This window comes from Gossypium raimondii, chromosome 6 (genome assembly GCF_025698545.1).
Source record: "Gossypium raimondii isolate GPD5lz chromosome 6, ASM2569854v1, whole genome shotgun sequence".
NCBI lineage: Eukaryota > Viridiplantae > Streptophyta > Magnoliopsida > Malvales > Malvaceae > Gossypium > Gossypium raimondii.
Window position 1 is genome coordinate 15,711,286 of NC_068570.1, and position 57,713 is coordinate 15,768,998.

Genomic DNA, 57,713 nt, shown 5'->3' on the forward strand with positions numbered 1-57,713 from the left:
AAATAAGTTATGTAGATACTTCTTGACCATAATTTTTATAAATAAATATATGATACTATAACACTTTTATAACATGTAATTTATTTTTATAATAATTTTTACCATGATTTTAGAAAAAATATAGGATTTAAATAATATAAATTTTTGTTATAGCTTTATAAAATAAAAATTATAATATAATTTTATAGGTTATAATATAATAAATTTTTGTCATAATCATTCCAAATATTCGTATGTGTTCATGCTTATAATATAATTTTATAACTTATATAAAAATAATTTTTAAAATTAGATTTGAGTATAAATACTCTAATTCTCACCTTCCCTAATAATTGGAAAGTGTAATTAGGATACTCCAATTACACCCAATTTAGTGACATCTATTAATTACAATAATTACCCAAATATGTCATCTTTATCTAGTTACAAGCAATTACACTCAAATCTAATTATAAGATGACTTTCTAAACACTAAAATATAATTTATAAGTGGTTAAAATCAAATTAATTTAGTGAATCGATCGATCATTGAAATTAATTCAATCGAGATCGTTAAAATTTTAATTATTAATTAATTCAGTTCAAAAGTGATTAATTAATCGATTCACGAAGCTAATAAAATAAATATTATATGGCACATACATGTAAGTCAAATATATATTAATCCAATGCATGTGATGTAATTGTCTAATGGAAAAAACTATTATGAATTTAATTAAAATTAAATATATATCTATACTCTGTTATTTCAAAATATATATTATTTTCTTAGTGGTTTTAATTTAGTCTTCTCATTGTGTTATTTGGTTTATTCTTTTTCATGTTTTAAACTAAAAAAATCGTTATAATTATTGTCATGTTTTAAACTTAAAATATGTTACAAATTTCGATTAATTCAAAAATCAACCAAATTAATGAAAGTTAATTGTTCAATTAACGCTTAATTTAAATATTGTATGGGTTTTAATAAAAATCTAAGTTAATATGTTAAGAGTTTTAAATTTTAATTATTAATAATTTAATTTAGTTATTTACTTAATTAACAACTTAAATACCCTTAAATATTATACTCATAAAATTTAAAATTTTGTATTTTAAAAACATGGCATGATGATTTATTTAACTGTCCAATTTTATAAAAAAAAATTATTTTAGCCTTCTATTTTTTTTATTAAAATACTGGGTTGTATTTAAAAAGGAAAAAGACCAAAGTAGTAAAGCCTAATAACAGAGCACGAGCCAGTCCTCAAAAACAAAGACTAAAGGCCTACCAAAATTCAAAGAAAAAGAAACAGTAAACTAAACGACAATAAAACAACAACCCAGCCATATGAGTTGTCTTTTTCTAGATTATTCTATAGAAAATATCTGCATCCCAAACGACCAGCTCTTAGAGAAGACAAACAGACAGAGAAATGGATCCAACATCTTCTCATACTCCACATAACCACTTGATGATTCTGTTTCGGTGTAAGCTTCATCTTCATCCCTGATCGACTTCCGATTCAGTTAGATCTTGACCAACATTTTCATGAACAAGGTACGCATTTTTACCCTTTTTAGCCCTTCAGATGCCAAATTGTGTGCTGATTTGTTTGCTGCTTGCCTTGCATGTTGGAACTTGCATTCATAAAAAGCCGCATTATGTTCTTTAATATCATGAATATATGGTCCAATTGTCAATTTGTCTCTATATGGATTTTTAACTTTCTTGATTACCGTCAGGGAGTCGCCCTCAATTTCAACATATTTCATCCCCAAATCTCTACCCACAGTAACCGCCTGCAGACATGTAATGGCTTCAGCTGCGAATCCGGAAGGAATGTTGTCGTGGGCCATTTTTTTTAGGCCAAAACATCTCTTTTAAAATTCCTAACTACGATTCCCGAGCATGATCTGTTTTTACTGTTATCAAAAGCAGCATCAAAGTTTATTTTAAAGAAGCCTTGTTTCAGAGGTCTCCATAAATCAGAGTCCGGACTTAAGGTAAGATGTTTTCTATCAGTATCTTTTAGGTCCTGTATATACTGTAATATGAACTTCGTTGTTTCTGCTCCAGATCTCTTATGTCCTTCATGAATCCATTGATTTCTAGCGGATCAGATAGCCCAAATGGCGTAGACAAAGATTCGACATCCATCTGTCTTACTGTTTAACAAGACCCAGGTAAACCGTTCCATAAACTCCATTTGGGATATATCATGAGACCAGGCATACTCTAATTTTTCCCATGTTTCCTTTGTAACAACACAATCGCGAAAAATGTGTTCCCTAGTTTCCAGCCCTTGCATGCATCTTGGACAGACAACTTCATTAGTTAATCTTTTTATTCTTAGATTCACTAGTGTAGGAAGATAGTTGAGAGTGACTCTCCAAGCTGTAATAATTAATTTGGAAGCGAGGTCACTATTCCACAGCTTCTTGTAGCATTTATTATTTTCAATCAGGTTGTAACTATTAATATTTTGAGCATTACCTTGTAATAGTAACTTTTATCCACTACGCACGGTATACTCGCCGAATGATTCACCTCTCCGTACTAGAAAATCATCATGAGGAAGATGAGCCAGTGGAATTTGCAGAATCTTTTGAGCATCATCTTTAGAAAATGTGTTCAAAATCCACTCAGTTCTCCATGATCTAGTAGTACTGTCAATAAGATCCGTAACCCTTATAATATTCTGCCTACTAACCATTTGTCTGGTCAACAGGCCTTCAACATTCAAAACCTAAACATCGTCCTCGACTCTAATGTCACGACCAGTGCCCACCCTCCAGTACAGTCCAGATAGCAGGAGTCCTTTCGCAGCCCATATACTTTTCCAAGTATATGAAGGTAAGTTCCCTAACCCTGAATTTAAGAAATTAGAATTTAGATGATATTTGGCTTTCAACGTTCGTGCTAAAAGGGACTTGGGATTGTCAATTAATCTCTAGCCTTGCTTTGCGAGAAGGGTCAAATTAAATTTTGCTAAATTACGATAACCAAGACCACCACACTACTTTAATTTGAATAATTTGCTCCATGAACACCAATGGATCCCACATCTCTCATAACCCTTTTGCCACCAAAAATTTGCTATAATTTGTTCCATCTCTTTGCATATTGATTTCGGTAATAGAAAGCATGTCATTGTGTATGTTGGGATTGCTTGTAAAACAGCTTTTATGAAAACCTCTTTTACTCCTCGCGATAATAAACGTGTACTCCAACTATCGATCTTCATCTTTATGCGATCCTTTAAGTGTTGGAATGCCAGACGTTTCTTCTCGCCCACCATATTTGGCAGACCCAAGTATTTCTCGGAATTGTTGGACCTTTTGACCCCCAACCTATTTGAAATGGTAACACGGATTGTATCAATGGTATTTGAACTGAAAAACACAGTCGACTTCCCATAATTGACACATTGGCCTGAGCAAACTTCGTACTCTTTTAGAACCTTTTCGAACGTCGTAGTACCTTTATCAGTCGTTTCCCTAAATAAAATACAGTCATCAGTAAAAAGGTGGGAAATCTCAGGCCCCCTTCTGCTTGCCTTAACCCCTCTCAAACTCCCTTCCTCATTTGCGAGCCTTAATAGAGTTGAAAGCCCTTCACTACAAATGAGAAATAAGAAAGGGCTTAAAGGATCACATTGACGCAAAACCTCTTTCTGGGGTAAAGACCATCCCTGGCACACCATTTAAAATAATCGAATACGAAACAGTGTTAATACAGTGTATGATAAGATCAATCCACAAATCATCAAAACCCATTTTGGTCATCATTTGTTTCAAAAACTCTCATTCCACCTGATCGTATGCCTTGCTCATGTCGGTCTTAAGTGCCATAAGACTTTTTTCCCCACCCTTTTATTTCGTAAGGTATGAAGAATTTCATAGGCAAGAAGTACGTTATCAGTTATTAATTTTTCGTTACGAACGCACTTTAAGCTGAATCGATACAAAGATCAAGTACTTTCTAAAATTTATTTGATATAGTTTTTGAGATGATTTTATAGAACACCGTGCAGAAACTAATTGGTCTAAAGTTTGTAGGGTTTTTCAGATGGGCATTCTTTGGAAGCAACATAATATCTGTGTGATTCAAAGGTTTTACAGACTTACCTTTATTAAGGACCTCCAAGTAGAAATTGCTTACCTCCCTCCCCACAATGTGCCGAAATTTCTGGAAGAAAATGGTTGGAAATCTATTAGGTCCGAAAGCTTTGGTCGGCCCTATACTGTTGAGCGCTTCAACCATTTCTTCCTCTTTATATTTTGTTATTAATAACTAATTCATATTTTCATCGATACACCGTTTAACACCCGAGAGGAGATGATTTATGTCGTCGACCCACTTGATTGGAAAAGCCCCATAAAATAATCTCTTACGATATTCTCCATATCTTTGTCTTCTGTTTTAAGAATACCATCAATATTTTTTAATCCTCGTATTTTATTCGTCATATGTCTTTGAGATGCTTTGCTATGAAAGAAAGTCGTATTTTATCCCCTTGGCACAACCAATTAGCTCTGGCTCTCTGTTCTCAATACATTTCCTCCTCCATCTCCCAATTTAATTCCAATTTCATATAAATTATTTCAGCTAAAGTATCATCATCCTTAATCATGCCATCAAGTTCAACCAATCTTTTCCGAAGATTCTTCGTTCTCTTATCGCGATCTCCCTTGATATTTTCCCCCATCTCTGTAGACCAACCCGAATATATTCTAATTTATCCAAAACATCTCTTGACTTTTTATCCCATAGTTTCTTAAAAACTTCTTCACATGAATCCGCAAGTATCCACCAAGACTCGAATTTAAACTGGTTTCTCCCAAAGTGTTTTACATTTGTCTCTGTTTGAATGAAAATTGGGCAGTGATCGGAGAAACAGTGAGGGGGATGTTGTACCGAAAAATTAGTAAACAAATTTAACCACTTAATATTTGCCACTCCTCTATCGAGTCTTTCTATAATATTTGTATCCGCAAAATTTCCCCTTTTTCCAAGTGAACTTCTGTCCCATGAAACCCATATCAATCAAATCACAATCTGCCAAAGCTTTCCAAAACTCCCCCGTTTGCCTTTCGTCTTTTGTTGCCCCTCCTATTTTCTCATGTGCATACATAATCTCGTTAATATCCCCACAAACACACCATGGCAATGAACATGTGCTTCGTAACCTTTGAAGAAGATTCCAAGATTCTTATCGATTGGATTGTCTTGGGTTTCCATAAAAACCAATAAACCTCTATTTGTTTGAGTCGTCTTCTTCACTAATTTCTACAGCAATGTGGTTATTTGAATATCTGCAAACTTGGATCAAATAATACCCATTCCAGGCAACGTTTAATCCTTCTCGCGAACTAGAAGCTAAAACATCCAACCCATTATGAAAACCACAGCGTTTTCGAACACATTCCATTCGAGTGTGATCCAATTTGTCTCCATTAAGAAGACCCGTTGAGGTTTGTAAAGCTTCAACGTGTGTTGAAGCCTCCTAGTAGCCCGAGGATTCCCCAATCCCCAGACATTCCAACATAAAAGCTTCATTGTTTCCGGTCGGCTTGCAATTTGGCAGTCGCCGATATAATTTGTGAAGAATCTAAGTCATCCTTCGAAATAGGCCACGAAGGCTCAATTATTGTGAGAACTTCAGAATATTCACTGTCAGATTTTACTCTTTTCGCTATGTCTTCAACAGAGGAATATGGTTCAATATCATCTGACTCCTCTTGATTAAATTTTCACTTTCCCATTATCATCTTAGACATGTTTGTTTCGAATATATCTCTATTGACTAAGCGGCGCCAACTTATTTTTTGTGACCCAATTTTTAGGCCCCTATTAAATTGGTAGACCCCTCCAGCTCAGAGTTTCCTTTTAAATTTTCTATATCAACATATTAATTCTTGTTAGACTTATCTTTGACGTCTATAGGCGTAATTTGAGGAGATAAATTAGCTTTGATATCCCTATAATTTTGCCAAATTTTCACAGTTTCAAAAAAAGTAAAATTCTTCTCAGAGTAACCTTCCTTCGTCGTCTGATGTATTGTTTCGTAGAATCTAGTGAAAAACCTTTATCTCTACTCGTTGCTTCCATACCTGTGTAATAATATTGTTTCATTGTTCTTTTCATCAAGGAACCAAACAATAAACTTTCTTTTCCTATTATGGATGATTCAACCTTGAGCGCTAATGAATAAGGTAGATCATCTTCTGCCTTAACTCGATCTCCAGACGGCATCTATGTACAATCCTTAACCCCACAACCTAATCGGCCACACCCAAAACAAAAAGTCGGGAGATTCTCATATTTGAAAGAGAGCCAGATTTTTCATTGTCTATTCATAGAAACAAAAATACCTCTTCGTAACAGTTTTTAAACATCCAAATTAACTCTAATTCAGCAAAACTCTGTAACACCCCCTAACTCCAAACCGTCGTCGAAATAGGGTTACGAGGCATTACAGAACATATCGGTCAATTTATGAGCAATTCACAAGTAAATAACAAACATATAAAAATTAAAATCATAAAATCCCTTTTAATGGACCTTCGAAGTTAAATCACATATTAATAATGGAACGGGACTTGTTCGATTACTCCAATTTTTTTTTTAAAATTCAATATAACCCATTTATAAACATCTAACCTTCCCTGCAATTTTCAAACAACAACCAATCCAAAACCAATGGCACAACCAAAAACAATATAAACTCAAATATACTTAAATCATGACCAATTCATTAACATAGTAATTTAATAACTAAACATTCATAATATCATTCAAAATTAACTAATAACTTCATTCATTTTCCATTCTAACTTAATGACAAATTATATAATATAATCTTTACCATTTTATTAAACTAATATCAAAATATGGTATAACATTTTTTTACAACCAACATTACAATCACATCTATATAACCTATACAACTCCTAGTACATGCCACTTTCAAATAAAGGAGAAAACATCACCAAAATTTATGGTGGAGTCGGGATTGTTCTGGATATTGAACCGAGACTCTGGACTTCTTTCAACCTGCGCACAGAAACAACCGTACGCTGAGTATTTTATACTCAATGGTATTACCATAATTCAAACTGTAATAACCATAATAAAATATAAATATCAAGTATATAACAATTGATTTTCTCTTACATTAATTCATTCTTAAACTATATTATTATTAACAATACACTTTTAACTATGCATCAACTTTTAATCATATGTCATAACTTTAATTACCTTTACTACATGAACATTTAGTTCATGTTTTCCATTTCCAATTTCAATTTCAATCCACAATTCATTTTTTTCTCTCATTTCTTTCAATATTTTCAATAATACGATCAATCATGTTCATATAATTTCCTCATTTCAGTTATTCACCCTATTAACAATCTGGACTTTGACAGATACATAGATTCCAACCCAAATACACCAGTACGGCACATTGTGCCTAAAATGGTACATAGTACCTGATCAATATATGACTCATAAGTGCCTGAAACGACACACGAGGTGCTTGAAATACGACACATAAAGTGCCTGATCAGCAAAGCCGATAAATCTCGTACTCTTCCAAATCCTATGGCATGCCAACTGAGAAAAATATAATATCGGTAATGACAATATATCGCAAAGAAAAAGAAATAGAAAAATAAAGTACACACAGATTTTACGTGGAAACCCTTTCGGGAAAAAACCATTGGCAAAGGAGAAGAAAATTCACTATGTTGAATTCGAATTAATTACAAGAGGAGTAGACTATGCCTATTTATAGGCTTGTAAACCTTATTCTAATAGGAGTGAAACTCCTTATTCTAATAATATCAAATAGATGGAGTTTAATAAGGTTTAAAAAATCTTATTCTAAAATAAAATAAAAGAAGTATAATTCTATGGGGATTTTACTTTTATTTTATTTTACCACAGTATTTAATTTAAATAAGGATTTGGGTCACTTAATTTTAACACCAACTATATCTGACTTAACCCGACTAGTTAATAGGGCATTCCAAATCTCAATTAAAACTCAATTCAGTCACAATTTCTCACATTTTCAATTGAATCATTTTCCACTTTTCAATCAATTTTCAATTCACATATTCCTAATTCAATACACTTTCTCAATTCAATGTGCATTTCAGTTATTCACATATAATCGCTATTCAATTTTCACTTTTATTTCAAGAGTTCATTTTCAATATCAATTTTAATTTTCCATTCACTAATCAAAACACAATTCAATACCAACACATACTTTTCTCATTCAATTTAATTTTCCAAATTCAATTCATTAAAGTCACTTACCTTATTATTTGCTTACCATACACATAATTTAAATTTAACATTAAATAATAAATAATTTGAATTATAGTAATACAAATCCGAATTTGCTCGATTATTCCTCAATAATCTTCTCCTTTCCTTTGTGTGTCGATGCCTCGAGTTCCTTGTTAGCTACGAAAATAATAATAATTTACACTATTAATTACAATATTAATTTATAATAATAATAGAATTTCTATCTAATTTATACTTTAATTCCAATTTAATCCTAACTAAATTTATTTACTTTTCTAATTTAATTCACACTCTATTTCTATTCAAATTTCTTCCAAACTCAAATTTATCTACTAAATTTTCAGCACATTTCACTAATTCGAATTTTCCTCAATTTAGTCCCTACAACATAAAACTTATAGCTTACTTTACAATTTAATCCTTTTATCAATTCTAACTAGAAATTCTATCAATCAAACCCTAATTCAACAATTTGTTCAACATGAATCATGTTCAAAATCTAAGAACTTTCAAAATTTTAACTTAAATTCAACAAAACTTTGTTCTTCTAAGAACTTTCAAAATTTTAACTTAAATTCAACAAAACTTTGTTCTAAGACTTCTAAAACATCAAAATTAAAAGAAAGGACTTGATTGAGTTACCAAAGTAAAGCTTAAAGCCTCAAACCCTAGTTTTTCTTTTTATTTTTCTTTTTCTCCTTTCTCCTGCTCTGTTTCGAAATGTTCTCTACTTCTTTCTCCTTTGTTTTTCTTTTTTTTTTGTTTTTATTTCTTTACTTTCTTTTATTTACTTTATTTTTTAATTATAATAATATAATAATATATTTACTTAATTAATAAGCAATACATATTTTATTATTAAATACATGTTTATTATTACACATGTATTTACCAACACCACCCACTTATCTATTATCATCACCATACATTTGTCTTTATTTAATTTATTTTCTTAATATAATAATAATTATTTTAAATTAATTTAACATAATTTATATCTAAATAATAAATTTTATAATTAAAATATAAGATTTTTATTACATATATGCCACCTCATTTCTTGTTAATGGCTTAATTGCCATTTTAATCCTTTTTATTTTCTATTAATCTATAATTTAACTTTTACCCCTAATTCAATTTAGTCATTTTTCCTAATTTCTCTTAATTAAACTAAATTCATCTAATTGAAACTTAATTAGACACGTTACTAGACTCATAAATACTCCTAATAATTATTTATGGACTCGGTTTACTAAGACGGAGGCCTGATATTGCACTTTTTCGATGCCCATGAATTTTGGGTCATTACAAACTCACCTTTAATCTCTGGTCGAATTATACCCCCAAAAGTGGATCCAACAGCATGCATCAAGTCCTTCTTATCACATTCGGGTGGACACGGGCCAAAATTAAGCCAAAACGGAGAATAAATTAGTTGAATCTTGTTTCGCTCAATCGACTTCAATAGCCGATCGAAAATAGTTAATTGTTTTCGAAAAAACCATGGATGCCCTTCCATAATATGCTCAAAATCATTCTCATCTTCGAAAGATATTATGAACAAGTTCTGCCCTGCAACAAGGATCTCAAACTTCTTTTTTGTTTTGTAAATGCTTCTCAATTGTGCTCTCAGACCGTCCGGATTGTAGGTTTTCCTCGTCCAAACAGAGCAGATCAGCGTTGGATTTTCAGATGGAACTACTAATGAACTTTTCACCGTTAGTTAGATCAACTCTTCTTCGAGGAGGCTAACTCATTCCTATCTTCCATATCCCTGAAGTCACCATTCGTCTTCTTCAAAACCACAGTATCCACTGTCTCTTTGGGAGACCTAAGAGAGCACTATTGACTTCTTAAGTGGAATGCTTTTAGCCCTCTATTTAATCTTTCATCTTTTTTAGCCTTTAAACTTGTACTTTTTGTCAAATTACCTAAAAATAGATGAAAAAGTTAATGCATTTTAACTTTATTGATGTGAAATATACCATGACTGCCACATGGATGACATATAAACATTGAATTAATTTTTAAAAAATTAAAAATTAAAAATTTCAAAAATATTTTTTAATATTTTTAAAATTTTAAAAATTAATTAAATATTGACATATCATCCACGTGACAATCCATATATATGTCACATCAACAAAAGTTAAGAAATGTTAACTTTTCTATGCATTTTGGGGTGATTTGACAAAAAATGTAAGTTTAATGGCTAAAAGAGGCAAAAAAATGTGTTACACTCGAACCTACGTCCTCCTACACTAGCAATAATGTCAATATTAATCGAGCTAAAACTCAATCAACAAAGAATGTAATTGTTAATAAAGAAGTTTTTAGAGATTAATATGTCTGAGTCCCACCAAACGTGAATAAACTTGTCCATAAATTGAGTAGCACGTCTATCTAAGTTGAGCTTAATCAAAAATTTTCATGCTTCAAATCAATTTGATTTGATTTAAATAAGAAAAAATATATTTAAAGTTAATTATTTTTAAATACTTTAAATAATAAAATGGGCTGCCAAGTAGCACCAAAACGGATTTGTGCTTGAAATCGTTTTGAAACTAGCTACTGTGGTGGGACAACTCTTGCGTTTGGTTCGCTGTATTGGATTAGAGGTGTATTGGATTAGAGGTGTATTGGATTAGAGGTGTAATAGCAAATCAACTGTTTGGTTGAATGTAATGGAATAGAGGCGTAATAGTAATCTTGTGTTTGGTTGAATGAAATAGAGGTGTAATAGCATAATGGAAAAAACTAAAATGACTAGAATACCCTTAGCATAAATTTGTTTTGGTAAATGATTATTGTTATTGTTATTTAAATTTTAATAAGATTATTATTATCAATACTAAATATTTTAATCATATTTAAACATAATTATTATTAAACCCATTTTAATTAAAATATATAATTTCATAAAATTCTTAATAATTAGCGAAATTTGTTTTGGTAATTATTGTTATTGTTATTTAAATTTTAATAAGATTATTAATATCAATAATAAATAATTTAATCATATTTAAACATAATTATTATTAAATATATTATAATTAAAATATATAATTTAATAAAATTCTTAATAATAATATTCTTATATGAATTTACTCAAATCATAATATATGATCTTGTAAAATATAAATTAACATAATTATTATTAAATATATTATAATTAAAATATATAATTTCATAAAATTCTTAATAATTAATATTCTTATATGAATTTACTCAAATCATAATATATGATCTTGTAAAATATAAATTAACATAATTATTATTAAATATATTATAATTAAAATATATAATTTAATAAAATTCTTAATAATTAATATTCTTATATGAATTTACTCAAATCATAATATATGATACTATAAATGAAAATTTGAAATAATTAATATTAAATATATTTTATTTAAAATATATGATTTAATAAAATTTAAAATAATTATAACTAATAAATTATATTTTATGAATTTGTATAATTTAAAATAATAATAATTACATATAATTTAATAATTAATATTAAATTTCATAAAATTCTTGATAATAAATTTTCTTATATGAATTTATACAATTTAAAATAATTAATATTAAATATAATTTAACAGTGATATATAATTTCATAAAATTCTTAATAATAAAATGTTCTTATATGAATTTACTAAAATCAATATATAACTTGAGAATTATATTCGCATAAACATAATTAATTTATATTAAGAAAAGGTTAGATGAAAATGAATTGTACATCATAATCCATATGTTATATAGTTTTACAACATCAAAAGTTTGAACATTGATATTTAATAGTGAGAAAAATCTTGACCCATTCCAATCGGACAACAGAGGGTAAACTAAAGAAAGCGATCATTTGAGTTGGATGATCGAATTTTACTCAAAGCATCATACTGCGATCGTCGGTTAAACCTTCAATTGACCATAAGGTGAATATAAATTTGAAGCTTTCTTCCATCTTTTCCTCCGACTTCTTTGAACTACCACCTCGGAGGCCATAGTCCTACTGATTTGATCGCCAACGGCCTGGATTTTTTCCCCCAACAAAGTGGCAGCCTCCTCAAATGAAGAATACACATTATCACGAGCATCAGATTTCTTCTTTCTCTTGTTTGAAGATGAGGAACCCCTTGGTCTCTATCTCCTCGCGGATCTGCATGCGAAACATCCATGTCGTTTAAAGAGACGTCGACTTGCGATCATAGAATGTGTTTCTCTCTTCATTCATATCGTAGTACGTTCATCCTCGGCATGTATTTCTTCAAGAACATCAAGAATTTGTTAAGCGTCTTTCCCAGTCGCCCGATCTCTTGCGTATATCGCAGTAAGCTGGTTGTAGTAAGGGAAAGAACGATGTCTGAACTGAGAGGCTTCTTTGTGACTCTAAAAAAAATGAGGAAATCATATTAGTTATAAGTTTTGTAAAAAAACAAATAAATACTTGAAATACATTTTACCTTTACATAGGATTCCCAAACTGCATCTTCAGCAACAACGAGCTGCCTATGCTCGTCCCAACCAAAATCACTGTTGTTTTGGCCATTAAGCATGTCGTAGACGACTGACCATTCCCTTTTTAGGCACCTAATCCGAGATTCAATATTTGGTTTCGCCTTCAATATTGCTCTTGGTAAAGCCTTTTCTAGCATTTTCTCTAGCTCGTTCAAATAACCGGCTTTGAACCCGGTATCAGCATTAAATGTTCCTACATTGTGCAAATCCACCATGCAAGAAACCAAGGCTGCATCCTCTTCTGGAACCCATTTTCTTTTGCTTCCTCGAGAAGCTTGAGAAGAAGCACCCGTTGATGGAACACCTGACATATTGTTCTTAAGAAAAAAAAATAAATTAACATTATTTACTATTTTGAATATCATGAATCAAAAGGTGAACAGTTTATAATATTATATCGGTAGTTCAATACTAAATTTAAATTTATAACACATCTTTGAATGAAAAGATAATTAAATTATAATTCAACAAAGTTTAGTACAATCTGAATTTTAATCAAAGACCACCAAAGTTTCATAAACTAGATACATAAAATAACATCAACAAATCAATTCAAACTCAATTTGTCCCTAAACCTAACTAATTTCTAGATGCTTGCCATTCATCGAACATTTGGTTGGCTAGTTCCATCCTCCAAGTAGCCCAAGCATCCGATGGATGAATATTTGTGATATTCGGTTCATCGTCATCCACCACATTAGTAGGTAATTCTTCTCCCACTTCCGCTTCGATGGGATCAATACTCATATGGGTTCGAATAAAATTATGGAGCAAACATGCAATAATAATTTTATTGTGCACCCTTACAGGATAAAACGATGGACTCCTAAGTATTCCCCATCTAAGTTTTAATAAGCCAAAGCATCTTTCAATGACATTACGTGCTGAGGCATGTTTCATATTAAAAAACTCTTGCGGAGAACTTGGCTGGTAACCCTGACGCCACTCGTTCAGATGATATCGCTGTCCTCTAAATAGTGCAAGAAATCCCTCATAATTTGTGTATTCAGCATCAACTAAATAATAACAACCTATAAAATAAATTTTTATAAAAATGATTAATTCAGCAAACAAAGTTTTATATTATAATTAAAATAATTCAAATTCCTCTAGCTATACACTGTACCATGAGGAACTTTTAGTCCATGCCTTCTACTAATGGCATCTCGAAGCACCCATCCATCGGCAACTGAACCTTCCCAACCAAGAAGAACATAAACAAATTGCATCTCAGGTGTACAAACACCTAGCATATTTGTTGCTATGTCACCTTTTCGGGTTCGATATCTAGGTTTATCAACTGTTGGCACCCTAATCTTGATGTGGGTTCCATCAAGAGCACCTAAGCAATTCTATTTCACATGATATAAAACCTTGAGTTAGAATACTAATTTAAATCTAAGTCAACAAAATGTTGTACAAGCTATATATAAAACTCAGTCTAATACCTTAAACCATTTCCACCTTGTGTCAGAAGACTTCGGATGTAATTGGCTCGGCTTTTAAATAAGACATCTTGTAAGCGTATGACAGCATTTAAAACACTATGAAATGCTCTGCTTACAGTTTCCCCGGACCTTCTAAAGTGATGCTTGATAACTCGCTTTTTAAGGTGATGGGAGATGATATGTAAAAACATTGCTACTTGCTCATCAACAAGCATGAACCTTGACGACTTCAATCCCTCTATCGATTCTAACATCTCACATAGTTTAAAAAAGGCAGTTCTATTCATCCTAACTTGTTCAACGTCACTAGCATATACAAGCCTCTTCACATAATCCCGTTGTGCATAAAAATCTACGGTATAGGACCTAATCCTTGGTCTATAAGTATGTAGGCTAAGGCTGGCACCCATTCTAAATAAGAACCAAATCGCGATTCTACAGATTTCCAACCAAATTGTCAATGCAGCACCGATTCTTTTACACCTCACACTTTGTGTAATTAAGGGCAAACGAGCCATTACTGCACCATATTAAAATTAGAACTCAGTATCAATCCCCTCACACTTTAGAGATGCAAATTTATTAAAATAAATATCATATAAGATATCTTTTTCAATTAATAAAATAGATAATTCATTCAATTTTTGTTGAGATATTGTTAATCTTCAGTAAGATTTTATCAATTGTTGAGATATTGTTGAGATATTGTCATTTTATAATTTGATAATTTATTTGAAAATAATATTATAAACAATTTGAATTAAATAAGGAATTTGAATATTATTAATTTAATAACAATCATATAAGCATCGAAATTGGAACTTGATTGATTGTTTATATAAGTACCTAATTATATTTTAATTAAAATATGAAGATTTAATCTTAAATTTGGATATTATATAAGCATCGAAATTGGAACTTGATTGATTGTTTATATAAGTATCAAATTATATTTTAATTAAAATATGCGATTTAATCTTAAATTTGGATATTATATAAGCATCGAAATTGGAACTTGATTGATTGTTTATACATAATTTAAAAATAGAGATTATTATATAAAAAGCCTTGTAAATTAATTCAATAATTATTTGAGTCTTTAATAAGACATTACGTAATTATATTCTATCCAATAATTGAAGCGGAGTGTATTGAAGGATGTTTTATTAGATGGGGCTATCGAAGTAGGCTTTCTTATTTCTTCTAAGGGAGCTTATAATCTTAGAACCATGGAAGAATGATTGAAATGACAATAGGTAATTATTTTGGCAACTTGGAGTGCTGCTGGTTTTATGTTCTGGTAATGTAATTTTTTATGGTAGAGTTAACAATCTTGCCAGTATCATATTAGAGAGAATTAAGTTAAAAGGCTCATAGTTCTTCAATACTAATCTCGAATGATAAAAAAATCAAATAATTTAATTGCAAAAAAACTTACAGTGACTCAGTGAGTACAAGAGGCTTAGTTATGGGTGGAGCAAGCAAGCCAAGGGCTAAGGGAGTAGTGCTAGTGGCCGGAGGCGAAGCAAGCAAGGGAGGTTGGGACTAACAGGTGAAAATAAAAATACAATTTCAATAAAAATACAATTTCAATAATAAAAAAAGAAGAAGAAAAAGTAAAGCAATACGTTTGAAGAAGTAAAACAACATGCCCATAACATAACGAATAAGAAACACATAAATAACATAACCCAACAAAGAAGAAAAGGCTAAATAGGAATATTTCATGATGTGTCATAGTAGATGACTAGCACTTCGAATTTAAAGGGGATATTAAATGACAACAATTCACCATTCACTTTAGCATACTTTAAATGACAACAAAATCAGTCGCTCGCAAAATAAAACCAATCAAATGCATTGCAAATAACTTCAATTAACACCAAGTGCTTTCTTTTACACAACAAATCAATAAAAACAACAGAAGAACACATGCAACCCCAAATCCCCCTTAAAAACGCATCTTTTCCTTTGATTAATTAATGCTTTTAACAATTTAAACCCAAAATGAAACAACTTCCAATTCCCTGTTAGAACGAACCAACAAAGCCTATATACTTAATCATGAAGTAAAAAAAAAAAGAAATCACCCACTAATAAAAACATAAAGGTCTTTTTTTAAAATGGTGCAATATAAAACCATAAGAGCTAAAAACCTCAGTAAATGAATGATATTAAGTTATTAACATACAAGGAATTAGAGACTAGAAACTCAATCACTGGAACCAGTGTGCAAATTTCTCTTTCCCTCCACCTCTCTCAAACTCACTAAGGAATGCATATTTCTCGCTGCATGCGATCCCATTATCATTATGCAACATATATATATATATAAACCTCACTACCAACTAAAATTGAAAAGAGCACGAACAACATATGTATATCGACTCTCCTACACATTTTCGCCAAAAAATACATTTTATGATATCAACAGATTATGCAAACCAAATTTATTTTAGTAACTTTACATGATATCATAGGTTTCTACATGTGTCTGTGGCTGGTTAAACTATTTGTTTCAAAGAAAAGTTATTTCCTTTTGCTTAGAGTTGAAACACAAAAAAGGGCAACTAATAAATGTATGTCCTAATTTCATCGGAGGAAATTTTGACAATGTTTTAGGACAGACATGCCTATGAAAAACAAACATAGGCAAAAAATACAGCTGAATAAATGCAAATTATCAATTCTGTCTCAATCAATTGGGGCATGATCCAGAATTGAAAACCAATAAAGCACATATTTGAATCAACATGCAGTGGCATCTATGCCAACACTTCATAACCACTCAACCACTCAACCATTTTGCTTATATCTAATGAAAATGCTAATCAGCCTCGAGACAATAGATTGAAAGAATAACATCATGAAAACAAATGCAAAACCAACCTTACAAATCAAAAGGTCTTCTGTCTTTAAAGAATTTTCCTTCTAGCTCCTCCTGAAAGGAAATAAGATAACTTTCTCACACTCAGGACGGAAGGTAAACAAGAAGGCAATAAAATTAAGAGAAAAGCAACGTCTTAAAGACGAGTCATATAGCAATGAAGAGGCCCATAAGTGAAAGGGAGCAAAAGAGAAAAAGGGGATATAAACACAGAAGAAAGGCATGAAATTATTTTACATGCTTTCAGTCACAAATTATATTGCTAAAAATGCGAGAAAGTACAGTAATAAATTATAAATTCAAAAGTTCCATTTATAAATGTGAAACTGAAACCGCAATGATCAAGTAATCCTTTAATGGTATGCTGTGCAGATATTGTTTCCTAAGCTAGAGAAGTTGAAACTATCCTCAATTGGCATTGAAAGAATATGGCTTCCCAAGCATTTTGCTCAACTCAAAATTTGACAAGCTTGATCATTAAGGGTTGCGTCAACATAAAGCATGTGGTATCCGACTCCATGATTAAATATTTGCGTGACTCAAATGCTTGGAAGTAAGTGAATGCAAATGCATGCAGGAGATAATATCAATGGAGAAGCGGATCGAAGAAGCATTCTAAAGCAGAAGATTAATTTGCTTCCTCGATTGAACTCCTCAAATTGAAAGATCTTGAAACTCGTTGGATTTTTCCATGAAGATTATACTGTTGACTTCCCAGCCTTAAAGATTCTTGAGATAGAAAACAGTCCAGACTTGAAGGTATTCATCCATAAATCTATCGACAAAGATAACCCTATTGGTGGAGTTTTGTTCAACGAAAAGGTATTGTTTTAACGCGATGAATTGTACCTTATTTCCATTTCTCTTGTTATAATTAACTCTTCTAATCATTTTTCCACAGACATGAATCCGACATCAACTATATTACTTCATTAAATTCACCATCTCTAAACAACATAAATTCAAGGATTAACTAAACATAACAATAAAAAGAATTCAAAACCCCAAAAAGAACAAATCTTGCAGAGACCCAAAATTAAAAAAAAAAAGGAAACATGATTACATATGGCTTGTAAATTGAAGGTTTAGTTGACCTGTAATGAATATGGATTTCCTTTGAAATAAATTGAAGCCTTGAGTGGAGCCTGGAAAGAAGCAGAAATGGCGATAACTAGGTGCAGGCAAGGCAACCAAGAAGAGGAATAAATTAGGAGGAATGGAAAGCTTAAAAACCCAAAACACTAACCTGTAAATGACCAAATCCGGGCACAGTGTGATGAAGAAGAAGCTGTAATCAGAAAAGGGGAAACCGATTACATGCAGAATCAGCAGAGTGAAACAAATCTGGAGGGGATTAACTTACCAACAAGGAAATCGGCAGAGGCTAAGAAGGAACAGAAGAGAAACGGGGAAGCAGATGGGAGGGTATAACAGGGATGGTAAACCTATGCGGTGCCTAATCTGAGCAAATGGGGTGTATTAGAAATCGGTGAATTTCACCGATTAGGTTAGTATTGTATTACAGGCGTAATAGAAAAATCATGAACCAAACAACGGCATAGAGGCGTCTTAAGTGGGCCCCACCGATTATAGCCAATACACCCAACCAAACATGTTCTAAATGTGTGTTTCTATAATTTGTTCTGGATTTAAAATGACTCTTAAAAAGTTTATATAAAATAATTGTTACTTTGTAAAACAATAAAAAAATGATTTTTCTTTTTGTTATTTCTCAACTGAATTGATATAATAAGTGACACCAATTCGGGACAAATTTCTCGTTGCTTTTGAAAATTGTTATAAAAAAGTGTTATAAAAAAGTGCTTTTCGAAGTAAAATATACATTTAAATGATGTTTAAATTAGTTAATATTATGAGAATGACGTAAAAATAAATTGTAAATCTTTGTAAGCAATTAATGATAATTATTTGTAAATTTTAATTTGAATATATAACCTATATTCTAAATATTATTAAAATATAACCATTATAAATATTATATACCTAAATATTAAGTTCAAAAGCAAGGAATGAGAAAGGAAGCCTAATGATAAAGGCTAATCTAGTACGTGTAGATTTTTAAATTCAGATGACCATCAATAATTATTTTAAAAACTTTTAAAAGGTTTTGTAACATCTCAATTTTATTAGTATTTTAGTTACCATTTATTTTCTTCTTCTGTTTTTAGAATTTTAGTCATCATTAACTTTTATAACATATTCATTTAATCTTAATATAAAAAAATTATGTAATACTTCAGAATAAGCTGGATCGTATATTATAATTTTAAACAAAATGGAGTTGAAAAGGTAAATAGAAAGAATGCATTCATAAAAAAGTATGCAGAAAAAAAACACACTACAGGTTTCTGCTTACAACGAAATAATTAACAGATAATAATACAACTGTGGCAGCCATTACAAATTACAATTGGAAGGAATACAAAATTTAAAAACGAAAAGAAGAATGGGCATTGAACCTACATATTGCAAGAGCTTTGTTGTCTAATATATATTTGAATACAACTATATGAAAAGAACTAAAAAATGAATATACCCATGTCCGGAAGGATTTACATTTTCATTCAACACGAACAAGTACCGCCTTGTGTAATTTCTTCACAAACATCTGTCTGTGGTCCACTAGGAACAACTGTTGGAGACGGCCACTGGTCGGGCACCATGAGAAAATAAGCAGTCATAGCTTTTCTGAATCGTTTCTTGTACTGTTGGGGCGAGATCACAGTAGGAGATTCGTTTTTAGGCCCGCCAAGTATGCCTGTGGTTTTCACCCAAGTTTCAAGGTGCTTGTCCCATGTGTATTGTCTCATGAAATCGATTATTCCAAGAACCAGCTCATGTTTTTCCTCATCCACACCAACCAGTAATGAGTAATCCATTACATCGATTAGCTGTGCCAAAAGTGCATATGTAATTATTAGCAAAATATAAGCATTCAGCTCTGACTAATTTATCAGAAAACATTACTCTGACCATTGGATCAGTTCAATTAGCTCATATGCATGCCATAGCAGAAATATCAGAGCAAACATCACCACTCAATTGTATAGTAAAATATAATGCTAGTAAGAAGAACCGAGTCCTATATTACCTGCTATTGTTTCTCTCAGGTCAGCATGATAACTACCAAAATTTATGCCGCACCACTACAACTTATTTCATTCACAGCGGATTATGAAAATAAAAAGGAAAATCTTTAAATCTTCAAAATAGTATGTGTAGCACAGTAAGCTCAAAATGAGTACGTTAAATTGAAACTTACAGCAAGAAAGGAAGTGTCATTCCAGACAGCTCTTTCCAACAAACGTTTTGCCTTGCTTCCAACAAAAATTGGAGACGTTGGCATTGCTTCGATCAAATTCTGGTCCAGAAGGACTTTGTTGCTACCACTTGTATCAGGGTTATACCTAGATCGAGAGGATCCTTTAAGGTCATAAAGCCTTGTAATATTACGCCTGAAGAGAAGATTTTCCATCACCAAAACGTCCATTTTTGACTCCTTCCCACCTTTAAGGTGCTTCGATGAAACCTTCAAGACGATGACACCAGAAAAAAAGTTAAACCAAAAATCATGGTAAATTTATCTTAAAATAAGAAAAACCTAATATTTATATTTAGAACTTGTATTCAGTAAAAGTACAGGAACATCAAAAATCTTCCCAGCGAAATGCACTTAAGCAGTTCAATTCTCAGGCTTTATAACATCAGAATATCAAGTGTTAACACACCATGTTTGGACACAAATCTAAACCAAAGTTGAAGTTCATGTTTAAATCAGTAAGGAGATGCACACAAACAAATATCCCTAAGAGTCTTTCGAAAAAAGAATTGGAAAGCATAGTTGAGAAGACAGGAAAAGCAATAGATAACAAATGCATTGGGCTACTAAAACAATTTTTTTTCCTGGAATTATTAGCCAAAACTTCAGTCATGAACTCCAAATACTCTTCATACAGGTTAGCAATCTAAGCTAAATAACTACATAGGTAATATTAATAAATAATACCTGATATATACCCAAAATCTTTGCCAGGCAAGTTGGGCTTCTTGTACTGATTGAATCGGATAAATACTCGAAATAAGCTGGTCCAAACTTGATGAACGATTCTAGTTCTGTCTTTGTAACTTGTTTGATTATAAATCGATCATCTGAAGTTTTTGCAAAGAAGACATTGCTCTTCCCACCTTGAGCACCCCACTTCTTACAACGACTGAGAGAGCGTACAAAATCCAGCTCTGAAGGGCAGCAAGTCCTCCTCAAGCTCTCAAAACGCTTTGCATAATAACAAGTTACAGAATACTTCACCTTCCCAAGGGGGCCATCATCTGTAAAAGAAACTCTGGCATGCAAATCCTGAGTGTATGAGATAGGGTCGGAAACCAGGGAGCTAAATGACCCAGACAAAGACAAGATACTATCATCACCAGATCCAAAACTTCTGTATGTATCAGATGATAAGTCGTTAAAAGAATTAAGTGAGTGAATTCACTGAATCAAAAAATGACGATGAAACTGCAGAATCTGAAGCATCTTTTGGTTTCTCCAACTCAGACATCTGTGAGTGATAATCTGATGAGACAAGTGCATATGATATAATACTAGTTGGCTCATCATCATAAACAGGCACTACAGTGTCATTAACACCAATAGGAAGCAGCAGCCTGGCACCACTTTGCCTTTCCAACTCCCTCAATGATGAGACATAGACTGGATTGTACTCACCAATACTGAGTTTTTGAGCATTGATTAAAGATTTCTTGTTAAATGAGTTGTGGACATTTGGAAACGGCATGCTTGCCTGGCTCATAGACTTCTTATTTTCAAGTCCCTTAGCAGGCAAAGCAGACTGAGGAGAATGAGCCACTTCCACTTCATTAGAATCACTAGCACAAATTCCCAGATCTGAATTTACTGCAGCTGACACATCTGTAATGACTGAATCAGGAACAGAGTAACCATTCTCCTTAGGAACAACACTAGCTGGATGACTTTTGCCAGTCCATGCTGCCTCAAGGGTGTCAGATAAATTAGCCATAACAGGAAATTCCCCTTCCGGCAGGACAACTTTTGCAGATTCTAGAGAATTGGTTGCACTAGAAGAAAGAGAAGGTTCAGCCTCCTTTTCTTGGCAGTCCTGGTCCATACCCCTTTCTTTGTGATCTCCACCTGGCTTGCTGATTTCGTCAGCATTGCCTCCATGATTTATGTCTATATCAGGCTTGGTCTCAACTACAGCAGAGCTAAAACTGCTAAAGGCTTTACTTGGTTTGGGAGTGACATTCATCTCAACAAACTTCTCCACAGAACTTACAGGCTTCAGTCCAAGCTTTGGGATGGAACTGCTCATAATTTCCTGGACATTATTGTTAGTCGAACTATGTACATGTATCAGCCGTTGGTCCCAAACATAAGAAAGAAAGAGTATCTGCCTCCGCAACTTATTGATTTCAAGAATGTCAGTAACAGGTTGGCCAACTTTCACCTCCTTACAAATCACTTCCTGCAAAGATTCCCAAGGAAACAGATAAGAAACCAGACAGCATGTTGAGAAGCTTTTATGCAAAAGAGAAAAACAAATTAACAATCAGACAGCAAGTTTCGCTCATAAGTGACGGGCAGGGTGAAGATGAATCTCAAATCAACTACCTGAAACTCTTTCCTATCTTTTTGCAGCATTGCTTCCAGTTCTTCAATACAGATTCTTCTTTCAGGTGCCTTTATGCCACTATTTTGGGACTCTGAACCTAATAATTTCTCTGAAATCCTTTGAAGTGCATTGTACACTTCATTAAATAGGAATTCTGCCCTGTTACTCACCTGCAAAACCATATTAATCATCTCTTATGTGTTATTTGATTCAAGAATAGCTTTATGAAGAGGAACAAGTATTAACATATTCAAACCTCATTTGCTTCGGCTTGCATCCACTCTTGATTTTCATAATTAAATTCCAGTTTGGAAGGTGGAAGATAAATAGAATGAACATCAATGGAAGCATATCGGAAACAAGCAACCATTCTCCCGAAACTACAAATGGTAAAACAGTATAATAAGAGAGGATGCCATGGGCAAGTAATATTTTTTTGATAATTTCTAGTGTTCTGTTTCTTACAATCCATACCATTCATTAACCCTACCCTTCCCATCCCTCCAGGCAAATAAACCTAATTAGCCAGAAGGGAATAACTGGATTGAAGTCAATCCTAGGGCTTCAAGAAAATTAGGCACTTTCCTTGGGGCAACAACCAATTGGCAAGTTCAGGCGGTCCCTCAATAAGGAGACCTCATACATATGTACACACAGATATATGCCCATATTCTCAACTACATAATGATCTCATTTTCCTGATAATTCTTCTAGGCCAGTAAACTATACTGGGTAAGAATAGAAACAAGAAGACTGAAGAACTAATAAGGAGACATGATGTAGCCAGGCTACCAGGACGAATCCACTGATGAATTTCAGAAGCCAACTTAAACCAACTATATATGTCCCAAATTCCCAAACAGAGCAGACTCGCTCAATTCAAAAGCCAAATGGATTTTTTTTTTGTTTAAAATAAGTCCAACAAATTTTCATTTTTGCAAAAATAACGTACATCACTAATGTGCCAGTGCACATGCACGTGCATAGATGAGCACGTGTGGAGTTGTGTGACTTGTTTTGCTCAAGGACTAGGTATTTCTACAGTTAGTAAAAATCAAGAACACGAAGATCAAATGCATCAGCACACAGCAGCAGTCTTCCTCTTTGGTTAAGAATGTAGCCCTTGCTTTTTGCAACAGGCTTTATAAATACAGGGCTAATCCAGATAATAACAAAGCAAGTTAAGTCAGTCTCATAAGATAAATAAGTTACCCAAAATCACCAAAATGACACATATGACTAACATTTGATCAATGGTTCACAGAGAAAGCAAATTGATTGCTTATAGACTAGACAAATCACATAAACAGAATGAAAAAGACCAACCTTCCAGAAGTGCCATCTTCACAAATGATCACTCCATTCAAACCAGTAATCTTAATTCTTTAGTATACATAATACTTGATATTTATTAAGTAAAAACTTACCCATAGAATCGAAGGCAATCCCTGTGAAGGGAATGACCACAGCTTGCAACTCTGCTAGCAGCTGCATGGTTCGAAAAGCTAAGCTCCAAAAATTTCCCAAAGGATAAACCCCAAGCAGCATCAGACATTACAACTCTTTGAGTGGCTGGGGGGAATCCCTTGATTCGAGGGCATTGCAAGCATCTATGCCACATCCAAATCTTGCCTTCCCGCTCTCCTGGTAAGGGAAGATCTTGTAGTTTCTCGACAGATATCGTCAGGCTACCTTGCCTATGAGTATAACAATGAACATGTGCCTCGGATGGCATCTCACACGAGCGACAATGGGTGTTCTGATGAGAAGAATCTTAAGTTGTAGAAATAAGAAGCAAAGAAGAAGGTATCTTTGCTACATGAAATAACAATTACCTGATCAAACAGATTATCTCGTAAAAACCGCCCCAAAGGCTTATCAAAACTACCATAGTATTTGATTCGCAAGAGATGGGACCGCTCACACACAGTTCCCTTCCACACACAACGTGTTGATAATGATACCAAAATGCTCTGGTGGTCTGAAGGTGATGGAGGAAACTCTTCCTTCGAGGACATCACCTCCTCATTGCTGTTAATAGTCTCTCGTTTTGAGGAGGCCAACTCTGTGCCACCTACATGGTTTGCAGGCAACATATTGCTGTCAGCATGATTATTGGCACCACCCTGCTCTGGGGCCTTTGATAGGAATTGGTCACCCATTAAAGCTTCTCCAATGCTAGCTGGTGTCTCAACAGATTCTTTAGGATCCACTCCATCGACCTTGCTAAATGCATGATTTAGGGAGGGAACATCATTATAAGATATATACGCCCCTGAATCAGACAGTGAACCAATAATTTTGATCAAGTCTGAGGGAGATCCCTTGAATGTAATTTGAGCATGAGTACCTTTTGACAAGCAAGATGAACTGACCCCAGTGCATTTGCCAGGGGGGTCAATGTTGTCAGATGATGGTCTAACAGATATTGCTTTGTTGGATTTCTGCACTTCATCTATAGGTTGAGAAACAATGGGCTTCCCAGAGGATGAGATGGTAAAACCAGGTATGACAGAAATAGACCTGTCAATACTTGATGGTTTATCGGGTAAGGCAACAGTTAAAGGAGATTTTAATGGGAGCTCTGGAAGCGTAGCCCCTTCATCAGCTAGAAATGATGTCTCAAGAGCCAAGTGATAAGCTGCAAAAACACCATATTGGACCACATGTTTCACCCTTTTCAACTCATCTCCACTGGCTCCTTTGAGTAAAATCTGAAACAAAGGAAGCATTGAACCCAACTTAGTGCCATCATTTTTATCAAGGAAATACACGTTACAGTGGTTAACTAGTGTATTTGTGGGAATTTACATGGCATGACATGACATGCCAGAGCTTTATGCAGGTGCACTATCCATCTTACCATCCTAACAGTTGGTAACAAAACTGATTAAAGTATAGTTTCTGCTACACTATATTTGAAATGTAATCTAGAAATTATGCATGACAAAGAGCACCTCATCGAGCTTTTGCTCTCACGTGATGCTCTAATTAGCATAGATTAGAGGAGTTGAATATTGAAAAGTATGTTAAGGTGGGTTCTTTCCACTAGCTAGTTATAGGATCATCCAAAAGAATCCAGATGGCCTGAATTGATTTTTCACCTAGTAGTCAAAGTAAGTGCTCCATCAGCAAAATCTGAGAATGGTTAAAACAAAATATTCTTAGTGGAAAAGCCTGTTACCCATCCCCACCTTCTCACCCCCCAAAAAATGCTGGTAGCTTTGAATTGTTGAGTGCAAACTAATGAGATTATGGCGGAGAACAAGTGTAAGTTATGGTCAGATGAAGCTCACAACATTGGTCCATCCTCTGATTAGAATTACTCCAAGTAAATTTGGCCAAGTACTGTAAAAGGCCACACCAGATACCAAATCTAAAGCTAACAGATGGTTGAATCTAAAGCTACAGCTGCGTATTACAATATGAGTGGAAAGGAACAACAGTTTTCAACAAAGTTCAAACCGATTGCTCCAGATTTTAACGAAAAGAAATGCAGATGTGTTCACACTTCACAGGCACTTTAGATATAAGAGTAAATACTTGACTCATGTCAGACATGACAAATGAATCTTTAGTACACTTCCATGATTGTTCATTAATTCCACAGAGCCTGGTCAATTTACCCACTATTTTAGGTTTAGCAGGATCAGGTATTTACGTTGCTGAGCATGTGGTGTGTTTAGTCTGTATCATGTTCTCAAATTTGTGAAACAAATGCACCTTAACTTACCGTGAAGAGAATATATAAAATATAATCAGAGTAAAACAAATAAACAATAACCCTTATTTTCATGCAAAAGTTTTGACAAATAGGAAATGGATGTGCGTGTGTATACTGAAAGGACTTACAGTATACCCCAGAGGCTTAGGGCAACCCTCAAAAAACATTAGAGTCTTCGTCAATTTCTTCCCTCCTTGCCCAGCACTTCCATGCTCCTCAAGAAATTTCTCCACATGGAACACATCACAATACCCTAGCTTCGGTGATGTAAGATGATCAATGGAGGGAACTATTTGAGCACCAGTGCAGCGGGCTATACGCTCTAAGAGTGGCCTCTTAATATTGAGAACAAGTGATATGCCTTTGTCAAGAAGATACTCTTGAGCATATCTGGACACAGATTTCTCCACCAAAAGAACCTTAGGATGATGTGCATCAATTTTAGCAACTGCCATCTTAAGATGGTCCATTTCCTGAAAGAGGAGAATAAGCTTGAAAAAATAAAACTTAGCCTTAACTGCTTCATGTTCTGTAAGGTGAGAATCAAAAGAATGGTTTCCAGGTTTGCCCCTTTTAGGAACCTAGACTTAATAGACAGTCAATATAGAAGGAAACAGTTAAAGACACAAACCTGCTGCAACAACGTATCAAAACTTGACAAGTGGTTAGAAATGCGCTGATATTCCAAAGCTCCTCCAAGGATTAGAAAACGAGGTTTATCTATTTTTGATGTCATTCGTCGATGAGCCACATTTTTCTTACAAACAACTCCTTTTACCACAGCACTAGAAAAAAAATTTATTAAAAAAGAATCAGAATCCTATTAACATAGTAAAATGGCACATAGAAAGAACTACAGAATGTTCAAAGCTTTCTTTTGGCAACGCCTTTACATTGATTATTAATTATACTTTCTTTTCCATTAAGACCAATATATAATCCAACTAACATAAGCCAACAATCTCTCCAGATTATTCTCTCTGTTCCCCCAAATGAACATTAAAAATCACAGCAAAATCATTCTTCATGAATGCTCAGATACAAATATGAAGGAAATTCACAAATAATAGCCAATCAGGAAGGGATATATTAGGAGAAAGAACTTTAGCCATTAACTCATGCCCAATAAGTCAAAGAACTGCAATGAGTTAGATAGCACCTATCAACAGAATGAGGAAAAGAATGAACCATTTGATATATCGGAAATTACCAACCTGACATTGAAATTTGGTAATTATATAGATACTTAAAGTATATTCGACAAAATAACAATTAAATATCTTTCAAGACGTAATGACCAGATGCTCATGCCATGAGACACAGTTAAGTGTCTTGTAATCAACGATAGAATTGATTACTAACGACAAGTTATTTATATGATTGATCTGAAAGCTGTCACACGCTAAGAATTCTCAATAAAAACAAGTGCAGTTGCCTTTTTGCAGAACATTAACAAATTTTAAAATGAAGTCAGTGATATTGCCTTTGGTTAACTGTCTTGAAATAAAAAATAGAATTGATTACTAACAATACAAGTTATTTGTATGATTGATTTGTTATCTGTCACATACTGAGAATTCCTAAACAAAAACAAGTGAAGTTGCATCCTTTATGCAGAACATTAACAAATTTTAGAATGTGTTTAGTGATATTACCTTTCACTGCGATGCCCAGAAGCTATGCATTTAACTTTCACATATCCTCCAGGATCCATTCCACCTCCCTTGCTAGTATCTGGCTTCAAAAGTGTTGCAGCTTCCCAAGACAAAGAAATTATTATATCCAACCAACTTTGTGCACCGTCCTCATTATCCACAAAGAGGTTTTCAACCTGCAAAAGCTGAGCTACCAAAGCTCTAAAATGCCCTTCCACCACATTTTTCATGGCCTGCCTGTGCTCCTCAGTGGACTTATCCCTGCTTCGGTAGTCCCCACTGCCAAAGCTATTTGAAGAGCGCAAATATCCCCACTCCCCTGTAGCACCCTCATCATCATCATCGAATAGAGCAGCTTCTCTCTCATCCTCTTCATCCTCAGGATCTGGAGGGAGCCACAGTAGCATCTCATTCTCAAAATCCACAGGCTTGGCATTTGTACCATCCACTTCATAATCAAGAGCTTCACCCTCCTCGGCATTCTCTTGCCCATTTACTTCTTCAAATTTCTTAATCCCATCCACAATTTGTTCATTGGAATTCTCAGCTAAAGGTGAGCCACTCAAAGATTTTGCATAAAGGTTCTCCCCATTAGGATGGACTTTAACTGATCCATAAGCACAGTCAATTTCATCAATATTGATAACACCAAAATACTCTTTGGAATGAGCATCTAGCCTTGATTCTGAATCCAAGCGATCTGCAGCATAATCATCATAATCATCATCACTCCTGGACCCAACAGTTAAGAAAGCATTAGGTTTTGATCAGTAGCTCAAAATCATAAATAAAAAGCACAAGAACTTAAGATTATGTATTCAGTCAATGCATGCTAGTGATCTGAAGTTGAAGAAAATTTGACAAGGTAACAAAAGGTACAAAACATTTCTGCTCACTCAAAAATACATCAGCAAGGACAAAGGTACCTGTTACCACAAAAGCCAAAATGGTTTAAAGAAGAATCTACAATGGCTGAACTTGGATTTGTGCTCGTTGCAAATGTCTCATTGTTTTGTTCAGCAGATCCATTCATCTGAGCAGATCCACAAGGGCTAACAACGGAATTAAAATTCACAGAGTGGTAAGGTCCAGTTGAATACGGAGTAGAACCAACAGTGCTGCTACTACTAACACCAGTGCAGCTGGACTTGGAACTGGCCAAGCTTGTTGCAGATGGTGATGGACTGAGACCAGGACTAGGTGCTTTAGTCCTCAGCAGTTCTTATCCCCTGCTCCCATTGCTTGAAACAATAATTGCATACCCTAATCCTTTCCAAATCTTCCCGACCAGCCCTTGGCTCATCAGATGGGGCAGGAACTGAGTTTGCAGTACACTTGGCACAAAAAACTCGGCCACAAAGTCGACAATGATGTCTACGGTTAAAAACTGTAAATTGGGAGTCACACTCGTAGCATACCCTACAACTCTGGTCGGGCATCCAAAAGTCCCTTGACACATTCGGCGGCTCACTCCTTCTAGGGATCCACGACTTAACTATATCAATCAGATCAGATAGTTTGTTGTCAGGAGTGCCCATCGACAACTATCCCTCCTGATCCCAGTCGTCATGATTCATTCATTTGCTACTAAAACAACCACAACCGCACAAAATTTGCTACGCCCAATTCCCTAGCCATATGAAAACCGCAACAAATTGAATGAATAAGTTACAACAAAAAACACTACTCTGAAACTTATGAATCTAAACCAAATTTGAGGGGAACTTAGATTGGAATTGATTTTACTGATAAAAAAAGAAGTTCAAATTTTTTAGCAACAAAGTTATATTTACATAGAAAACATAATATCAATAATACATTCTCAAAATAAATTTAGAATTACCTAGAAAACTACAAGTCTACCACCTCAAATTCCAATCTCTTCTTCTTTCCTCTTCTTTACTTGCACTGGAAACTCCTCTGCACTGCTCGATCCAATAAACCACGAAATTCAATGCTTATATATGCGGATACTGATAAACCCTAACAATTATATTAATCAGCTAATCCTCATTGAGACCAATAAGAAAAAGAAAGATCGATTTAATCAGATCAAAAGTTCAATTAAGTAGGATATTCTAACGACGGAAAATCTCCAAAGAAAAAAATAAACTGAATTGCTGATTTAATTTTTCAAAAAAAAAAAACTGAAGAACTAAAACAAATTATGAGTTTTAAAACTTGAAAAGGAAGAGAGAGAATCCTACCTTCTTATGGATTAACTTTTAGTTTCCTGATTCGCTTTTTTTTCTTCTTCTTCTACTTCTGCCTGTGAAGTCTGCGTTTGTGTGTGTCGTTCTCGTTTGTTTGTTGTTAGCCTTTTTTTTAATCAGATTCTTTTTGGTGCAAATAATAACGGTCCTTGGTATTTATCAACCGCATGTCGCTTGTATTTGTGATTATAATTTTTTTCCTTAGTTTTTACGACCAATAAAATACGAATGGATGGATGCTTTTTCAATATTATATTTGTATTTATATTTATCATAAGGTAGATAACTTATTTGTTTTTTAATATATTAAAATAATCTAAAAAGAATAATTCAAAAAATATTATTAGTTAATATATTATTAAAAAGTATTAAACTAAAATTTTGGGTACAATAATATATAATATATTAAAATAATATTTAATAATAGTTATTATTATAATAATAGTATTAATGTGATATTATATTTAATAATACAATTAAAACTGTTATAGTATCTACCAATTATTATATTAAAAATATTATAACGGTTATATTTATTATAATATATTTTTATAATGTGTACAAATAATAATATATAATGGGTTTAATATTTTAATATTAGGGTAAACTACAAAAATAGTCATTTTTGTTTGTCTCAGATTATATTTTAATCACTTATGTTTAAAATGTTACGTTTTAGTCACTTACGTTATTATTTTGTTACGAAGTAGTCATTCTACCGTTAAGCTCCGTTACCTCCCTAACGGAGATCCTATGTGGCAGTCCAAATGGGTTTTAAATGCTAACTTGGATGTCATACGTGATAGTCCAAATTAAATTTATTTAATTAAAAACTTATTTTCATCCCAACAACTGGACATCCAAGTTGGCATTTAAAACTCATCTGGACTGCCATGTAAGACTGCTATTAGGGAGGTAACGGAATTTAACGGTAGAGTGACCACTTCGTAACAAAACGATAACGTAAGTGACTAAAACGTAACATTTTAAACATAAGTGACTAAAATGTAATCTGAGGCAAACAAAAGTGACTACTTTTGTAGCTTACCCTTAATATTATTATAATTATTGATACATCCCATTATATTTAACATATATTTGTATTTTTATCTCCAATTAAAGAAAATACAAACAAATATAATATTTTTTAAACAATTTTTATTTACACGTAAAGTTATTATATATGGTGATTATCCATTAAATATGGTAGGAAAACGCTTCCAATTAAATGTGCTTTTAGCTTTGATCAAATGGTTAAATGTTAGTACTTTTATATTTGAGTCTCAAGTTTGATTTCTCTCTTACTCATATTTCATGTTGTTTCAAGCTTTTAAATTTTTAATTATTTTTAACATATTAGTTATTTAGTTAGATAGTTAGATAGTTGCGATTACATTCTTGTATCGAGTTCAATTCCTCTACTACTCACATTTGTAAATTTTAATTAATATTTTTAACATATTAGCTCATTCAATTAGATGATTAGATAATTGCGATTACATCGTTGAGTCTGAGGTTTCATTATTTTATAAGCATATTAATGTATTTTTATTTCATATTGTTTTAAGCTTTTTTATTTTAAAATAATGTTTTGATGATATTTTTAATTATTTTTATAAGCATATTATTATTTTCTTTCATTGAATGATATTTGCAATAATTATTTGATTTTATAAATATAAGAGTTAAAAATAAAAAAATATATTAAATAAAAATAATTGAAATATTGAAACCATATGAAATAAAAAAAAATACATTAATAAGTAAATACATTTATATGCAGTGTGTTTCCTCATCTACGGTGCAACTACGTTGGAACGGCTCTCTCTCGGAAGATTTCATCCCATCAAGAGGAGTGAGGCAAGGAGATCCTCTTTCTCTTTACTGCTCGTTCTCGGCATGGAAATACTGGGACATCTAATTGAGGCAGCAATTGAAGAAGGGTCTTGGGAACCAATTATGCTCTTACGTCGAGGTTTGGGTATTTCACACATCTTTTTTGCTGATGATTTTTTATTATTTGGCATAGCAACTGAGCAAGGTGCATAATGCCTTAAGCAGGTTTTGGACAGGTTCTATTTCTTATCTGGCCACAAACTTAACAGGCAGAAGACCCAATTGTTTTTCTCTAACAATGTGACAGAAGAAGTAGCTGCAAACCTATGTGGCAATTTAGGGTTCTCTAGAGTTAATGACTTAGGGAAATATATTGGCATGCAGTTCTTTCATCACAGGGTTGGGAGTAACACCTTCCAATTTATTTTGGATAAGGTGCGGAACCGTTTAAATGGATGGGATGCTCGTAAGTTATCATTTGCTAGAAGACTCACCTTGGTGAAGTCTGTATTATTTTCAATTCCCAATTATTTCATGACCATAACCCGAATTCCAGTTACGATATGCAAGGAAATCTAGAAGATTACTTAGGGCTTTCTATGGGGTTCCTCTAACGAAACTAAAAAAGTGTCTCTAGTTAGTTGGGATGATTGTTGTAAACTAGTGTTTAAGGGAGGGTTAGGAATTCAACGATTACATAATCAAAATAAATTGTTCCTTTTAAAACTGGGCTTCAATCCGGTGACTAATACGGATGCACTGTGGGTACGGGTACTTCGAAGTTCGAAATAAGTACAATATTCATGGGGTTATTCCGGAGGAAATGCACCATAACAATTGTTCTTATGTATGGTGATTCATTGCTAGTGTTTGGAGTGAGGTGAAGCAAGGTCTCATCTGGATTATTTAGGATGGAATGATGGTTAACTTTTGGAACGATGCCCGGTTGCGAGAATCAGGTCCTTTAAAACTTCAGTACATTGGAAGTGGTCCTCTTGATGAAACCATCCGTTTTTGTAACTTGGTGGATGCGGAAGGAGAATGGAATTCCAATTGGCTTCTAACAGTTCTCCCTAAGAATGTGGTAGATCGAATACAAGTTAGCAATCCTCCATTAAGGAGTTCGAGGATAGATCGTATTTCTTAAAAGTGGATGGCTGCCGGAAATTTCTCCATCAAAGATACATATAAGCATTTTTGTTGTACTACCAGTCCTAATCAATTTGAGAATGACAAAGTTATTTGGAAAATGAAGGCACCTTAAAGGGTACTAACTTTTTTGTGGCTACATGTCTGGAATAAACTTTTGACTAATGAGGAGCATACACGAAGAGGTATGAATTTCTTCCCTTTTTGTGAGCAATGTGGTAAGGCAGTGGAATCAACAATTCATGTTGTGAGAGATTGTGGTTTTGTTCAGTCTATGTGGAAGTCATTAATACCTAGTATTAAATGGAATGTTTTCTTCAATTTACATGTTGGGCGTTGGATACACTGGAATATCATGAACGAGGGGAATCTAAGAATCAATGAGGGCGAACGGCCAACTTTTTTCTCAATTTTGACCTGGTTTCTTTGGAAGAGTCGTAATGAATTCATTTTTAATAATGCTAGTAGAAGTAGCCATGAATTCATTGCCTTGGCTCTTGTTTGGGCAAAGTCTTTTGGTTTTAGTAGTAACATGGAACAGTTGGCCTGTTTTTCTAAAACGGAACAAGGGTGGCAGCGTCCTGATCCTGACTAGATTAAGATTAACATTGATGGATCAGTGTCAATAAGCAATACCAAAGCGACAATAGGGGGAGTCGTGAGAGATTCAAGCGGAAATTGATTGATGAGTTTCAATATGGAAACAAGGGTGTCCAATGTTTTCCAGATTGAGGCATGAGCGGCTGTTGAAGGCTTGAAGTTGGCTTGGTCAAAGGGCTTCACTCAGGTAGAGGTTGATTGTGATAATGCCATGTTAATTGATACTATTCGAAATGGTTTTACATCAATTAGTAACGTTGTATAAGTTCGATTAATACATGAATGGTGCACTAAGGATTGGAAAGTAAAGTTTAGACATACATTAAGAGAGAGTAACAAGGTGATTGATTGTTTGGCCAAGGCAAAAGTAGAGAAATTAAATCAATTAGTCATTCTCACGGGTCCACCATAGTATGTAAGAAGACTGCTAGAGGAAAATGTTCATAGATCTCTGCATGAGGAGGCCTCCATCCCTATACATTCCTAATTTTTAGGCATATACTTTTATTTACTATAAATATTTACTATAAAAAGATAAAGAATAAAATTTTCTCATAAAAAAAGTAATATTTATATGCGGATAGTCAAATTCTTGATTTTTATATTTTAATAATTGAATGCTATATTTGATTTTTATAAGTATTAAATGTGCAAAAAAATCAATTCTTCCTAAATTTGTGGTAATTTCTTGAAATTAATTTTACATTTTATTATACGTATATGTATTTTTTGACATATATGATTATGTATTCTTATATCTTATATATGTATGTATATTAAAACCAAAGCCTTGGCAAAAAAGGAAAATTTGACAATTTGTTCCTTCTACATGCGTATTGTTAGGGTTTATATTCAAAGTGTAATTAATTTTTCATTCTAATTTTCTGAACTAGTTGAATAAAAACTTATCACATATTTATTTAATATTTTTTGGTATAATTATCTTCAATAATTTCTATATTGAAATGAAGCTAAATAAATAAATATTCATAGTTAGTTATCTAATATTTAACATATATGTTGGTAAAACCAAAGCCTTTACTAAATATATATATGGATTGTCTATTCCTTTGACGTGTATATTCTTAGGATTTGTTTTCGTTAGTTTTGATTTTCAAATGTTTTGATATAAAAATTAATTCTAAATTAATTAAATTTACCAAATCTGCACAAATTACTTTGATCATATTTAAATCTATTTTCAAGCGTTAAAAACCCCAAAAAAATTATTCTAAATGACTTAATCTTGTTTACAAAAGTTTTTGAGCACTCTCATGTCCTTTAAAATGTTCCTAAGCCTTGAAAATATGCTTATACAGCAGTGTCTCAAGACATATGACCTCGAGACACTCTACATCAAATGTAAAATTTGCTCTAGGGAAGCATTGTCTCGAGACAACAGGCTATATCTTGAGGGATAATCATGTTTGTCTCGAGATAGGCCAACATTGAAACTAAAAGTGTGCTTCAAAGGAACCTTGTCTTGAGACAAGAAACATCAAAACTAGGGGTTGCTTCAGGGGAGCCATGTCTCGAGACAGTCGTGTATTTGTCTTGAGACATATCTCTAAATGTTGACATATCTATTGCGTCTCGAGACATTATGCTACACCGATCATATTTTGTTCTTCTTGTTATAAGACAAGGCTTATACGTTTGGAGACATATATTTGCAGGTTACATTAAATGCGCGAAATAAATGCTCTCATTGGCTAAAAACTCTCTCCAACGACTCCAAACGTCCAAACATCAATGAGAGGATATAAATATGATTCAAGGGCACTCATATGAAGACAAGAAACAAGCTTATAAAAATCAAGAACAAAAATCCAATCATTTTTCTTTGTTATTCTTATTTTCACTTTTACACACTTGTGGGTTCAATTGTAATTCATTCTTTCAAGCATTATCTTGTATTGCGAGAGAGCTTAATTGTTGTATATCTACCTTCTAAATGTAGTAATTCATTCTTAATCTTATATTGTTGGAAAACATCTGGTTCGAAAATAGTTTTCTTGCATAGTGGAAAAATAAAAATTTTGAAAACCGAGTCGATTTGTGATATTTATAAAAATAAATTTTTCCCAAAATCACACTTGTGTTTTGGGCTAGACGGATCCTTATCGTTCCTGGCTTTCAACTGAATGACCTTCTCCATTATTCTCGTAACACGAATGCTTCGATATGGGCTCGAACAAATTCGAACCAAACACAAAATCAAAAATATTTTCTTACTTTCAGTAGGAAAGTCTCTCTTATAGAAATTAGTAAATTGTTATTCCCGAAAAATAGAATTTATACTTAAAAATAAATTCTGACTGTTTTCGGACAGAATAACAATATCTTAAAAGTTATGTATAACTTATTGTGTTTTTAGCACTATCATTGCCATCTATTTAGAGAGAGAGGAAGTGAAACCCTAGTTGAATTAACAGAATTCATTTAAAGCCTATTTAATAGAAAAACAATCCTCTAGTTCAGAGAAAAAGAGACTAATATGGTGTGTTTCCCCTCATATGTATTATGATGGAGATTTGAGTCTCTCTTGTATTAGGTTCAATTATATGTGCTTCCTAGACTTTTAACCCAACACTTTATAATTTAATCCAACTCAATACATGTTTTTCTATTTTTCAAATTAGACATTATTTATTAAATTAATTTTCTAATTAAATAATTTTCTCAACTCAATCTTATTCAGTTAAACTTATGAGAACTTTACCGTAAAAGAATCTATAAAAAATATATTTAATTTTCTACATTCAACGGATTCATAATGACCAATTAATTTAATTTCATGTTCGAACTTCAATTATTTAGTTAAATAATAATTCAAAAAATAAATTAATTCTCAGGTTATTTCCATACTTAGTAAAAAACCATATTAATTTCTAAATATAACTCATTTCTCTAAATTTATCATTTATATCATTTTTTTTCATTTGATTCAACATGCAATTCATTTCAGGATTTAATGAGCTAGTGGAGGGACCAATTGGACATATGTAATTAGGGCTCAAATGATTTATAATTAAGTTCCAACTTTTCGCCCATTAATTATAAACTCATTTAGTCACAAAGCCATTCCACTATAGTACCGTGACTGAACTCTCCCCAATTACATACTATTATAAAAACTACTCGATCAGTGCTCATCCAATGACCTTGCCATAAGTATCTTACCCTCATAAGATATCCTTAATCTCTTTGGGATAAATCCGTTCTCTCAGTATAATCCTATTTTATCTCATGGTAGCCATTATATCTTCCTTTATAAAAAGTCAATTATTATCATATAGTAATTAAGTCTTTCATTCCACTATATTACCGTGACTGAGCTCTCCCTAATTACATGCTATAGTACCGTGGCCACGTTTACTTTTCATCTATTATGTAATGCCAATGAGAGGATATCATTTACCCATGGTTTGGGTTATGAATTCACTATTGTGAATGATGCTACATACTGTAGAAGTCGTACACCCAACGCACCAGCTTTTAGTTCCTTATCCATTTGAACTCAAGCTTTTACTTACATCAAAGTATACAAGTCACACATACATAGTCCATCATCCATTTAGGATTAAGGTATGCCACACTATGAACGTCACAAGTGAATAAATCTATAAACGGATTCAGGATCTATTCTAGTTGGGTCCAGTCCGATGTACTATCAGTCTAATCAGTCACATTATGTCTCTATCTTCTAGGAGTCATCCGTTCCGATGCCTAAGAAAAAGCATCTTCCTAATTAGACTTGATAGACGATATATTAGTCATTCAATTGGCTTGCTCATTTCCGATTTAACAAAGAACGTGTTTAGGTTCGTCTACTGATATAAGATGTCTTTCCGTATTACGATTCGACCACGTAACACCACTTAGTATTAGTTAAATATTAGACAACCAGTGAGCTAATATTTGCTTCTATTTGACTTTACATGCAAAAATCACGTGAGGACAATATACAAAGGACATTAATGTAATTCAGAATAATTTTATTAACTAATTTGTTCGAAAAAATTACAAGTGTATATAGACAAAAATACTACTATTAAGACACTAGATCGAACACATTTATCATCTTTGTGAATGTTTACTTAAGGTTTTGTGTAGAAAGCCTTAAGGGAAGTGGCTTTATATTACCCATTTAAAAGATAGTGATTGTAAGGGCTAAATCTTATCCTAAAAAGGTTTTAAATTAGTGAATTTGGGAAATCCTTGAAGCTGAACCACTATAAATTATTGTGTTGTTTTTTTTTTTAAATTTTCATCTTTCTTATAAATTTTTAAAACACCAATTCAAACCCCCTTTTGGTGTATATCGAACTTAATAGTCTTGAGTGTAGTTAATCTTGTATTTTCTAATTGTAATATTTTTGAACTAATTGAATAAATAAAATTACCAAATTTTTTTAATATTCTTTGTATAATTATTCTCAACGCGTCGAAACCATTTTTTTCTTTTTTTTTTTAAAAACACAAATTAGTTTTCGATAAAAATTGGAAAAATTGGGAGTCACCACCAATATTTTATTAAGGTGTGATTGGGTCACCTAAAAACGACTTTGGTCTACGAATTTTAGAAAAACAGGTCACGGAGTCGGTTACGTATGAGGAAGGATTAGCACCCTCATTACGCCTAAAAATTGGTACCTAGTTAATTAATTAATGTCTTAATGTCGAAAATTTGAAAAATATAATCCTTAACAAAAACTTAAAAAAACGTTACGTATTAAGACCCTTATCATTTCAGAGAAAGAAAATGTCACACCCAATGCGTTAGGGCACGACATTCTAATTTCCTCGAAAATGAATTAAGCCAAAACACTCGTATAATAAAATTTTAAAAGAATATCCATTTATTCAAGATTTAAGAAATCGCGGCCCAATACGTTAGGGCACAATTCCTCCAAAATCTCAAACTCAGGATATTTTCTTTATTATATATATTTTTTAAAAATCTTCATTTCGAGAAATCAATGCGTCACATCCAATACGTTAGGACACAACGTGTTGAATTCCCAATAATGAGTTCTTACTTTTTGATTAAAGAGAAATGCTCGATTGTTAGATTTAATGAAGAAAATCGGAACCCAATACGTTAGGGCTCAATTTCCTTGGAAATCCTAAATACAAACATTATCTCAATTTTGAAAATTTTGAAATCGAGTAAAAAAATGATGTGATGCTACATTAAATATACAATGCAATAATAAATATTACAATGGCATAACAATAATATAAATAAATCAATAAGCGAAAGTAATATACATAATAAAATAATCTCATGCAACATATCAAACAAATAAAACATTCTTTTTAACATATGAACGAAAACATGAATTAATAATCAAATGAAAAAAACAAAATATAAAGAATAAAGGGCACATAATAAATACATTGAAATTTAAAGACATACACATAATTTACATATGAAATTTTGGACTATGAAACTTATACATATATATATATATATAATACATGATGCGTTTATGAAAATAAAAGGAAAAATGGATTATAAAGTATATGAAAAAATACATACGTTTGCATTTTTAAAATAGATATATTCATATATACATATAAATACCAAAAAAAATTGGTTAAAAATATTAATATGTATACATATATATACAAAAATACATATAAATTATAAAATATTTCATTACATATAAATAAAAACATTATTTAAAAAAAATACGCGTATGTATATTGGTACAAAAAATAAAAGATATACATATATTTAAAAAATAAAAAAATACAAAAAATATATAAAAAAAGAATAAAAAGAATAATAAAAAAATTAATAAAAAATAAAGAAAAAGGGACCCATTTGAACTGTAAGTAAAAAATTCTGAGGCCAATCTGCAAATAATTGAAGTCTGGGGATGAAATTGAACGCACGAATTACATAGAGGGGCTAGAAGGGCAATTTTCCCTTCTCCTCAAAACGACGCCGTTCGCATTTGGACAAAATTGAAAACAGTAATAAATTAAAGGGTAAATTAAGAAAATAAAAAAAACTTAATTGTAAAAACATTAAAAGGCAGAGGGGCTAAAAGCGAATTTACCCCTCCGCTTAAAAACACGCGGATCCTAGGCCGGGTCGGGTCGGATTCGGGTCAACCCAGGTTCAAAATGTCGTCGTTTTGAAGAGGCTATTTAAGCCAAATTATCCTTCAAAAATCATTTTAAAACCGTTTTTTTTAAAACAAAAAAAAATCTCTGAAAAGCTCTCCCCCCTGATATCCGACCTCCGATCCGGTCATCGGCCGGTCATCGACCACCGCGTCGACCGCCGATCTCTGGCACCGGCACAGCCGTATGCGGTGGCTGGAAAAGAAAAAGTCTCGGATCCGGTCCCTCCGAAGCCCTCAAATGCAGATCCAGGCCCAAAACCCTCAAAAGATCCGTAGAAACACCTCAAAAGCCTGAGAGACCTTTCGATTTCCGACTGTCTTTCCTCGGAGACGGTTCCTTGGCCATTCACAGTGATCGGGACTTAAGATCCAGGTTATTTCTTTCCTTTTATTTGTCTTCTTATCCGTATAAAAGTAAATAAAAAATATAAAAACAGTAAATATCAACCTTTGAATCGATTATATTGCTCTTGGTATTTGCTGTTTTTGACTGTGGAATATGGATGTTTTTTATTGATTGTGAATTCCCCCCATTTTACAGCATTACAATGGCTATTTTATAGCCGTATAAAATCAATCTAAAGAAGAAACAAATCTGTTTCTTTATTTAATTTACAAATCTTTTGATTCACTTTCCATTTTTGTTTTTCCTTGATGCGTAGGTGAAGATCCATGGAGATTCGGGGGCATGGTTGCGGCGGCCAAAGTTTACCCTAGAACTCTAGAGTTTCTGAAATTGTTCTTGGGCTTGGGGGTTAATTTTGGGCCATTCGTTGTTGTGTTTTGGTTTGGATTTTGGGCCCAAAAAACTGTTGTATTTGGATAGTTTTTCTTCACGAAGGCCGGACAAATTTGGCCCGTTACAGCTGCCCCTCTTTGGTCATTATCGTGTAACAGGAACGGAGCAAAAGACTTTAGAAATGACTAATTTTGCCCGGTTGTGTTGGACCTTGGTACTCTTCTTCTTCATGTAGCCCTATTCTTTCCTACTGCATCTTCAGAGATATAGGAACTAGTGTTTCAATCTACTCCTCTGTAACTTCAGGGAGATAAGACTAGATGTGATCTGCTCTCTGCAACTTCAGAGAGATAAGATCCAAAATTTGTGGTTCCAATCCGGTCCATTGCAACTTCAAGGAGATAGGATTATTGGTTTTAATCTGCTCCACTGCAACTTCAGGGAGATAAGATTTGCCATCTTCAGTCTACCTCACTGTAACTTCAGGAGAATAAGACTTGCTACGATCTGCTCTCTGCAACTTCAGAGAGATAAGATCCAAGGTTTTTAATCCACTTCATTGCAACTTCAGGAAGATCGGATTATCGGCTTTAACCTGCTCCACTACAACTTCAGGGAGATAAGATTTGCCATCTTCAGTCTGCCTCACTGCAACTTCAGGAGAATAAGACTTGATGCGATCTGCTCTCTGCAACTTCAAAGAGATAAGATTCAAGGTTTTTAATCCACTTCACTGCAACTTCAGGAAGATAGGATTATCGGCTTTAACCTGCGCCACTGCAACTTCAGGGAGATAAGATTTTCCATCTTCAGTCTGCCTCACTGCAACTTCAGGACAATAAGACTTGCTTGCTTAATCTGCTCCATTGCAACTTCAGGGAGATAAGACTAGATGCGATCTGCTCTCTGCAACTTCAGAGAGATAAGATCTGTGATTTTAATCCACTCCACTGCAACTTCAGGAAGATAGGATTATCGGTTACGGATTTGTTCTTGAGGGAACATGACCTGTAAAAAATCCATTTTATGAACTTAATTATGCCTAATGATTAGGATGTTATGATCAAAATAAATTCAATGCTCCTATCTAGACATGTATGGATGACATTTGAATGAATGCAGAATGTCATTTTTCAAGAATTATCATTTCTTAAAGTTTATTAAGGTTTTGTCGCGGACGCCTTTTGCTTGGCTGTTATCTCCGAAGAAACACTTAATCAAATTGCCCCCCATTGTGCACTTCAAAGCTCAACCCTCTAGGACGCAGAATTTGTACCATATTCCTTCCACCATGACTTAAGAGTAGGAAAATTTGACTCTTCTCAATCCTCTCCTATCGTAATTCAAGGATACAAATTATGAAATTTGTTTACACCCCTCTCAGGATGTCCTACCAAATGCCTAAATGAGGAGCTTTCTTTCCATAGGGGACTTCTTCCTACCCCATCAAGACTTCTTGCTGTCTCATTCGATATTTAGACAACCAAATCCGAAAAAATAGTCTTAATTTAGACTTTTTCCTTCTTAGGCTCTTTAACTTTTGAACTTAGGGCGTTCTAACCAATAGTCCTGTTTCAGGTTACTAAATTATTTAGAAATTCCCAAAGTAATATACAAAACTTCTTTTGTGAAAGTTTATTAGTCCATCAATCATTATTCTAATGCGACATGTTTGTGCAAAGATTAAAAATACTGAGTAAGAGATGAATTAGGTCATAACTCGAATAATAAAAAGGAGTTTATTGATAATAAGTGTCTTGAAAAGAAAAAGTATTCGAGAACAGCAAAGAATGAAGTATTTACAAGAACCAACAAACTTGGTACAAATAATATGAAGACTAGGTGCTTTGGATATCGCTGCTTGAACTTCTCCGTGCAAACAAAGAATCATTTTGAATTTAACATGTGTTTAAAAGATCCACAGTACTTTGTCGATGCCCCAAGACGTCGTATATCCTTTTATTGTTGATTTAAGTGAAGCAAGATCACCATATGCCCCAATCTGACAATGTTTGAGCCGCCCTTTTCGGGTTTTTAACTCAAACCCCCTTTGGTCTCAAGGCGCCCTTTTCAGGTTTTCATCTTGGCCTCTCCCTTTTGCCATCCATTTCACTCAAAATCAAAGCGCCTCCAGAAAAAGCCTTTTTCACAACATAAGGTCCTTCCCAGTTTGGCATCCATTTCCCTCTGAAATCCTTTTGTAAAGGGAGGATCTTTTTCAAAACCAAATCCCCTTCATGAAATTCTCTGGGACGAACCTTCTTATTATAAGCTCGCATCATTCGCTTCTGATACATTTGACCATGACGAATAGCTTTTAATCTTTTCTCTTCAATTAGGTTCAACTGATCATATCGAGATTGGATCCATTCGGCCTCATCCAATTTTAACTCAGCCAATACCCGGAAAGAAGGAATTTCAACCTCAATAGGTAAAACTGCCTCCATTCCATAAACCAAAGAAAAAGGTGTTGCCCCAGTAGAAGTCCGGACAGATGTTCGGTAAGCTAAAAGAGCGAATGGTAACTTCTCATACCAATCTTTGTAAGTTTCAGCCATTTTTGCCACAATCTTCTTAATATTTTTGTTGGCCGCCTCTACTGCACCATTCATTTTTGGACAATACGGTGACGAATTGTGGTGTCTGATATTGAACTGATTATAGACTTCTGCTATTGTGCTGTTGTTCAAATTCAATGCATTGTCAGATATAATCCTTCCAGGCATTCCATATCGACATACGATCTCTTTCTTTAAAAACTTACTGACTGCTGACTTCGTGACATTAGCATATGAGGCTGCTTCTACCCACTTAGTGAAGGATTCAATAACCACAAAAATGAAACGATGACCATTAGAAGCCTTCAGTGATATTGGTCCAATGACGTCCATACCTCACATGGAGAAAGGCCACGGAGAAGTCATAACATGAAGAGGAGAAGGAGGCGCGTGCATTTTATCCCTATAAATTTGGCATTTATGGCATTTCTTGGCATGATTGATGCAATCTCTTTCCATAGTGGACCAGTAATATCCGAATCTCATAATTTGTCTAGCCATGGTAAATCCATTAGCGCGCATTCCACAAACACTCTCATGGACTTCTTCTAAAATTTCTCTAGCCTCTACAGCGTCTACGCACCTTAACAATACTCGATCCTTTCCCCTTTTGTATAGTATCTCTCTATCTAAGACATAGTCAATAGCTAGTCTCCTCAATATCCTCTTCTCATTCTCTGTTGCTTGATCAGGATATTCACGATTCTTCACATATAGTAATATATCTTGGTACCAGGGACGATTATCATTCTCCACTTCTTCAATACTGTAACAGTGGGTCGGGATCTCATAAATACTAATTTGAATGGGCTTCATGTCCTCTAACTGATTCACTTTAATCATGGAAGCTAAAGTAGCAAGAGCATCAGCCATCTGATTTTCCTCCCGTGGAAGATAACAAAAGGTGATGTTGTCGAATTCTTCAATCAATTCCAGAACCAATCTCCGATAACGAATCAACTTAGGGTCTCTTTTCTCTCATTCCCCTCTTAGTTGGTATATCACCAATGCTGAGTCTCTGTACACTTCTAATATCTTAATTTTCTGCTCTATGGCTGCCCGTATACCCATGATGCAAGCTTCATACTCAGCCATGTTATTAGTGCAATCAAAGTCCAATTTACTGGTGAAAGGATGATAATCTCCATTTGGAGACACCAGGACTGCCCCAATCCCATTGCTTAGTGCATTCGATGCTCTGTCAAAGTTTAATCTCCAAGAATGATTTTCTTGGGGATCCTCTTCAGCATTTGCCACATACATCAAATCTTCATTCTGGAAATCAAAGTCTAGAGGCTCATAATCCTCTAAAGCTCTGCTAGCCAAGAAATCTGCTATCGCACTCCCCTTGATGGCCTTCTGACTTACATATACGATATCAAACTCAGAGAGTAAGATTTGCCATCTAACCATTCTTCCATTCAATGTTGTTGACTCCATCATATACTTTAAAGGGTCTAATTTTGAAATTAGCCAAGTCGTATGATAGAGTAAGTATTGCCTCAACCTCTTGGTCGTCCAAATCAGGGCGCAATATAATTTTTCGATAGGCGAATATCTTATCTCACAATCAGTGAATTTCTTGCTGAGATAGTAAATCGCATTTTCCTTCTTCCCAGTCGCATCATGTTGACCCAGCACGCATCCCATGGAGTTGTCGAACACTATTAAATACAAAATCAATGGTTTATCTGGGCTAGGTGGTGACAGAACTGGAGTATTGGATATGTACTGCTTTATCTTTTCAAAAGCTCCCTGACATTCTTCATTCCAAACCCCTAGATTATGTTTCTTCAAAACGCGAAATATGGGATCACATTTCTCGGTCAACTGTGAAATGAATCGAGCAATGTAATTTTGTCTTCCTAAGAAACCTCGAACTTCTTTCTGAGTACGTGGTGGTGGTAAATCTCGTATTGCCTTGACTTTGTCTGGGTCAATCTCGATTCCTCTTTCACTAACTATGAAGCCCAATAACTTTCCTGACCTGGTTCCAAAAGTGCATTTTGTCGGATTGAGCTTTAGCTGAAACTTCCTTAGTCTTAAGAACAATTTTCTTAGGACATGTACATGCTTCTCCTCTGTTCTGGCTTTGGCGATCATATCATCCACATACACCTCAATTTCTTTGTACATCATATCATGAAACAAGGCTACCATGGCTCTCTGATATGTTGCTCCATATTCTTTAATCCGAATGGCATTACTTTATAGCAAAATGTTCTCCACAAAGTAATGAATGTAGTTTTTCCCATATCCTCTGGATGCATCTTTATCTGATTATATCCTGAGAACCCATCCATGAAAGAAAACAGCAAATATCCCGCCGTATTATCGACTAGAGTATCAATATGTGGCAATGGGAAATTGTCCTTTGGGCTTGCTTTGTTCAAATCTCTGTAATCCACGCACATTCGTACTTTTCCATCTTTTTAAGGAACTGGAACGATGTTAGCTACCCATTCAGAATATTTGACCTCCTGTAAAAATCCAGCATCAAACTGCTTCTTGACCTCCTTTTTTATTTTAAGCACAATATCAGGCATCATTCTTCTGAGCTTCTATTGAACTGGCTTACAATCCTCCCTTATAGGTAGGCGATGTACCACGATGTCAGTGCTCAATATAGGCATATCCTGATATGACCATACGAAGACGTCTTTGAACTCTCGGAGTAATTCAATGAGGTCTCGTCTTGTCTTTGCAGAACTCTCAGTCCAAATTTTCACCTCTTTTCCTTTTTCCAAGCTCACAACTTCTACTGATTCTTTGTGAGGTAGGATTTGTTTTTCCTCTTGTTCTACCATCCTGAACAAGTCCAGAGATAAACCACAATCTTCATCACCTTCAAAGTCGTGCGATCCCTCTAAACACATGTTTCGTTCAAAAGGACACTCTGAGTTCGTAGCGGCGTCATTCACGTCGTTGATATACAAGGACCTAATATAGTTACAAAAGAATGTATGAATTTATGTACAATTACTTGTGCAATGATTATAAACGAAAGAATATATTTACTTGTATGGAAAGAATGAAAGAATATTTGCTCGAAACGATTGCAAAGATGTTTTATTAAAATAATGATATTCAAACATAAGCCTATTTCACAAAAGAGTTCTTGTTATTTCTAGGCTAAAACAACAAGTTTGTTCTGAATATTACTCTGAGACAGTTCTAAAGACTTTAGGTATTTCTTCCGCAGTCCAATTGTCTAGAACACTCCCAGGCTCATAAGGACGAATATCTAACCAGCTCATCTCTTCATTCTCATGCTCATGAATGGCATTGATGTACATATTTCCCAACGTCTCTTCAATGCTTTCCTCAACCGGTATCTTTCTCTTAGCATGAATAACTCCTCCAGATACGAAGGTTTTGGATACGTGTGGAATTATCATTGGCTCCCATTTGGTTTCCTCCCCACTTAGATGCTCCCTTCTTCTTTCCTGTCTTTTTTCTAGCTCTTTCTTTCTCTGTCCTCTGTCTGGCTTGTATCCTAAGCCAAAGTGATATTGCTTCCCTTTCAGTACTGGCATCTTAATCCTCCCTTGAAGATATCTTCCCAGCCCTTTTCCAGGTAAAGCTTCTTTTCCTACCAACAACTGCAAACCCATCCCTGTAGTTTTGGATAATTTAGACACCAAAATTTTGCTTCATTCAGGAACAAATGTCGCGTTTACAAACTCCAAAGATCGAAATGAGCATTCTACTGACTCATCATTAGTCTCCACGTATGTCATCTTATTGGATACAGCTGCTATTATATCCTCTTCGGCGTTAACTGTCACTAGCTGACCTTCTGACACTAACTTCAGCTTCTGATGTAATGATGACGGTACTGCCCCCGCCGAATGTATCCATGGTCTTCCTAATAAACAATTTTAGGAAGGTTTGATATCCATCACAGTAAAATCTACCTCATAAACTGTTGGGCCAATCAGTAGGGGTATCTCAATTCTTCCCATGACCTTTCTTTTTGTACCGTCAAATGCCCTCACCATATTTTGGCATGTTTTCATGTACGAACTGTCTATGGGAAGCCTGTTGAGTGTGAATAATGGCAACACGTTCAAAGCTGATCCATTGTCAATCAACACTCCTGGCAAAATATGCCCATTGCATCGTGCAGTGATATGCAAAGCCTTAGTAGATCCCACGCCCCCAGGAGGTATTTCATCATCATTGAAGAATATGAAATTATCAGCACTAATATTATTGACCAACCAATCTAACTTGCTGACGGAAATATCATCGGCCACATAGGTCTCATTTAACATCCTCATCAACACACTTCGGTGTACTTCAAAATTCAAGAGCAAGGTTAGTACGGATATGCGAGCCAATTGTTTATGCAATTGTTCGACAACATTGTACTCGCTGTGCTTCAAGAATTTAAGGAATTCCACGGCTTCTTCCTCCTTCACTGGCTCATTGATAGACAACACAGGCTTAGCTATTTTCCCCTTTTGTTCCACTATTATGGCCCTTCCTTTCACATGTTCTGGATCGGCACTCACATCCTGGTCATTTGTAGTTTCCATTCCAGGGACAGTTGTATTGCACTCATAGTTCCACGGAACCTTCCTACTATCTTGGTAAGAAAAGGTTACAAGTTTCTTTATTATGATTTTTGGCATTACTGGCACTCTCACTTCATCATTCCTTGGCCGTGAGATGATGACCACAGGCTGAGTTACTCTTGGAACCTTTGCGGATTCGGATGTGCAAATACTCCCCTCCTCCTTAGCTTCTTCAAGAACTCAATTTCCTTGTTATCCATCAGGCCTTGAACCAAGGCTCTGAATTCTGTGCATTCTTGAATCTCATGTCCCTCCTCATGATGGAACCCACAGTAGTTTTCCTTCTCCTTAAAGCTTCTTTTTGAATCCACTACTAGCAACCCTCTTTCTACCATCTTCTTCCAGACCCATCTCAAAGGAATCTTCACTTCTGCGATATCCTCTTTGATTTTCCTACCCATGTTACCTCCTATCATGTTCACTCTGTTTTCATTATGATTAGGTAACAGATTCTCTGTACTGGGTGAATCATCCACTTTAACAATACCCATGCTTATGAGTCTTTCTACCAGCTTCTTGAACGCCGTACAATGTTCTATAGAATGCCTTGCGATTCCTGCGTGATAATCGCATTGTGCGTTTGCATCATACCACTTGGGGTACAGAGGCTGCAGAGGTTTCAAGTGGTAAAGGGAAACCACGTGTGCATTAAATAGATTCTGATATAATTCCCTATACGTCATCGAAATCGGTGAAAATTGAAGCTTCTCCGTATTTTGCCTTGTATCAGATCCTCATTTTGATGAACCTTGTTGGTTAACAGCCACTTTTCCCGGCTGATTCACCGTAATTGTCTTTGAATATGAACTTGTATTGTTGACCTCATTTTCCTTCTTCTTTGAGGCCGACCTTCTACTACTTTCTCCCACATCTATCTTCCCACTTCTTATAGCATTTTCTATCATTTCGCCATTCATAACTATGTCAGAAAAGCTTTTAGTAGCACTTCCTAACATGTGTGTAATAAATGGGGCCTTCAAGGTGTTAACGAAAAGCATCGTCATCTCTCTTTCTAAAAGAGATGGCTAAACTTGTACGGTAACCTCCCTCCATCTCTGTGCGTATTGCCTAAAACTTTTGCCTGGTTTCTTTTCCATATTCTGCAAAGTGATCCTATCAGGTACCATGTCAGTCACATGGCTGTACTTCTTTATGAACGCCTGTACCAGATCTCTCCATGAATTAATTTGGGTACGGTTCAATCGATTGTACCGCTTGGATGCTGCCCCTGTGAGGCTATCCTGGAAGCAATGTATCAAGAGTTGATCATTATTGACATAACCGGTCATTCATCTACAGAACATGGTAATATGAGCTTCGGGGCTACTAGTTCCATTGTACTTCTCAAACTCTGGCATTTTGAACTTGTAAGGGAGTACTAAATCCGGGACCAGGCTTAATTCTTTAGCATCCATCCCATAGTAGCTCTCTGCACATTCCATCGCTCTAAATTTCTCTTCCAACCATTTGTACTTCTCCTCTAACTGTTTTGGCAACTCGTCATTCATTTTCTCCTTTTCAGCCGTCTCATCAAAATCAGGGATAACAGGATTAACAAGGTTGGCCCCGAGATTAGAGCTTGATCCTGCCTGGAGATTCATTAGCGTTGCAGCGTCACCCTGAAATTGCTGAGGATTAATGGTAACAGAGGACCTACGGGGTATATCTCAACTTACTGGGAAGTAAAGTCTGGAGGATAGACAGGTCCCTCATTGTCTCCTTCTTCAACATTGAGCACAGAGCTTTTCCTTTATCAGTTCCCTTGTTGAACCATTGAGTTAACTGGGTCATCATACTCCCTTGAGATTCCATCATTTTGTCTATCATTTTTTGCTGCTCATTCATTTGCTTTTGAAGCTGCTCCTACATTTCCTTTTGGGACTGTTCTAGCCTTTCCATCCTTTGATCCATATCCTTAGTTTTTGATCGAGTACCGTAGCGGTGTTTAGTAGGTTGGTTGGTTTCTAGATTAACTGAGGAATGATGTAAATTAATTAGAATCTTTTAATATTTTTAAATGTATATGAAGTAATGCAATACATGAATGCAAAAAAGACGTCAATTTTGATTCAATTCAATATAAGAAAACTTTACTACAAAGCAAATTTCTTTACATAAAGTGAATTACAAATAAAGCTTTGCCCTATTGCTCAGCATTCTAATCTTCCTAAGTAACACAACTAGCTCTTGCCCCTGATCTGATTCTAATTCATACTTCACACTCAGCATGTCTGCTTGTACTACCAAAGCTTGTACATGATCAGCTACTTCTCGGATCTGGACCACAGTTTCCTCCATAATATGATCTCTACTCCTAACTTGGTTCTGAAAGTAGTGTAGTTGTTCCTTATTACGATTTTCATTTGCTTCCAAGTGCTTGATCCGGTTTTCACAATTTTACAACGCCGTTTCTAGCTCTTCGATTCTTTGCTTCATTTCCTCAATCTTGCTCAAGCTTGCTTTCAACTCTATTGTGGAATTTTGATTTCAATACTGACGAAGAGATCCTTCCAACATGATCACCCTATCCTTTAACTCGCATTTTTCTTTTTGGCTTTCTGACAAACTCTTTTCTAAAGCCTCATTTCGTCTCTGCATTTCTTGAAATTTCTGTTCCCATCTATCAGCTTTGTCCTTTTCTTCTCGAATTTCTGCTCGCCACTATTCTGACGTTTTTCCCAGCTCGGCAGTTCTCATTGACAGACGTAACTTTTTATAATCCGTCTTCAGACTACCCAGCTCCTCCTCAGCCTTGTTTTTCTTTTTCCTTAATTTCTCAGTTTCAAGCTTCTGAACGTCTATGTCCAATCTCAAGTTCATATTTTCTTCCTCCATTTGCTCTATCTTCTTTTCTAAATCCGCATTTGTTCTCTCAAAATCTCATCTTATGATTTCCAACACAGAAGGAATAACTCGCAAATGCTCCTTTATTGGCTGGCAACCCTCTTGATTTACCTTGGGTATATTGTCATTGATTCTTCTACCCCACCATTCATTATACTCAGGAGTTGTCATCGAACCCACAGCTAACCCCTTCATTCGGCGAGTCTGTTTCCAGGCGCTAGACATCTCTTGAATCTTCTTTCTATAACCATCATCTTTGTACGAAAATTCACAACCAACTATCCCTTGGGTCGCAGGTATAAATTGTCTTGACCTATTGTCTCAGTACCAACAACGGGGCATATCCACTAGCTCCCCAAATCCCAAGTAGTGGAACCCAATCAAAATTACCACACCTATACAGGATCTCATCGGGAAGTAACCAATGAGCTCTCCACTCAACATCTTCCTCCTGAAGACTTTGAAGAATCGCCATCCACTTCTCCTCTGAAATGTCGTCCATCCTCGGCGTAGCTACTATCTTCTTTAGTGGTGAATAATTTTCAAAGAAAACCCGATACGAGACCTTATCCACCCTCCGAAAGTGACTGTGAAACCATACAAGTAGAAGTTGTGCACATCCAATAAATCTGCCCTCACATGTTTTTCGGCATGCACTCAATGACCTGAAGGTTTCTGCCAAAATTGACGGAATCAGTGTAACCTTCTTATCAAGTCGGTCAAATAAATCAGTGACTGCTTCATCCACATGCCCCAAGGCCTTGGGGAAGACAACCAAGCCATATATACTTAAAGCAAAGATATCTAACCTCTTTCTCACATCTAGATGTGTTAGAATTACATCTTTCAAACTTTTCCAAGAAACGCATTTACTATTCCCCTTTTGTTTAATCGTGCAGCAACCCACTGCTCACTCATCCCTGTTATACCTATCAGTTTCTTTGAAAATGTTGGCACATTTACCGCTCTCGAGTAGACTCTGTCCACTTGAAACTTTGAACATCGGAGTAAAGCCACATATTCTTCTATCGTAGGCACTAAATCGATATTCCCAAACGTGAAGCAACTGTAAGCAGGATTCCAAAACTGGGCGAGGGCTCGAAACAAATGCTTGTCTACCTCCACATCAAGCAAATAAGGCAAATCCCCATAATTGTCATAAAAAAACTATCTAACCTCATTATTCCACTGATCCCAGATTTCCTTCAACTCCTGCAAATTGTTTTAAGTTACGCTGATGCGAGTAAAATCCCATAATTCCGATACATACCCATCGGCCAGGCTATCGCCCTTTTCTTGCTACGTTGTTTTAGACCAAGTTCGGGCAGCTGCATTGTCCTCCACTTTATCAAGAAACCCTTTTTCCATGACCATTTTTTTATCTAGCAACTGAATCTGAACTGACGCCTTTTATGATGAAATGAAATGTCATGTCATGTAAACAAAATAAAACACAAAAGTCAGTATCAAATATAATCATATAATCAAGGAAGAGTAAAACGTCTATTAGGACATCTACTAGGGTTTAGTGTAGTTCTACCTAAGGCAAGCTCCTAAGGCTCATTATATGCGGTTTGGCTCTAAAGTAAAGGTACCTGAACCAGCAGATTCCTTGATCTTCACCCATTATAGGCTCATATAGATCAAATTCAGTTCAGGGGGACACATTTTCCCTATAACTATACGGAAATGAAAATCTCACGAAGGCATAGGTACCGATGTATCCCGAAAGCGACCCACTATCCTATACGAGGTGAAAACCTCACGAAGGAATAGCTTCTCACTCCCACTTAGAGGGTAAAATTATCCAGTACATGTAATGTATAATGCAAAATAATTTTAAGTACTTAAATCAATTAAGCATGAATGCAAGAGAATTTTTGAAAATGAATTTCATTTTTTTCGACTATAAGACAAAAATTAATCAACTTTGCGGCTCGACTCTCTTAATTTTTTTAGAAAAATGTTTGGTCCCCAATGGAGTCTCCAAGCTGTCGAAACCATTTTTTTCTTTTTAAAAAAAAAACAAAAATTAGTTTTCGATAAAAATTGGAAAAATTGGGAGTCGCCACCAATATTTTATTAAGGTGTGATTGGGTTACCTAAAACGACTTTGGTCTACAAATTTTAGAAAAACAGGTCCGGGAGTCGGTTACGTATGAGGAAGGATTAGCACCCTCATTACGCCCAAAAATTGGTACCTAATTAATTAATTAATGTCTTAATGTCGAAAATTTGAAAAATATAATCCTTAGCAAAAACTTAAAAAAACGTTACGTATTAAGACCCTTATCATTTCAGAGAAAAAAAATGCCACACCCAATGCGTTAGGGCACGACATTCTAATTTCCTCAAAAATGAATTAAGCCAAAATACTCGTATAATAAAAGTTTAAAAGAATATCCATTTATTCAAGATTTAAGAAATCGCGACCCAATACGTTAGGGCACAATTCCTCCAAAATCCCAAACTCGGAATATTTCATTTATTATATATATTTTTTAAAAATCTTCATTTCGAGAAATCAATGCGTCACATCCAATACGTTAGGACACAACGTGTTGAATTCCCAATAATGAGTTCTTACTTTTTGATTAAAGAGAAATGCTCGATTGTTAGATTTAACGAAGAAAATCGGAACCCAATACGGTATGGCTCAATTTCCTTGGAAATCCTAAATACAAGCATTATCTCAATTGTGAAAATTTTGAAATCGAGTAAAAAAATGATGTGATGCTACATTAAATATACAATGCAATAATAAATATTACAATGGCATAACAATAATATAAATAAATCAATAAGCGAAAGTAATATACATAATAAAAATAATCTCATGCAACATATCAAACAAATAAAAACATTCTTTTTAACATATGAACGAAAACATGAATTAATAATCAAATGAAAAAACAAAATATAAAGAATAAAGGGCACATAATATATACATTGAAATTTAAAGACATACACATAATTTACATATGAAATTTTGGACTATGAAACTTATACATATATATATATATATATATATATATAATACATGATCGTTTATGAAAATAAAAGGAAAAATGGATTATAAAGTATATGAAAAAATACATACGTTTGCATTTTTAAAATAGATATATTCATATATACATATAAATACCAAAAAAATTGGTTAAAATATTAATATGTATACATATATATACAAAAATACATATAAATTATAAAATATTTCATTACATATAAATAAAAACATTATTTAAAAAAATACGCGTATGTATATTGGTACAAAAAATAAAAGATATACATATATTTAAAAAATAAATAAATACGAAAAATATATAAAAAAGAATAAAAAGAATAATAAAAAAAATTAATAAAAAAATAAAGAAAAAGGGACCCATTTGAACTGTAAGTAAAAAATTCTGAGGCCAATCTGCAAATAATTGAAGTCTGGAGACGAAATTGAACGCGCGAATTACATAGAGGGGCTGGAAGGGCAATTTTCCCTTCTCCTCAAAACGACGCCATTCACATTTGGACGAAATTGAAAACAGTAATAAATTAAAGGGTAAATTAAGAAAATAAAAAAACTTAATTGTAAAAACATTAAAAGGCGGAGGGGCTAAAAGTACAATTTACCCCTCCGCTTAAAAACGCGCGGATCCTTGGCCGGGTCGGGTCGGATTCGGGTCAACCCAGGTTCAAAACGTCGTCATTTTGAAGATGCTATTTAAGCCAAATTATCCTTCAAAAATCATTTTAAAACCGTTAAAAAAAACAAAAAAAAAGCTCTGAAAAGCTCTCCCCTCCCTCGATATCCGGCCTCCGGTCCGGTCATTGGCCGGTCATCGGCCACCGATCTCCGGCACCGGCACCGCCGTATGAGGTGGTCGAAAAAGAAAAAATCTCGGATCCGGTCCCTCCGAAGCCCTCAAATGCAGATCCAGGCCCAAAACCCTCAAAAGATCCGTAAAAACACCTCAAAAGGCTGAGAGACCTTTCGATTTCCGACCGTCTTTCCTCGGAGACGGTTCCTTGGCCGTTCACGGCGGTCGGGACTTAAGATCTAGGTTATTTCTTTCCTTTTATTTGTCTTCTTATTCGTATAAAAGTAAATAAAAATATAAAAACAGTAAATATCAACCTTTGAATCGATTGTATTGCTCTTGGTGTTTGCTGTTTTCGACTGTGGAATATGGATGTTTTTTATTGATTGTGAATTCCCCCCATTTTACAGCATTACAATGGCTATTTTATAGCCGTATGAAATCAATCTAAAGAAGAAACAAATCTGTTTCTTTATTTAATTTACAAATATTTTGATTCACTTTCCATTTTTGTTTTTCCTTGATGCGCAGGTGAAGATCCACGGAGATTCGGGGGCATGGTTGCAGCGGCCAAAGTTTACCCTAGAACTTTAGAGTTTCTGAAATTGTTCTTGGGCCTGGGGGTTAATTTTGGGCCATTCGTTGTTGTGTTTTGGTTTGGATTTTGGGCCAAAAAACTGTTGTATTTGGACTGTTTTTCGTCACGAAGGTCGGGCAAATTTGGCCCATTACAAACGGTTTTTTCATGTAAAGTAAAATGAAAAAATAAATTTTAGTTCATTGATTACCTAAGGTTTAACTAATATTAAGTTACATTATATAGTTGCATTATAATGTGAGAAGATAATTTATATTAGTATGTAATCTAAATTGTCTATAATCTATGAGGTTAAACTAAGTAAAAGACTCATGTTAAGACTATTATGTTGTCTATAAGTCTAATTGGGGAGATAACTTGTCTTGTCTATCGGGGCTGAATTAACTCTAAAAAATAGAAGCATGGATGTGATTGTTTGAACTAACAATACATCTGACAACATGCAAGTTGAAATTATCTTAGGTCCTTTTATGGATTTTTCACTTGTGACATTCAGAGTGTGGCTTATCTAAATTCTGAGTAAATGAATGATTATGTGTGTATGACATGTGTACTTTGATATATTGAAAACATATGCTTTCCATGTACTAGCCAAAAGTTGATATTTTGAGTACATGATTTGTACATAGCGTAACTCTATTCACAATAGTAGAATCATTGCTCGATAAAAAGAGTAAATGATAACCTTTCATTGATGTCGTAAGAATTATAAAAATGAAACATGGTCATGGGTCATTTGCTGAGAAAAATGATTTAATTATTACTAGTATTAGTAATGATCATTTTCATCATGGAAGATACAATTGTGATCATAAGATAAAACTGAATGGGATTAGGTGAACAAATTAAAGAAAATATTTATTTTTTAATAATTAATTTTTTATGAAATATTTAATTATTTAGTTAATTAAAAGGTTAAAGAAATATTTAGTTCTTGAACTTGACAACTTTTCCCTTTGTCTCTAAACTTGGATTATGTACTAGAATAATCGCGTGACACTCTATGGTTGCATCACATCATCACTGAAATTTTTTAAAATGTAGATAAAATTTAAAAGTAATAAAAAATTTTAGGTGACAATGTGGTAGTCTCAAAGCACCAAGCCTTAACAAAATCTAAGTTCAGAGACCAAATTTAAAAAAATTACCAAGTTTTGGGACTAATGTGATCTAAAAAATAATTCACAGATTAACATGAGAAACATTACCAAATTCAGGATCTAATTATTACTTTATCCATTGATTTAAAAATAGGTTTGGTTTTTTATTTAAATTAAGAGAGGTAATCTTCAAAAATTTAATCCAACTTGAACTAACTCTATAAGCCCATTAGTGCATGTGTGCCATTGCATAGGGTCTCTTCCCCTTATAGTGCCAAATTCCTTTGATTTAATTAATTAAGAACTCTAAATGAGAATTAATTTTTTTTATATAATTCTCATACTAGATGAAATTTAAACACAATAATATATTAAGAAAGTCTATATAAAAAATTAGTAAAAGTTTATTTGAGTAATTTTTCTTTTACTCAGATAAATTTTATTTTTTTAGTTTAGGTTCTAGATTAGGAACTATTATAATTTCAATAGTCTAGCAATTGCAATATGAATCTAACGTGTTGTTTGGTTGGGGGAATAGGAATGCATTCCCCCTATTCCGCGGGCCCACAACCACACGGGTGTTTGGTTGGACATAATGCCATTACGTCCCGAATCAGTTCCATCCCCAATACACCTAGGTCCCGTAATAGATATTCCCCCCATTCAGTGCCGATTAGGGAATCCTTACCCGTTTCTTATTTTCATTTCTTTTTTCTGCCCTCATCGATTTTTGCAGAGTTAATTTCTGTCCTCATTTCTTCTGCTTTCATAACAAATCCTCAAATATATCTGTCGAAACCATTTCTTTGAAAACAAAAATATAGTTGTCGACTTTAAAAAATGAAAGTTGGAGTCGCCACTGATCCTTTATCGAGGTGTGATCGGCTCACCTTGAAAACGATTTTGGTCTACGAAATTTGAGAAAACCGGTTCGGGAGTCGGTTATGCACGAGCAAGGGTTAGCACCCTCGTTACGCCCAAATTTTGTACCGAATCGATTGTTTAATGTCTTAGTGTCAAAAATTTGAAAAGATTTTAAAATACGATCCTTTTAAAAGAAAATTTGAATAATATAAATTGGATGGTGAGACTCACTTATTTCAAAGAAATAAATTGTCACGCTCAGTAAGTTAGAGTGCGACATTCTAAATCCTCAAAATTAAGTTTATCTTTTGACCTTTTTTAAAACCTATGCATTTTGATAAGGATATTTGATTATTTGGGTCAAATGAGAAAATCAAAACCCAATAAGTTAGGGCTTGATTTCACAAAATTCCTAAATATCGAATATTGCTTTTATTTTCATTTATTAGAAAAATCCTCGTC

General features: G+C 34.1%; 2 long non-coding RNA genes and 1 pseudogene across 8 annotated transcripts; 2 read left to right on the plus strand and 1 right to left on the minus strand.

Moving 5' to 3' along the window:
* The first annotated feature begins 1,287 nt into the window (after window positions 1–1,287).
* LOC105773776 (uncharacterized) lies at window positions 1,288–34,591 on the plus strand. 7 transcript variants are annotated; one of them, XR_008196799.1, is made up of 5 exons: window positions 1,288–1,540; window positions 1,726–1,986; window positions 2,060–2,836; window positions 32,215–32,406; window positions 32,493–34,590. It is a non-coding gene; the product is annotated as an uncharacterized LOC105773776 (long non-coding RNA). The 7 variants fall into 7 exon arrangements; XR_001127157.2 differs by lacking the exons at window positions 32,215–32,406; window positions 32,493–34,590 and adding an exon at window positions 17,543–17,791 and having other exon boundaries at window positions 1,294–1,540; window positions 2,060–2,610; window positions 2,712–2,836; XR_008196798.1 differs by having other exon boundaries at window positions 1,294–1,540; window positions 32,215–34,591.
* On the plus strand, window positions 17,848–18,828 carry LOC128041863 (uncharacterized). The gene is made up of 2 exons (XR_008196802.1): window positions 17,848–17,992; window positions 18,303–18,828. It is a non-coding gene; the product is annotated as an uncharacterized LOC128041863 (long non-coding RNA).
* Window positions 19,537–30,573, minus strand: LOC105773031 (1-phosphatidylinositol-3-phosphate 5-kinase FAB1A-like; annotated as a pseudogene).
* Window positions 34,592–57,713: the final 23,122 nt, after the last annotated feature.